Raw genomic sequence first — 65,218 nt, 5'->3', positions numbered from 1 at the left:
CAAGTATAACCCATTTATCATTTATAACTGGGCAAGAAAGCATTTAAGTTTTCAGCAGCGAAGGGTTAAACTTCAAACCCTTGTTACGTTGAATGAGTTTAAAGCTTCTGTGAAAGGACTGCAGTCTACCTTGTCTGTATGCACATGTGTTATGTGAGCAAGTTTTAATGTCGTAAATGTGATGTTTTATGTATTTGTTTACTGTTTTTAATGTAACCTTGCTGCTGCCCTCTTGGCCAGGTCTCCCTTGGAAAAGAGATCTTTGATCTCAATGGGATTTTACCTGGTTAAATAAAGGCTAATAAATAAATAAATAATGCAGGATTAAGTGTAAATCCTTTGTAAACTGCACATATCTTTTTTATAAGTATTCCTAAGATATAGAATTTTACCAAAAGTCAACATTTATTTAATCAATTATAAGTTATTTAAAGTACTTCACTCCTGTCGTTTATGGTGTAACATTGTTTTCATGAGAAAATATTTGTGACATTATTTGGTTTGAAATTTGTTTTAAGTGTATTGCTTGTATTTAGTCACGTGACTTTTTCCCAGAAATGAAAAGTAGTGGTTGTCAACCAAGCCAGATGGCTGTTGTGCGGCAAGCAGCATGCAAACTCTCTGAGTATGCAAGGGGCATAGATCTACCTGCAAAAAGAAGATACAAGCAAAACACGTGACAATGCAATGGAATAGATTCTATACCTTATCAAAATAGATTTGTCAAGGGATATCAAGTATTATCCGTCCGTGAAGTCCCCAGACATGTCGAACCATCTGGTGCTTCAGATGTCATTCTACACAACATAACAGATGAAACTTGGAAAAGCATGGAGGTTTACTTCTTTGTGTGTGGCTGGGTCAAGGAAATTGGTATCTAGTGAAGTGAAGTGAATTATATTTATATAGCGCTTTTGTCTAGTGACTCAAAGCGCTTTTACATAGTGAAACCCATAATCTAAGTTACATTTGAACCAGTGTGGGTGGTACTGGGAGCAGGTGGGTAAAGTGTCTTGCCCAAGGACACAACGGCACTGACTAGGATGGCGGAAGCAGGGATCGAACCTGGAACCCTCAAGTTGCTGGCACGGCCACTCTACCAACTGAGCTATACCGCCCCAAAATCCCATATATAGACTCTCCCGGCGAAGGTTGCATTTGATGATTTAACTTTACATCTTGCAAGTACACGTCCATGTAAACAAACTTCTGTACGACGACTTGCGCCCGACAGCTGACACCTGTGACTGCATATCTGTTTAACCAGTGGTGGGCTGTTCGTTTCCCACCTAGGCCTTCAGTGATGTCCGTCTTCAATGAATACCTCTCAAAATACCACAATTTATAAATGATAAATAAATGGGTTATACTTGTATAGCGCTTTTCAACCTTCAAGGTACTCAAAGCGCTTTGACAGTATTTCCACATTCACCCATTCACGGGAGCTGCCATGCAAGGCGCTAACCAGCAGCCATCAGGAGCAAGGGTGAAGTGTCTCGCCCAAAGTCACAACGGATGTGACTAGGATGGTAGAAGGTGGGGATTGAACCCCAGTAACCAGCAACCCTCCGATTGCTGGCACAGCCACTCTACCAACTTCGCCACGCCGTCCCTCGTGTGCTCCACAGCGTGCTTATGTCTTCACATGACCATTGCTGGAGAAATACAACACAGGAACACATTTATGCCCTACTGGGCATTGAATCACCACCGACAGTGTACAAAACAGGTTATTTTCTGGTGCATTTAAAAATCAATAAACCCGCATCAGCAATTAAAATATATCTTATGTGGTACTGTCAAAATTAAAATTGCAAAAAACATAGTAAACGTGAAAAAATAAAGAAATAACATATGTCAATTCACAATTTGTAGAACCCATTCGAGCTTCCAAGGTTGGCCGACATGGTCTCACAAGATGTAGTTTCTCTTTAAATATCCTTCTTGAAAATGGCCTTGCAAATATATGTGCTGTCTTGTCTAATCATAAAAGATGCAGACGAGGCGTGTTGGCTGAGTTCTTAAAGTTTACTCCACAGCGTGCTCATTAAAAACATCCAGCTTCCGGCATGTCAACATTCAACAACCTAAACGTGGCTACTGCGCATAATACTACCACCACCATGCTTGACGGTAGGAATTGGTGTTCCTGGGATTAAAGGCCTCATCTTTTCTCCTCCAAACATATTGCTGGGTATTGTGGCCAAACAGCAAAATTTTTGTTTCATCTGACCACAGAACTTTGTCCATGTGATGTCATCATCATCACCATTTTCAACGTACATGACAGCAAAGTCACTCAATATTTCAGTGTATGGTTGCCTTAACTGCTGCAACAAGAATTCTTAAAAGTCAGCTTGCTTTAGCTTGTTCTGACTCGCTGTGATTAATACACACGCGCACACGCCCGCACGCACACACATCCGTCAGTCGGTCTAATGATGTCCACAGAGCCGTGGAGGGAGACTTTATCCTACAAACACTCTCTGATCTGATGTGTCCCCTCATTAGCAGCAGCCAGATTCAAGGCTAAAACCGAAAGGATTTACTCCACAAAAAAACTGTTTGGAATATACCTACTTTCTAGAGCCAGTCCCTGCAATTCTTTAAATATGCAATAACAAAACAGAAATGTCAGGAAAGTGTCAAATGTTTTGAAGTTTAATTCAGCACTGCATGGGGGAAGACACACTATAAAAGATTCAATAGCTTTCGTGGGACTAACGAACAAATAGCAGTTGTTGTGGTTTTTTTAGGTATTCGGCAATCAGTGTCCTTGTTGCATTGCAAATATTTGCAAGCCGGCCTTGTTTGCGAGCTTTGTGTGCTTATTAAACCATGTGTGTGTGCTCACCCACTAGTAGCAATCTGCACTACCAGTCAACAAGCCACCACTACTCGCGCCGCATGCACCCCTCCATGACTTTTGAGGTCAGCCATGCTCATAAGCCAGGCGGCAAATGGAACCTGACGTTGGTAAGCAAGCCGCCCAAAAATTGCACAGGTGGCGTACCAATCAACTGTCCTGGCCTCTAAGTAGGGTTGACTGGTGCAGAACCTGGGAACAAATGAAGGAACGCAAATCCAATTGCTTTTTTCGTGTGTGTTTACCCTGACTAAACACAGTCTTTGTGTATTGATCAGGTGTGACGCCATCGTTGGTGAAACACTAAAAAAGCATTGTTTTATAGTCTGTTTATGGCCCTCTAGATACAATCCACACTAATGCCCCCCATAGGTATAATAAATATAATGTAAGGGACTGTTTTTCCTTTACATTTTTATGGGTTTGACCATGTACTGATATGTTCCCAAGCGGTAAAATTCAAAACTCAATGGCAAAAACACAAGTTTTTGAGGGTTTCATGTCTAGTAACAACCAAAAGGGCCAACAATAAATGACTCTGAATGAGCTCAAGATAATTTCTGCTTTTAAAAGAACCTACAGTAGTAAGAGTGAAGCATCAGGCATATGACGTTTTTTTTAATTGGCCTATGGAGCGGCTATGATTGAGCCCTCTGAACTCTGCCTAGAGACAAGTGGCTAAGTGAACAAACACAGAGATTCCAAACAATTTTGATGATCGGCGTTGCTGCACCTGTAAAATAGCTCAATTGTGAGACAACCCTCACAATGCCCGGGTGTTGTGACACTGGTAGGAAATTGAACCCACACCAATTGCACAAAAGCAGAAGCATGTACCACTAGACTTGCAGATTTGAAGCTTTTTAATGAATCACAAATGTTGTTGTCGATGTGATTACAATTTGGAATGAGAACACATCAGATGAGAATTTCAACTGACAACATACATATAAATTTGAAAATCAATGTAGCCATCTACGCAGGAACGAAATCAATAAAACTGAACATATTCAAAGTAAATATATTTTCCTGACTGTGGAACAGAGTCAAACAAAATGAAATAAAAGTTTTAAATTTGAGTTTAACTTATGAAAAATGCCGTATAGACAAAAGTGCTGCGTTTATATTTTTGTTCAGTATGTATATATATATATATATATATATATATATATATATATATATATATATATATATATATATATATATATATATATATATATATATTAGGGCTGTGAATCTTTGGGTGTCCCACGATTCGATTCAATATCGATTCTTGGGGTCACAACTCGATTCAAAATCGATTTTTTTTTTCAATTCAACACGATTCTCGATTCAAAAACAATTTTTTCCCGATTCAAAATGATTCTCTATTCATTCAATACATAGGATTTCAGCAGGATCTACCCCAGTCTGCTGACATGCAAGCAGAGTAGTAGATTTTTGTAAAAAGCGTTTATAATTGTAAAGGACAATGTTTTATCAACTGATTGCAATAATGTAAATTTGTTTTAACTATTAAATGAATCAAAAATATGACTTATTTTATCTTTGTGAAAATATTGGACACAGTGTGTTGTCAAGCTTATGAGATGTGATGCAAGTGTAAGCCACTGTGACACTATTATTCTTTTTATATTTATTTTTTTATAAATGTCTAATGATAATGTCAATGAGGGATTTTTAATCACTGCTATGTTGAAATTGTAACTAATATTGATACTGTTGTTAATAATATTCATTTTTGTTTCACTACTTTTGGTTTGTTCTGTGTCGTGTTTGTGTCTCCTCTCAATTGCTGTTTATTGCAGTTCTGAGTGTTGCTGGGTCGGGTTTGGTTTTGGAATTTGATTGCATTGTTATGGTATTGCTGTGTATTGTTTTGTTGGATTGATTAATTAAAAAAAAAAAAAAAATTAAAAAAAAAAAATTAGAAATTTAAAAAAATTAAAAAAAATAAATTTAAAATTTAAAATTTTTTTAAAAAAAATCGATTTTTTAAAATTGAGAATCGATTCTGAGTCGCACAACGTGAGAATCATGATTCTAATTCGAATCGATTTTTTCCCACACCCCTAATATATATATATATATATATATATATATATATATATATATATATATATATATATATATATATATATATATATATATATATATATATATATATATATATATATATATATATATATATATATATATATATATATATATATATATGTACATATATATTTTCAAATACTTCTACATATATAGACATATAAGTAGACAAGGAACTGTGTGAAAGCAAGACCTGCTAAATCCACAGCATGTAGCAGTTAAAGTAGAGGAATTTTAACCATTTTTACAAAATTAAAACACAAATTTGCGAAACTTCCTGAAAGCTCAGACCTGAATTCAAACCCAGTACGGCAGACTTACAAGGAAAGTACTAAAGTTATGCGCCATGGAGGACAGTATTATTAGGGAAATTTGCCATTTTATTATTATCAGTGACGGAGCAGGACGGTGCTGGGAATATATTTGCAGTAAAAATTCATATGAAGCATCCTGTCATTCATTTATTACGCACAGTGCGTAAACTGCGTATAGGGAAATCAATATATATGTAAAACAACTCAGCTGGATAGTTTGGATAGTAAAGTGTGCCGTAATTGTGGGGCACTTTAATCTGTATTTGTATGCCATTTACATTCAAAAGTCCTAATATTGTGACATTCAAAAGGCAAATGGCCATGAATAGAATCACAATACATTTAGAACCGCAGCTTCAATATAAAAGGCTGGGTGCAGTTTCCAGCTTCATATAGTCTCATAATTATTCAACAGTGTGAGAATGTGTGACCATATCAAATCGTTTAGCAACAAGTAATGCGTTTTAATTCAATCCTCACCTACATTTGCAGCCCGGTATGTTATTAATATCAAGTATACAATGCCAGCTGCCTACTGTCATTTTTTTCCAGCATAGGCTATGTTTGTCTGCTGCCTTTGATTGAGCAGCATTGGAAACAGAAAATCTGTGTCTTTTTGTTTAGATTCTAAATAGCCAGGGGGTTGGTGTGCAACACAATGGTGCCATTGAACAAAACCTAATGGTATGTTTAGAAATATGTTTTCTGAAAATTGATGGACTTGAGACAACAAGGTTGCAACAATACCTGTAAATCCGCTACTATGTGTGTTTAGGGGGAGTGGTAGTACAGTAGTAATATTATCTTAAACTGAACAAAACATTACAAGTACCACTTGAATGACAAGCTTGGGGTTATACTTGATTACACAAAATAAATCTGGTTGTTGTTTTGATTTTTATATCTGAGCTTGGACCTTTATTTATTGTCATCAATAAATGGAGATATATTATATTTTTTGCAATTACCTCACATTGACATTTTTCAAAGCAAAAAAAAACAACACTGCCATTAGTGGTTCAACAGAACACATTTGTTTTAAAACTATTTATATTTTTCAGAATAACTAAAGTTTTTGTAAGAAAAACAATTACCGGTCTGGAAACATGCATTGGTGTTTACGGAGATCACTTATGTGTATATTTTAGGCCATTGGTTCTTTGTTTTATTATTGCAAAAATATATATAAATATTTATATTTTGCTCTTTTTATCTTTGGTATGAACATTATTATGTAAACTCACAGTTATTGGGTGTTTTTTTTGTTTCATTGTTGTTGCTATTTTTGTATTACAACATTTTATTATTTGATCATGTTGTACTACATTGTAATCTTTTGTTTTGTGATTGTGTGATGTTTTTTGCCTGGACCCCAGGAAGAATAGTCTCCACTGCAGTGTAGACTAATGGGGATCCTTAATAAACTAAACTAAACGTATCATGGCTCGTCAACACATACGCGCAGGGAGTGCGTGCAAACAGTGGAAAGGATTCAAATGGCCCCAACAACGTGACATGACATGACTATCCGCTTTAGCTGCCAGACGGTATTAGAGTGTTGAATGTCTTACAGTTTGTTTTGTGGCAATTCCAACTTTGACCACACCGTCAGTTGCTATGTAGAGTGGCGCTTTTCATCATTTTCAGCGGACTGCATTGCAAAATGATTAACCCCCCACCTTCCTCCGAAGTGAAATCCACCCAGGAATGGGGCCATATAATAATAATACCTGGGATTTATATAGCGCTTTTCTAAGTACCCAAAGTTGCTTTACATGTTAAAAACCCATCATTCATTCACACCTGGTGGTGGTAAGCTACTTTCATAGCCACAACTGCCCTGGGGTAGACTGACGGAAGCGTGGCTGCCAATTTGCGCCTACGGCCCCTCCGACCACCACCTATCATGCATTCAACATTCATTCACCGGTGTGAGCGCCACCAAGGGCAAGGGTGAAGTGTCCTGCCCAAGGACACAACGGCATGGTAAGAGGCGGGGAGCGAACCTGCAACCCGCAGGTTTCTGACACGGGCGCTCTACCCACTACGCCATGCCGCCGTAAATCCCTTAGGAGGGTGGATTATACCGGTTAAAATACACTGGAAAGTTAGCGCCCTCTAAGCATCTGTGTAAATGTTGCAAACAGTCCCTTTACGTAGAACTGATGCAATCATTTTTATCATCTTGAAAGACAAACAATGTACACAAGTAAGAGAGCTGATACTTTGGAGCAGAAATGTCAAACTTGTTTTAATTAAGGGCCAAATTGCAGTTGCAGAGAATAATCTATGAATTTATATATGGATTTGCCTCATAAACTGGTTATACAATTGCCGGTGCATTTGAATTTAATTTAATTGTTTTTGTGTATAATGTAAAAAATATTTGTACCTTGTCCAGTAGAAACTGTGGGCTCAGTTGTCAGAACTTTACCAGGTTTTTACCATGTTTTTTTTAAAAATATTACTGTAAATAAAAAAGTAGTTACACTGTTTGTTTGTTTTTTACTGTGAAATCTACTGTTGTTGTTTTTACGGTGTATTTTATTGGAAAACCATAGCAACTGAGCAAACAGTTTTTTACCGTAAAATCTATTGTCATTTTTACAGTGGACAATTTAATGGACACAATTTTTTTTAAATTATGAGTGAAGTATACAATGAAGTATTTATTTTTAATTTGACAAATCAATGTTCAGAATCTATGAGTATAAAATAATTGTTACATTATGAGATTGTTTTAAGTTTAAAAGATGTATTTTATTATGTCAAAATGGAAAGAGCAATTGCCCTTATTATTAAAAGATTAAGTACTTTATTGACGCCTATTATTTCCAGACTTTCGCAGGTCAAATAAAATTATGTGGCTGGCCAGATCCGGCCCCTAGACCTTGAGTTTAACACCTGTGCTTCAGCGTAATATTTCATTTCATTTCATTTCATTTCATTTTTATTTATCTCCTTCATTGATGTGCATCTTTGATAGACAATTATAACACAATTATTCAGTTACACCGTTACACACCAATGCCTGAGAAGGAGCAGGATGAAGAAAAATCTTATATTTTCCTGCCCCCTTCACATAATACATAGTCTTACTTAATGATATGTGAACTAACAATTACATCCAAATATAACGAAAACAAAACAAAACAAAAAAAAAGCACAAGTGCAAAACTTCATGAAGTACAAACCGAACAAATGACTCGAGTAAAAGTAAAAAAGTAGTCATCTAAATATTCACAGGATTTCCCCTTAATCTAACTGAACCGAGTGCACCGCCACGGCAAAATCATAGCCGCCAAACCTTGAAATTGTTTTTTTTTTTTTAAGTAAAAAAAAAAAAAAAGTAATATAATGTATTGTATCCCCCAGAAGAAGTCAAAAGTCGCTATTTTAACTTTTATTGCCAATTTTATGCTAAAACCGGCCCAATTCCAACATATTTTACCATCTGTTGTCCTCGTGCTCCCCCTGACACACAACAACACTTCCTCACTCTCCACCAATCCGCTTTTAGGCACGGACGGTGTGTTTGTGATCATGGATAAAATAAACATCACATCAAAATCACACAAATATAAAACATAATCCCGGCAGGTCGTTACAGTATGAATGAATACATAGCCTATTATGTGTGCACTATTGACTAATGATGCACCGAAAATTCGAAAAAAAAATGTATCACCAAAAACAGCGCTGCCCAAATTGGATGTTGTGATGTAAACAAGACGCATACAATTGTCTGCAAGTTTGCAATGTGTACATAACTAAACTAAAATATCTGGGATACACCAGCAATCTACAACCTGTGCAAATATTAAGAGGGCAGTGGCGGATTTTAAGGAGAGAGTTCAACTGGAGCAGCAGCGCGAAGCAAGTGTGACATCATGCTTGCTGCAGTTCATTTTTCGTCTGGAACATCAAGTAGAGTCACGAGTACAGTCTATATTAACACCAGAAGAAGATGGTAGATTTGTTGCTAATCTAACAGAGGCCAGACACTGGTTGGTATGGCTTATTTTACAAAGAGAAGTTTTCATACGATATGCAAGCAATGTCCAGTTGGAAAAAATGGTTGTTCATCCTTTCGGAGGATGACCTTTAGAAGTGTGCCAATTTAGGTACTCTTAAGTGGCGTATTTGGTGATATTGTGCTGACCAAAAGGGGAGGAACGACGGCTGGACAGCTGATGCGTGTTTGAACAAGAGGTGATCACATCAAGTCGGCTCATTAAGCACGGTTTGTTTTACTAATTGATGGTGCCAAAGTGCCTCCAGTCGAATCTGAAGGGTCACTTAACAATTGCTGACTGGAAAATGTTGGACACCGACGTACTTATCTGCGCAGATGCTACGTACGTTTTCAGGTGACGTTGAGGTATTAATGGAAGGCAGACCTCTTACTTGACAGCAAACCAGTTCTCAGCAGTCTTCAAGACAGGACCGCCTCGTCTATCTTCTCAAACCCTTTCGGTAAGACAACAGAGTTATGGACTTCTCTAGTTTGTAATTCCTACTATCTTTTGGTTTCAAAGATTGCTTAACTGCTTGTCGTACCTTTCGTTGGTAGTTCCATCATGGCAGCACTGTGGCTTCATTCTGCCCCAATCCTGGTCTTATTAGTTATGTCATGGCCGTGCTCCAGAGCTCTTTCTTCGCAACGCCTGTGTGGCACTCACCTGGTGGAGGCCCTCAATATGGTTTGCGAGGACAGAGGCTTTTTCACCAGTTCCCGTAGGGACCTCAACTCTGTGCTGCGTAAGGGTGTCAGATACTCACTGGCATTTTCAATAATGAACAAATCATTCATGCCTCCTCGTCCCTGCAGGTCTCTTACCGTCAAAGACTGAGGGGGCGACATTGACCGGCAGCATGAATGAGATCGCGGGATACGCCTTCAACAACCCGATGGACAGGATGGTGAAGCGTGAGGGCATTGTGGAACAATGCTGTCACAATCCGTGTAGCATGCTTGTCCTGGATAAATATTGCAACTAGAACTGGGTTTAACTCAGCGATTAGCCATAGCTTAGAATAGTTTACCTCTCTGTAATTTATCCAGGAAACCAGCAACAGAACTCTGTAAAGTGAACTGAATAGTGATACATATATTTTCCTAAAAAATAAAAGTTTTGTGAATTTATGTTTTTGTTGTCGTCTCAGCCTAAATGTGTTCTCTTTGGTCGTGTTGAATATGTAGTCCCAGGTTGTAATAGCTTTTTTATGAATTATGGATAACATAATTCTGCATTTCAGACAACTGGGATGTTCTCCCACTTTAAAAAATGCAGTTTTTACAGGAACTGTTTAAGGTAGGCTTGTTTGATGTCCATTGGGGCTATTTGATTTAGCAAACTATGTATTTGACAGGGCAGCACAGTGGAACAGGGGATAGTGTGTGTGCCACACAATACGCAGGTCCCTAGTTCAATCCCGGGCTCGGAATCTTTCTGTGTGGAGTTTGCATGTTCTCCCCGTGACTGCGTGGGTTCCCTCCGGGTACTTCGGCTTCCTCCCACCTCCAAAGACATGCACCTGGGGATAGCTTGATTGGCAACACTAAATTGGCCCTAGTGTGGGAATGTGAGTGGGAATGTTGTCTGTCTATCTGTGTTGGCCCTGTGATGAGGTGGTGACTTGTCCAGGGTGTACCCCGCCTACCGCCCGAATGCAGCTGAGATAGGCTCCAGCACCCCCCGCGACCCCGAACGGGACAAGCAGTAGAAAATGGATGGATGGATGGATGTATTTGACACCCTACCTACCAGCAAGAAGTGTGAACCCCCACACATAAATACTGTAAGTCCTGTACATTCAGCAAGACTACATACAGTAGACTCTTAGTTAGTCTTGCTTGGGTCTTCCAACATAGCATTGACCAAACACATTTGTCAACACTTCAGTGGTTATGTGAACGAGCCAGTCTGCTGACCTATTGAATCGGTTGAGTGGGCTGAAATTTCAAGTCTCCAGAACACACCCTAAAAACCTTTCAGGATTTGATCTGTAAAGAGCAATGGGCCAAAATCTCTCCTGGTGACCAACTACAAAAAAGGTCTGACCTCTGTGATTGCCGAGAACTAATTTTCTCTGTATTCACGTATTTTGTCTGATACTCTGCAGCATTATTTTTGTATTTCTTGCACATGTCTCTTTTGTGCTCCACCAATTGTTGCATGAACAATGAGCAACAAATTATTTGGGTTTCATGTGCTGAATCCAAGCAAAGAGCCCACAGACACCCAGAGAGAGTCTCGTTAGTATTCCACTTGAGTTTCCATATTGCAATTTCCTGTGCTGAGTCTTATCTAGAGCGAACTAGGCTTCACACAGCTCCCTGCTTCCCACCTGCTGCTGCTGCTGCTCCATCTCTATATCCATTTGCCACTTTCTTTATTCTCTGTTCTCACTTTCACACACCCCATCTACCATTTCTTGGTTGCGCAATGTCACAATTAGAATGCTAGAAATCAGCAAAGCTTTAAACGATCACATCTGTCAGTTGGCTTGTGTTAACTTACGCCGAAATATACCTACGGTGGCCGAGGAGGGTCACAACATATGCAAACGCCACAACAAAACAACTTTCCGTAACAACACAACTTTACGGCACAACACAACAACATGAAGATTAAGCCACAACACAACAACTTTATGGCACAACACAACAACATAAAGCAACAACCCAACTGCAAAACCACCGCACAATAACGTTTGGCGACAATGAAAGTGACGAACACAACAGAGGTGACAGCGGATAAAGTTTTGCCGACGGACCAAGTGGCTAAGGCGGGAAGTTGAAGACATTTTAACAGTGGCAGGCCGCGCGTTTCCCACCTAGGCCTTCAGTGATGTCCGACTTCAATGATTACCTCTCAAAATATCATAATTATTGTCACCACATGACCATTGCTGGAGAAATACTATACAGAAACACATTTACGCACTACTGGGCATTGTATAAAACGGGTTATTTTCGGGCACATTTAAAAATCAATAAACCTGCATCAGCAATTAAGACATATCTTATGTGGTACTGTCTAAATTTAAATTGCCAAAAACATATTAAACGTGAAAAAAATAAAGATATACAGTATCTGAACTCACATTTCATCGCCGGGACAACTGAGCTAGCTTCGTCTCACAAGATGTAGTTTCTCTTTAAATATCCTTCTTGAAAATGGCCTTGTAAATGTATGTGTTGTCTTGTCTGATCATAAAAGATGCAGACAAAACAAGTTGGCTGAGTTCTTAAAGTTTACTCCACAGAGTGCTCATCAAAAACATCCCGCTGCCGGCATGTCTACATTCAACAACCTAAACGGGGCTACTGCGCATGCTCTTCACTACTGTATGATGCTGGGTAATGGAGTTTGTATTTTACCTAGCTCATAACATCACTGTATATATCTTCCTTAGGCCAGCTAGAAGGCCTTACTGACAACTGTCCGTCAAATGTTTGTGTCCGTTCACTTACAGTGCACAGACGCCCGCATTATTGATTCTGGAGGCCTCGGGCAGATTTCGTACAGCATGGCAACATAAGCTAGCTGAATTCTGATTGGATAAAAACTCTATGACCTGACATGAAGAGAATATGAATACTTTTAGATATTTAGGGAAAGTATATTCAAAAATACTTTTACCTTTAATTATGCCTGATGGCACACCACTGCATTTTAATGAACCTAAATGAAAGTACAATTATATGAGGAGTAAACCAGGAGGCTTGACTCAGGTAAAAAAGGACATGATATGATATGAATGACAATAGAAAAGGAAGTCTAAGTCTAAGTCTAAGTCACTGGCTGAAAGTCGTGTTGTTGCTTAAAATTGTTGTGATGTGGTTTTATGTTGTTGTGTTGTGGTTTCATGTTGTTGTGTTGTGGTGTTTGCAGTTGTCGTAAATGGTAAAATGGTCTGTATTTATGAAGCGCTTTACTATACCTAGAATGATACCCTAAGCGCTTATGAAGCGCATTATGAATCACATTCACCCATTCACACATACATTGACACACTAGCCACGTGTACAATGGCAAAATGTGTTACATTTTGATCATAATTGGATTAAAACGTTAATGTGTACACGGAACCTGAAAAAAATTATCAGATTATCACGTGCGTTTTCATGCATCACACATTATATCGGATCATTTATTTTGACATGTGCAGCACATACTGTAAACGGAAGCAGAAGAAGAGGAAGCAGTGACTTCCACTGTAAACAAAAATGGCTCGTTGCATTTTTGCTCGTCCGACGTTGTCACGTTATTTATTTATACATTTTTCCTTCTGTTCACTACTTTTGTTTTACCTATCTTTTTCAAATCGGAGCTGTTCTGTGCCCTCCAGACAATACTTTTGTTTTTGCTAGTCTCGGTTTTAGAGCAACACACTCAACAGTATTTAATGCTACTTATGTACATGTTGAATGGGGCGAGACAACAGCAAGTCAATCGCTAAATTCCAAGACTATTACATTTAGTCCACCACCAAAGTATAAAGATCATTTTGACCCAAAAGCTTTTAATGCGCTCTAATCTTAATGATTATTGGTATAAACCACCTGTGTTTATCGGAAGGACATTTTGATCCGAACGTGTGTGATCGGGTCAGAATATTCCAAATGGCGTGTTTACATGGAGAATTTTATTCCGGTTAGGATTTTAAACCGATTCATTGTGTCCATGTACACATAGCTAATGATGGCGGAAGCTGCCATGAAAGGTACTAACTAGGACCATCAGGAGCAAGGTGGGTGAAGTGTCTTGCTCAAGGACACACCGGCCGTGACTAAGATGGCAGTATCTGGAATCGAACCTGGAACCCCGAAATTGCTGGCACGGCCACTCTACCATGTGCGCCATGCCGCCCACGCCGCCGGTTGTCGCGTAATGTTGTTGTGTTTTGGATTCAAGTTGTTGTTTTGTGGTGTGCAGTTGTTGTGTCACGGCTTAATGTTGTGTTGTGGCGTTTGCTGCTGTTGTCGCTTTTGCAATTGTGTTGTGGCTTAAAGTAACTGTGTTGTGGCGTTATGTTTTTGTGGAACTTGCGTTTGTTTGTGTTTTGCAATTGTGTTGTGGCTGTAAGTTGTTGTGTTGTACTTTAAGTTGTTGTGTTGTGGCTTTATGTTGTTGTGGTGTGGTGTATGCAATTGTAGTAAGTTTTGCAATTTTGTTGTGGCTTAAGGTTGTTGTGTTGTGCTATAAAGTTGTTGTGTGGTGGCTTTTGCATTTGTTGTGATTTTCGCAATACTGTTGTGGCTAAAAGTTGTTGTGTTGTGCTATAAAGTTGTTGTGTTGTGGATTTTGCATTTGTTGTGAATTTCGCAATCCTGTTGTGGCTAAAAGTTGTTGTGTTGTCCTTTAAAGTTGTTTTGTTGTGGCTTTATGTTGTTGTGTTTTGGATTCAAGTTGTTATTTTGTGGTGTGCAGTTGTTGTGTTACGGCTTAATGTTGTGTTGTGGCGTTTGCTGCTGTTGTCGCTTTTGCAATTGTGTTGTGGCTTAAAGTAACTGTGTTGTGGCGTTATGTTTTTGTGGAACTTGCGTTTCTTTGTGTTTTGCAATTGTGTTGTGGCTGTAAGTTGTTGTGTTGTACTTTAAGTTGTTGTGTTGTGGCTTTATGTTGTTGTGGTGTGGTGTATGCAATTGTAGTAGGTTGTGCAATTTTGTTGTGGCTTAAGGTTGTTGTGTTGTGCTATAAAGTTGTTGTGTTGTGGCGTTTGCATTTGTTGTGATTTTCGCAATACTGTTGTGGCTAAAAGTTGTTGTGTTGTGCTATAAAGTTGTTGTGTTGTGGATTTTGCATTTGTTGTGAATTTCGCAATCCTGTTGTGGCTAAAAGTTGTTGTGTTGTCCTTTAAAGTTGTTTTGTTGTGGCTTTATGTTGTTGTGTTTTGGCGCTTGTGGGTGACCTCCCCCCACATCTGTGGTCCTCTCCAAGGTTTCTCATGGTCATTGACATTGACATCCCACTGGGTTGTGAGTTTTTCCTTGCCCTTATGTGGGCTCTGAACCGAGGATGTCGTTGTGGCTTGTGCAGCCCTTTAAGACACTTGTGATTTAGGGCTATATAAATAAACATTGATTGATTGATGTGCAAAATAAGAGTCCCAGAAGGCACATCTCCAAAAGGCACAGTTTAGATCAGACCTGGGCATTGTACGGCCCGCGGGCCACATCCGGCCCTTTGCACATCCCTGTCCGGTCCGCGTGAGGCCAATCATAAATTACAAAATAAATTTCAAAAAGTATCTATGTCGAGTGTGCAATACAACGGTGCTGCTTTTGTTTTGAAAAGCGTTATTTGTATTACTTCCGTGTGGACGTATGCGCGTGTGCGATTGTGAGTGAATTGAACGGCGCAATTACAAATTACAAAATAAAGTTTAAAAAACATCTACGTCGTGCGCGCAATACAACTGTGCTGCTTTTATTTTGAAATGTGTTATTTATGGCCGTATGTCCGGGTGTAACCTGTGAGTGAAGGTGCATAGAGACAAGTGATGAGACGCTAAAAAGAGAAAAGTTGATGAGGAATGGCGTGTTTCCAACAAGACATGGACTGCCAAGTATTTCTTTACATAAATGAAAGGTAAAGCTGTGTGCTTAATTTGTGGTACACAGGTTGCTGTGTTTAAAGAATATCATTTGAATCGCCACTACACGAAGAAACACGAGGGAAAATACCGGAATCTGTCTGAGAAGCGCGCGCAAGGGAGGCTGATGCGTTGATGGTAAAACTGCAAACCCAACAAGGACTTTTTGCCAAATTTCACACCCCCAGAGATGCAGCCGTCAGGACAACTTTTGTCATTTCTCACGAAAGCGCCAGAAAAAGTAAGGCGTTTTCTGACGGAGAGTTTATTAAGGAGTGCTTATTGGACTCTGTTGCGCTGATATGCCCAAAACATGGACTGTTTTTTGCTAACTTTGGATGAGAGCTCTGATGCAGTCAATTAAAGAGACAACCACAGGTAATGACTTGTTCACATAGGTAAATGCGTGTTGGGACAAGCTGGCAGGTGTGACAATCCAATCCACTTTATTTATATAGCACATTTAAACAACAAAATGTTTTCAAAGTGCTGCACAACAATATTAAAAACAATATTCAGATATTATCCTTAGCTCCACCAATGACTGAATAAATAGAAAAAACAATGACATATAAAACCAATATAAAAAACAATATAAAATAAATATGATTAAAAACTATTTTTAACAACAGATGGTTGTCCAAATCTGACAGGGAAAAATGTTGGATAATGCAGGATAAAGTGACCATCAAAAGCAATCTGCTTTTGTATAAAGTTAAGTTAGGTTAAATTAAATTATTATTATTATTATTAATTATTATTATTGTTATCATCATTATTATTTATCTTACGGTATATCAAAAATAATATTGAGCAAAATTTAATTGAAATATTGTCGTGTGGCCCTTCAACAGTGCTCGGGTTGCTAATGCGGCCCCCGGTGAAAATGAATTGCCCACCCCTGGTTTAGATTCTTATACAGTTCATCTGAGTAATAGGGTGATTTTTTTTACATGACAAACCTCCAACAAAATATTATGTGTAAATGACATATATGTTTGATTCAATGGTATAAAGCTAATGACTTACACTGTGTGACTCCCTAGATGCCATTCCCTTCAGGACCTGAGGCAGAGAGAAAGAGGCAGATCAAGCTTCAGCCACAGAATATGAATTTGCTCTCTGCAATGCAGCCAACGATGGAGACACTATCACAATGCAGCCTGCTTGTCTTGGTGCACAATGCAGCTATAGACTATTTTATTATTCACATCCATCACTAATTGAAATATATAATTACATGACAATGCAACTTCTGCATTATTGATGTCATTCTTCAGTGGTTTATGGCTTAATACGTTTTATTTTTTCAAAATAAAATACAGATGTGGCACAAAAGTTGATTGGTTCCTATCAAAATGAATTATAACCTGTCAGGCCACACCACAGTCTGACAAATGAAGATGGATTATGCCCTCGTGCCTCTTGACCTTCTCTCTCACTTTGTCCTGGTGCTAAAGTAAGGCTAAGTGCCACTTTGGAAATTAGTAAAATATCCAACATCAGAGGTTTGTTCACTTGGTTTTAAGCATATTGTGCATATTGTGTCCATAAAAGGTTTACTCAGAACTAATGTTTTGCTTTTTATTTCATTATATACAGTATTTTTATGAGGGAGTAGGGGGTTTTTGGAGTTCCAAAATACTTAACATAATTATGCTATAGATAACATCAATCCATCCATCCATCCATCTTCTTCCGCATATCCGAGGTCGGGTTGCGGGGGCAGCAGCCTAAGCAGGGAAGCCCAGACTTCCCTCTCCCCAGCCACTTCGTCCAGCTCTTCCCGGGGGATCCCGAGGCGTTCCCAGGCCAGCCGGGAGACAGTCTTCCCAACGTGTCCTGGGTCTTCCCCGTGGCCTCCTACCGGTCGGACGTGCACTAAACACCTCCCTAGAGGTGTTTGGATAACATATTGTACTAATTTGAAATAAATAAATAATTCAAACAGTGTTTTCTAATGATCATTTAAAAAATATATATTATTTGACTGTTAAGAATGATTATGAAAAATAAAAATACATAACATAATTGAAGAAAATTCAAAAGAAAATAACTGATGAAAACATGTGTAACTGTTAAGAATGTCAACAAAAAAAATCACAACAATTTTAATTTTGGAAAATTATATAAGACATATTTTTTCAAAAATCTTGATGGTTAAGAATGTTTAAAAAAAATAAAAACACATATCCTGATTTTTTTAAAATATCTATATTAAAAATTATTTCAAAAATGCACGACTGTTAAGAATGTTTAAACAATTAAAAACTCATAAATTAATTAAAATTAATTTTAATACGAAATAATTAAAACATATTTGACTCATATGAATGTCTTAAGACTAAAGTGAGTGTTTGAGGCGCATTTGCAACACTAAGTTAAATGTGAAATTCTTTTATTGTTTTTTCGCCTTGGAAATCACAAGTGGTTTACTTATTTTTACACTTCACTAAAATAGAATAGAGCACCGTTGTTGTCATTGTGCATTTCCATAGCGTATTGACGGAATTATGCTTGATACACAAAATCAAACTATTTATACAAACACAATATAATGTATAACAAGCTAAAAAATGCTGTACTTTTAAAAAAGCAAAAAAAAAAACCCCATATATTTAAAGTTAATATGAAGATGCAAGTGTTTCATTGTTTTTACAACTAAAAATTAAAAGTGGTTAACTTGTTTTTACACTTGAACTGATTAGAATGAAATAGAATGCATAACTGATAGAAAGAATGCAAATGCTATGGATTAATATATATATATATATATATATATATATATATATATATATATATATATATATATATATATATATATATATATATATATATATATATATATATATATATATATATATATATTTTTTTTTTTTTTTTTTTTTTTTTTTTTTTTTTAAGCACAACATAAAATATCAATAAAATATAATCCTCATGCGTAGCATCGGCAAATCTCTCAAGAGTGTGTTTGACGGTGAGTAGTTTTATTTTATTTTATGGCTCTCTGTTCATGACTGGTAAGAATGTACAGTTATTACAGGTTTTATGATGGCCACAATTCAACCCTGAAATTTTTTTTTTTTTTTCTATTTAACTATTGGACAAGGGAATCAAAGAATAAAAACATACATCTATCGGTGTAGTGGTAAAATTAAACGTTGAAATTGTACGTAAACATGTTTTGTGTCCAAATTTGCCAGCAAGTCATGAATACAATAAAACGGTGACAATTTCAACCAAAGGAAATATCATGTAAAAAAAAAATAAGGAGAGGAAAACCTGTCACTTTCTGTTGCTGAATGCCAGTCAAACCAAACATTGTAAAGCCAGAGAGCAAATCCATCTACTTTAATATGTATGACACCATTTTTTTTTTTTTTTATGAAAATGAAACACAACATGGAATAAGAGCTCCTCCATGAGGCTCATCTACAAAAGAAGAGATTGTGGGCGGTTATTCAGAGCAGCCAAAACAACCCACGTACGCTCAAGCACACTAATAAAGACACACAGCAACAAGCTGGTGTGCTACAACACACCAAGAATGATGCAAAATGATCAGAATAAGACCATGCCAAAAAACACGCACAATCCTTGGACGAACACTGACTGGTGTCATGAAAAGAAACACATGAAGTGAAGACATGTTTGTGTGGCCAAAGGCAGTGCGTCTCTGTTTATTCTGCACACGCCAAGCCCGTGGCAAAACGGCGCCCCAATGTGTCGCGTGTCACGATAAGCCTGTGCACACATTTAGGCTTGCCAGGGATGAGCGCCACACAAAGTCATCCTATTCCGGGAGCATGTCATGTATGTCAGCTGCAACGGTGCCACAGGCCTACATGAGCCCTTCAGTGTCTTTAGCTCAGCCATGGGACTAAACATGCTGGCCCGTGTGATCACTTATAGTGGGAGACACAACACCTCTAATTTAACAACCCTCAAGTATAGACATAAAAACTCATAATATTCCACACTATTTTTTGTTGATAATACATTAAAGTGAAAAGAAAGTGAGGGTTTGCATCGGTTGTGCTCTTTGAATATTAAAATCCACCATTTAATCATCTCAATTCTCACTTTGGATGTTTTATTATCCATGCCTGTCCTCTTCCTTCCTCTGCTGTGTTAAAAAATGGATATTTTAAGTCATTGCAATAAAATAAATGACCTAAGCTATTAGGTACAAAGTGTTTTGGGACATTTTTATAGGAGGATGTAGTAATAACCTAAAATGCATCGTTGGAGATGACCACGAGCCCCATAACACTTATTTTTAATTGTTATTTACGTGAAGAGCAAGACATGGAGACATTTAGATTGAAATGAAAAATAATAACTTGACCACGATGTATCTCAATAAATTGTTTATATATATATATATATATATATATATATATATATATATATATATATATATATATATATATATATATATATATATATATATATATATATATATATATATATATATATATATATATATATATATATATACAAAACCCAAAACCTGTGAAGTTGGCATGTTGAGTCATTCGTAAATAAAAACAGAATACAATGATTTGCAAAACCTTTTCAACTTATTTTCAATTTAATAGACTGCAAAGACAAGATATTTCATGTTCGAACTGAGATTTTTTTTTTTTTTTTGCAAATAACCATTAACTAAGAATTTAATGGCAGCAACACATTGCAAACAAGTTGGCACAGAGGCATTTTTACCACTGTGTTACATGGCCTTTCCTTTTAAGAACACTCAGTAAACGTTTGGGAACTGAGGAGACACATTTTTGAAGCTTTTCAGGTGGAATTATTTCCAATTCTTGCTTGATGTACAGCTTAAGTTGTTCAACAGTCTCTGTTGTGGTATTTTAGGCTTCTAATTGCACCACACATTTTCAATGGGAGACAGGTCTGGACTACAGGCAGGCCAGTTTAGTACCCGCACTCTTTTACTATGAAGCCACACTGTTGTAACACGTGACTTGGCATTGTCCTCCTGAAATAAGCAGGGGCGTCCATAATAACGTTGCTTGGATGGCAACATATGTTGCTCCAAAACCTGTATGTACCGTTCAGCATTAATGGTGCCTTCACAGATGTGTAAGTTACCCATGTCTTGGGCACTAATACACCCCCATACCATCACAGATGCTGGCTTTTGAACTTTGCGCCTATGACAATCTGTATGGTTCTTTTCCTCTTTGTTCCGGAGGACACGGCGTCCACAGTTTCCAAAAACAATTTGAAATGTTGACTCATCAGACCACAGAACAGTTTTCCACTTTGTATCAGTCCATCTTAGATGAGCTCGGGCACAGCGAAGCCAGCGGCGTTTCTGGGTGTTGTTGATAAATGGCATTCGCTTTGCATAGTAGAGTTTTAACTTGCACTTACAGATGTAGCAACTAACTGTAGTTACTGACAGTGGTTTTCTGAAATGTTCCTGAGGCCATGCGGTGATATTCTTTACACACTGATGTTGGTTTTTGATGCAGTACCGCCTGAGGGATCGAAGGTCATTTCTCCAGATTTTCTGAACCTTTTGATGATATTACGGACCGTAGATGGTGAAATCCCTAAATTCCTTGCAATAGCATGTTGAAAAATGTTGTTCTTAAACTGTTCGACAATTTGCTCACGCATTTATTCACCCCCATCCTTGTTTGTGAAAGACTGAGCTTTTCATGGAAGCTGCTTTTATACCCAATAATGGCCCCCATCTGTTCCCAATTAGCCTGTTCACCTGTGGGATGTTCCATGATGAGCATTCCTCAACTTTATCAGTCTTTTTTGCCACTTGTGCCAACGTTTTTTCAAACATGTTGCAGGCATCAAATTCCAAATGAGCTAATGTTTGCAAAAAATAACAAAGTTTACCAGTTCGAACATCAAATATCTTGTCTTTGCAGTCTATTCAGTTGAATATAGATTGAAAAAGATTTGCAAATCATTGTATTCTGTTTTTATTTATATTTTACACAACATGCCAAGTTTTGGGTTTTGTACATAGTGCATATAGTATGTGTCATAAAAGTTAAATAAATCCTCAGTAGGAAAGGGATTTGTATGGCTGGGTGCACTTTCCATTTCAGCCACCAGACGGCAGTCGATTGTATAATGTCTTAAAATGTGTTTTGCGGCAATGCCAAATTTGACCACAGCGTCAGTTGCCATGTAGAGTGGCGCTTTTCATCATTTTCAGCAGACTGCATTGCAATCTCACGTGAAATACACCCAGGAAAGGGGCCATATAAATCCCTTTCCTACTGTACAATTAAAAGCACCACAATATATTCCACTGGGCATTACCAATTGTATATGTTATACTCTATGTATATGTTCAAATTGGAAAAAAGAATACAATTAATGAAAACAAATAAACGAAAAAATATGTCATTTAAATAAAACATAAAATAATTGGATGGATTCATAAATAAATAAAAATGTTTGTAATGTTTTTGTCATTCATTCTTTTTACTATTTGAAATGATTGTATTTAAGGCTTAAGAAAATACATTGTTCAGACCTACTTTTAAGTTTTTCTTCTGCTGATTTGTAATTTGTTCACAATTGTTTCCCTGTAGACCGAGAAGTAGAGAATGTTTTTTGGGTTTTTTTCATGTTGTACAATGTTGCCAAAGAACATTTCAGGGAGAAAAAACAATGACATAAGGTTATCTTGTTCGTAGCTTAGCAGGGTGTAAAAGTGTTGAAAATTAAACTGTAATTAGCATCTGTTTGGGACCGTGTTCTCTGTAAGGTCATAAAGCGAGACATCTATGAAAAACGTCCCTTCAGGACTCAAACCTAATTAAAACCGACTCCAGCAGCTCGGGCGCTAAAAAAGTTATCAGCGCATTAATAGCACTAATAGACTAAGTTTACCAACATTTGCTATCGATGCTGCTTCTCTGGGAGAGTTCAAGGATTAAAAGAAATGTATAACTTGTTTCATTTAAAACAGCTTCCATTTTTTTAGGAGACAATCTACACCGCTTTTGTCCATTCAAAATACTGCAGTGAATGCATGGGAATAGATTTCTTCTTTACTTCTTTACTAGCATGCCCCAATGAAAAGTAATCAATATGGACAGAGGGGCTCTCCATTGTTGGCAAGTGATGCTATGTTAAAAATGAATTAAAGTTAACATTTGGGTGTGCACTGTTTTTAAACTCTTTCAGTGCAGTCTGCCGTGTAGCTCTGTTGTTATCAGTCGCAAACAATAACGTTACTGTCGTATTACATCATCTCAGAAGTCTCACAAGATGAAAGCGGCCATATATTGTAGCAGGGCTCCAATCTCCAATCAACCGATCCATGACTTTCCAACCCAGACTAAAAATAGATCGCCAAACGATGGGACTCCATTGTCGTATTTTACGCTTCGTAATGCGTCACACATTTTCAATGGGAGACAGGTCTGGACTACAGGCAGGCTTGTCTAGTACCCGCACTCTTTTACTATGAAGCCACGCTGTTGTAACACGTGCAGAATGTGGCTTGGCATTGTCTTGCTGAAATAAGCAGGGGCGTCCATGAAAACATATGTTGCTTGGATGGCAACATATGTTTCTCCAAAACCTGTTCTCTTTTTACCCAATAACAGCATTAATGGTGCCTTCACAGATGTGTAAGTTACCCATGTCTTGGGCACTAATACACCCCCATACCATCACAGATGCTGGCTTTTGAACTTTGCGCCTATAACAATCTGGATGGTTCTTTTCCTCTTTGGTGCAGAGGACACGACGTCCATAGTTTCCAAAAACAACTTAAAATGTGGACTCATCAGACCACGGAACACTTTTCCACTTTGCATCAGTCCATCTTAGATGAGCTCAGGCCGAGCAAAGCCGGCGGCGTTTCTGGGTGTTGTTGATAAAATGCTTTTGCTTTGCATAGTAGAGTTTTAACTTGCACTTACAGATGTAGTGACGGACAGTAGTTACTGATAGTGTTTTTTTTATGTGTTCCTCAGCCCATGTGGTGATATCATTTACACACTGATGTCGGTTTTTGATGTTATGTTAAAAATGTATTTTAAAAAAATGATTATATTGTACTGGGCAGTCAAATTCATACTTTCGGTATTGTCCCACTTCTATGGTTATCATCACACCGGTCCTTTTGTCAAAATAGACACTCTTAGCTAATGTCACACACCAACAAGGTTCCATTTTTACATATTGTTTGACTTTTGAGGTATAGGTTTGACAAAAATTGGATGAAAATGTTGAGTAAAACTATAAAAAAGAAAATTAATCCAAATTTGAAGACATCTGACAGCCACAAAATGGGGAGCGAACAAGAAGGTTAGCTTGTATTTTTTGTCTGACTTTGAATCAGATAATGTAACTAAATAAAACTAGACTTCAGTAAGATTACTCACTCTTTTTCAAGTGTACTTTGACTTTTGAGTTGTATTTTTCTTGAAAAATCTGATACTGAAAATGAAAAATAAATGATAAATAAAATAAAGTAAAACTATCCACCCTGTAAAGACACCTGACGGACACAAAATGGCAGCGGAACCAGCAAGGTGTATCCAGGAGTTTTTTTGTTCGACCTTTAAAGGTATATTTTACCAGACAAATCTGATAAAATAACTAAAACGAACTAAAATGACTCACTCTTTGAAGATAGGAATGTATTTTTGGGTGTTCTTTTTTAGAATTTTCAGTCATATTTTTCAAGGGGAAAAAAAAAATCTGGAACACCATAAGCAGAAACCGGATAATGTTTCCAAGTGTGTTTCTTGGACTTTTGAGGTTTATTTTTTCTTGTAAATTCTAATAATTTAACTAAAAAGAACTAAAATAAACTACTTTTTGGGCACATTTGTTGTGGTTATGGTATTAATCTTTTTCAAACATGCATACAGTTACAATATGGTGCATCACATATTTACAGTTTCACATTTCAACATGTCTGAAAAGGAGTAGGAAGAAGAAGAGCTAATTTATTCCTTCTATACCCCTTTTCATCCATCCATCCATCCATCCATCCATTTCCTACTGCTTGTCCCTCTTGGGGGCACCGTATGCGTGTGTGTGCGTGTGCGTGTACTATTAGTAGGCGTGTTGCGTGCAATTTACAAACACTGTGTGCAAGTGTAAATTGGTGCAGACTGCCTTATTTAAATGAGGATTTTCCATGCACTATAAGGGGCATCACCATGGAGACAGTCTCATTTACTGCACATCCATGTTATCATGCTCCTACCTGTGGATATCTGTTATGTTTTCAAACATGCAGGAGACATCTACCACTTTTTATGGTCATTTTAGAAGCAGTCGTGCAGTGCATATGCAATCAAACTACTTTTTTTTTTTTTTTTTACCGCTGAAAGTGCGCTCATTAGGATGCACGTACTCCGCTAAAGACGTAAAAAAAATGCATACTTCAAGAAGTTTTTTTTCATACGAGAAATATTTTTATAATATAGTGTATGTGGAAAAACAAACGCCATTAAAAAAAATAATAATAATTTGTTTTCATCAGCCCCTTAAGCTCTCTAGCAACTATACAATTATAAAATAATGTTGCTGGATTCTCGTCTGTCCATCGTCTGTCTTTGTAGCGCGAGCACTGATCCTGCAGCCGTCTGTGGAACTGTCAGTTTGCACGTCCTTCTGACACGTGCTAAATAAAATGCCAAACAGTGCTTGCAAAATGATGAGTGTTGATAAATCACATGGCGCGTGCTGAATAATTATATTTGCATCTTCCGCTCCCAGTGTTGTGTGTGTTTTGATGATCCGCATATATTCTGCGTATTAAAAATGAATTGCACGCATTATTCTGCTCACTTAACAGAGGCACGTTTTAGTACACGCAAACCTTTAGTAAATCAGTCCCTTTGTGTATTGACCTAACTGACCTTTTTTGTAACACGGCTAGTGAATTACACTTACTTTTGTAGTTACTTCCCCATATTTATATACAATAACTTGGTAAATGGTAAAACTAGCGAGTAGTAGAGAATATGGAGTGATTTTCTGACCACAAAATATTTTGTTTTATTTATTATTGATGTGATTCTTGCCACTTTGTGTTGTATATGTTTAAGAGATTTCCAGCTCATTTTATAATCTAATAGAACACCCAGAAATGTAATTTATTTTATGGAGTCATGGTCTACTTTGTCTATTTGTACCGTATTTTCCGGACCATAGGGCACACCGGATTATAAGGCGCACTGCCGATGAATGGTCTATTTTCGATCTTTTTTCATACATTAGGCGCACCGGATTATAGGGCACATTAAAGGAGTCATATATATATATATATATTTTTATTTTTTTTCTACATTGAAAACACTTCCTTGTGGTCTACATAACATGTAATGGTGGTTCTTTGTTCAACATGTTGCATAGATTATGTTTTACAGATCATCTTCAAACTGCTTTCTGACAGTCGCTTCCGGATGCGCCGTTTTGTGGGCGTTCTTATTTACGTGGCTCACCTTCGGTAGCGTCTTCTCCCCGTCATCTTTGTTGTAGCGGTGTAGCGTGCAAGGACGGGAGTGGAAGAAGTGTCAAAAGATGGAGCTAACTGTTTTAATGACATTCACACTTTACTTAAGTCAATAACGGAGCAGCATCTCCTCATCCGGAAACAACAACAACGCCGGAAATGTGTCCTGTGAAAAACCGTCCGACCGGAACTCTCTAATAACTAAAGTTCCTTGGGTGAATAATGTAAACTCACTACACCGGTGTGTTTTAGCGCTTTCCTGGCGGGTTTACTGACAGATATAAGTAAGAACTTTACACTACTTTATATAAGAAATGGCAAAAGTGGAGGATGAATGTCCCATAACAAGAAGATATAGAAAAAGAAGAAGCTTATCGACTACGTTGTCGCCACGGACTACAAAGGCGGACGCGCGCAATTTTTTCAGGATTGATGCAGATCCCAAATACAGATCAGCAGGTACTAGAAGGAAAGAAAAGTTGCTTTTGCACAATATTGCGAAACAAAACGCCAGATAATGTCTTACCTTATACACACACCATAATAATACTCGTATGTTGAAGCACAGTACAATCCATCAAGCGGTGCGGCTTCATAGCCTACCAAATTCGTACTAAAACATTTTGATAGATTTTTTGAGCGCCGTGTGTAATGTTCTATATTCTCAATGGAACATTTAAAATGTTGGTGTTGTTTACTTGAGTCATATTGCTACGTGTATCTCTTATGTTTGACTGCCATCTACCGGTCACACTTATCATGACCATGTACCAAATAAAATTGCTTCGGGGTCGGTAAGCAAAACCAGAATTATTCCGTACATTAGGCGCACCGGGTTATAAGGCGAACTGTCAAGTTTTGAGAAAAAAAAAGATTTTAAGTGCGCATTTTAGTCCGAAAATACGGTATTTATGTTTCCTCTGTAACCTTAAAGCATTATTTATTTTTTACTTTGAATCAAAGATAGTTTGTTTTTGTCAAACATTTTCTTCAATGTATTAATTTCTACCGTTAATATTTGTATAAGATTATGTGTGTTCTGAACAAAATGTGGTCGTATGATCTGCAAATATTAATAATTTTAAATCCTTTGTGACTTTATAGATGTCGTTTGTATAGAGATTGAACAATTTTGGTTTGAGTATTGACCCCTGGGTTACACCTCAAGATATAATTAAAGCTGGAGGCTTCACATATTGCTCCCTGTTGGTTAAATAGCTTCTTACCCAGTTCAAGACCAACCCTCTGCTGGCATACCGTTTCAATTTGATTAATTATATCAAATGCTTTTGTTTCTCTAGAAAGAAATAAAGAGTGGTATTTTTGGAGCAAAATACTTCAAGAATCGTGTCTATATGTCTGTAAAACGGTTGCCTCATACAACAAAACAAAACATCAATACGATGATTTGTGTGTTTTGTCATTCTACCAGACAGGTTAATGATTGCTTTTATCGACGGTTTTTGAGTAAAACGTCTGAGCGAATAAGGCAGCGGGTGAGTAGAAGATGGTCCTCGAGGAGACACGTTAACAGAGACGGAGCATCACCAAAGTTGTTTCATCTTAGAAACAACACATGGAGGAGGAAATAGGCGGCGTGATGGAAATCCATTTTTAACGCTAATGATCTGCTGGTCTGAGCAAGCAAACACAAACTACTCATGTTTGCAGCAAGGCAACAGACTGCAGTGGGGATCACAAACATTTTATTATTACCTGAAGTCTCATTTCCAAAACTTCACATTCCTGTGATCTGCGCGTAAATCTCATAACAGTTTATTTTCCAATGTTTCCCAGTACGACTTTCACTAAAAATATGAATCCATGATGCCTTGTGTTGTCTCGTTTCAGTCCACTTTAATTCATCATGTGCTTGGTTGGGTCCATTAAATGCTTCTTCATTTTTTTTGTCTTCGGTTCTATTTTCAGAAGATTAAACATTACCCGCATGGAATACTTTAATCTTCAACAAGCTTCTAAAATATAAATGTAGTGGAAACTAAAAATGTAACCACCGATTTAAGGACAAATATGATTGTATAGTTAAAAAAAAGTTTCATCAGCGTATCTCATTAGAGCGTGTATTTTGTTTTTTGTTTGGCTCTATTTTTGTGTTTGTTTTATAATATTAGTCATTTCCTGCCCAGAGTTCTAGTTTATGTTTCCATTTCCTATTTGCCTCTGTTCACCACTGTTTCTCCTGTCTGGGCGCGGACTTCCTCACCTGTCCCTGATTGGCAATCAGGATGCTTTTCATGGCAACCCTGTCCTTTGGATCATTGCTTGATTTATGCACATTAATTCGACTTTGTTTCCCTCTGCCGTCTCTGTATCCCGTGGTCACGACCAACACAACACCTAAGCCAGACCATAACACAAGGAGTGTTAACAAACTACTGTTTTTTCTTACTTTATTGAACAATATCAATGCAACACATTTTTTATGCAAAGGTATGATGGAGAAGCATTAACAATTTTGTTTTTGTCTGTAGAGCTGCAACGTTTAATCAACTAAATCGATTATTCAAATTTTAAAAAAAAGCTTCCGTTTATATTTTGTGACTTGGATTAATCGTCTAATGAGTAACTAATAAAAATGTATCAAATATGGAGTGCCTGTAACTTTAAATAGGCAGACATAGATTTAGTATGGCTGCTGCAATAGAGCGAACATGAAAGCGGTGGTGTGTGGGTGCCTAGATGTTTGTGGTGGCAAACAGTGAATTTTTTTTTTATTTAGACAATGCCAATGTAGATATTGTGAATTTATTAGAAATAAGGAATACAGATTATGGCAAACAAAACAATATTTGTTCCAACTATGTTCCCTAAAATGTGCATCGAGGTTTGAGGTCTGTGAAGGTGTTTTATCCGATCACTCGATTGATAGGACAAACTAATTGATGGATTACTCGATTACTACAATAATCAATAGCTGCAGCCCATTTGGTCTGTTTCTCAAATTCTCTGTTTATAAGTTCAATAACAATGTATCAACGTTTCAGCGTACCTAATGTGATTTCAATTTAGCAAAGTATTGTGTTACTCTCTTGTGTTACTTCTTGCCAAAAGATACTCATTCAACAGATAAAAGTCACTTTATATTAAACTTGACCAAGGTATGAATAAAATGGGGCTAAATATAGAGTACATTTTGATTCTTAACTGGTTTGAATACATGGTTAGTTGGTTGAAGTTTATTTGGAACATGTATGCAGTTTCAACATGACACATATTTTTTCATTTCTCATTTCTCTCTCCTTGTTTTCAATTTGTAACACAATTTACATCAATGATTTCTAAAGAACAACAGTGTTACGTCTTGGCAGCATGGTTACAGTGGTCATGTCCCCAAGATGCAGAAAGGACAGAAAGTTATACATTCCAAAATATTGTCAATAGCAAATGACATGTTATTTACCATGTTAGTTCAAATCCTTTATCACGTACACAGCTACTCCTCCTCCGTTCTTGTTGGTTCTGTTGATGTAATTTAGTTTGTATCATTCCAGTTCAAATTCTATTCCTTTTTTCTCCTCAGTCTATGTCTCTGAGATAGCAATCACTTTGAAGGGATTGTTGACTTGGTCCATGTTGGTGTAATTTACATACAAGCTTCTACTATTGAAAGTTTTGTTTTAGTTCGATATTTCCTTAGTTGGTGGTTAGTTCAGTTTCAGCACCCTTGTTTGTTATCTTTGTTGCCATGGGTGCTGATTTTTGTCACCTGCCTCTGATTAGTGGTTGGGACTCTCACCTGCTCCCGGTCCCTAATCAGAGACCTATTGATTCCTTCCTCGCGCCACACTCTGCCTGGCAGTCTGATTCGCATCACACGACAGTTACGTTGGTACTACTTAGCTACTTGCTCCTTTTGCTGGCTAAGTCTTGTTGTTAAGCCTATGCCGTAGCTTCCTGCGCCATCGGCACATTTTCTATTTTTGTATTCTTGCCTGATTATTGGATTAAATCATCTTTCTTACCTGCAGGCTGACATCCATCTGCATCTTGGGAAAAACGACCATCGCATAAACATGCGATTCGAAGTGAAAAAAAGGAATAAATGACAGTTTGTTGTCGGCTTTAATGCTGTTATTATAGTGTATCATAAAACAACTATTATTCCTGATGTGGGAGAAAAGTTTATGTCTGGATCTATCATTTTCCAAATACAGATGTTTATGTTCCATGTTGCAAAAGGTTACCAGTTCTCTATTGGATTGAGTGTTGCCAGTGCTGTGCATCATGGATTTGTGTGGAGTGATGTCAGTCCAGTCCTCCAACAAATCAGGTTATTTCCAATTGCATGTGTTTAATGTGTCCGTTCAAGTTCTCCATTCTTTTCACCACCAAAACTTTGATTGTATGTTTATTTTACAAACTGATACCCAGGTATGTTGTCTTTTTCCTTGTTTCCTCAAGTGTCTTGCTTTTTTTTGGCAATGTCAGCATTCGCTTTTGGTTAAATCAGTGGTTCTTAACCTTGTTGGAGGAACCGAACCCCACCAGTTTCATATGCTCATTCACCGAACCCGGACCGTAATCATAAAATTATGTTATTATATTAAAGAAATACTAATAAAGATATATTTTACAAACGGAAAGTTACAGGAATGTACACATAATCCCATGTTTACATCTCATTGTGCAACATGTGAATGTTTTAGTGGGAACTAAATGTGATATCTGAAAGGGATACACATTATTTCCAAAGCAGGACCCCCACCCAGATATAAAATACTAGTACACAGCTCATGAAACACAATATGTTATAGTCATTATAAGTGGGCCAAAACACTTATATTAGAAAATAATTTCATGGAAATGACTGCTGTCATTTGATTACAATAATAAAACATTGAACTTGTTATTTAGTCAGGTTTGGGACAGGTGTGCTGCAGGTGTGTCCACAGTGCATGTGCACGTCTGACGTTGCTCAGATGTGCTCCACTGAATGCTCAAGGAGTTTTTGTGTTTGCTCACTCATATGGAAAATTACAGGGAACATTCTTTGGGGGTATCCATAATACGCCGACAGGGAGAAGTTTTTGTTTACACGATGAGTCGGGTGTGTCTTGACCTCCACGGCCCGGCCGAACCCCTGAGGCCGACTCACCGAACCCCTAGGGTTCGATCGAATCCAGGTTAAGAACCACTGGGTTAGATGTTCAATTACTCTATGTATACATTTGTCTCTTTCAGTTTACGTCCTTGCCTCATGAGTGCAATTTTGTCTTTTCTGCTCACAAACCCTCATTATGACAACTGTTTTTTCATATGCTCTTTTGGGCAGCGGGTAACAAGCCTCAATAGTCAACTATTATTCATGTGCTTTGTAGGTATGATGTTACCTGTTGCTCTGTTGACCCTTCATTTTGTTCACTGACGTTGTGGCACAGCGTGGTCTCACCTCCATCCCGGAGATCACCACATTCATGAATACTGCTCCAGGTCGTTCACCCGGTGCTCTTTTTCCTCGTTCTGGAGCCTCAGCTATTTGACCTCCTTCAGGAGATCAAGGAGCTGCTTTTGCTGTGATCTGACAGCAGTCATCTCTTCTGTCAAGAAGTCGAGTGATTTTTTTTTTTTATGTCCTCAATTTCTTCTAATGGTGCTAGCATGCCCCCTTGACCAGTCAGCTGTCGTGAGTTCTAGCACTGTCACGTGGGGGTTTACGCTTCGTTCTCCCAATGCAACACTGACGGCTCCGGACCAAGACGTGAAGGTAGGAATGATTTATTGAACATAAATCATCCAAAACACAAAACAAGCAAAACGCGCAAGCTAAGGCTAAAACTTAGCGCAGGAAACAAAAAAGCTAACACTAGCATCTACTTGAGACCAGTAATACTCACAAAACATCCGTTGACAGGTTGCATGAATCAAATACAATGAAGCCACACCGAGTGACCGGAAAAGACAGGCTTAAATAGAAGTCTCTGATTAGCAACAGGTGCGTGCCCGGAAAACCAGCGGCAGGTGAAAATAATGAGTATCCATGGTGACAAAACAAACAAGGAAGTGCAACCAGGAACTAAGGAAGTCCAAAACTAACAGAACATAACTAAACTAAACATGATCCGGACCACGGATCATGACAAGCACGGCTTCACTCCATTAGCTTGCTCGAGGTTCAGCCCTGTCCTAACAGTGAACAAGTTCGGTCCGTGATCCAAGAAGCACCAAAAATCCTGCAATGGTCGTATACCAAAAAAAACTATCAAGAGTGTTCGTAATCTAAAATCCAGAAAAATAGTATCGTTTCACAAAAAAGTATGTACAGCATTGTGACAGTTTGACAAAAAGGGATGTTGAAAAAACAGCATTACACTTTTCTGTGTAATGCTCCCTTTATGCAGAATGTACTTTTAATGATGTTATAACAGTAATGTGTGCCCCTCATGTCTGTTTATGCACACCCAATGTGAGAAAAATCAAGGAACTTCCTCACTTAGATGAGCAAACCGTGTGTATATGTTGACCAGCTTTACAAAAACAAATCAGGCTTTGCTACACGTTATGATCTGTTGCCCGGATCATATTCCTTCTGTAACGACTTGGTTGCATGGTTGTGCGAAGGTCGTTCTCCCAAGATGCAGACGGAAAACTGCGGACTGAGCGTGCAGGTAGGAAATTATTTATTTGTGTAAATCATGCAGGAAAAAAACAGGAAAAAACTAAAAGGTGCCGATAGCACGGGAGGCAAAGCTAAGGAGGCTAGCGCGGGAGCTAGCATATAAACAGGAATAAAAAAACTATAATCGTTGTGAGCTGTTGCGTGATGCAAACAAAGAAGCCGGACTGATTGTGGAAAGAAACGGGAATAAATAACTCTCTGATTAGTGCCCAGGAGCAGGTGAGCTTCCCGAACACTAATCAGTGGCAGGTGAAACTAATCTGCAGTCATGGCAACTGAAACACAAACCCAGGAGTGCAAAAAACAGAACTGAGTAGTCAAAACTAACAGAACCAAACATGATCCGGTTAACGGATCATAAGAACACAACTTTAAAAAAATCCAACAGCTCTACCTAGTAAGGGTGTAGAATTGTTTTTATTTTTGAATGAATCGCGATTCTTATTTGTTAAGATTGTTAATTCATTAAAAAAAATAATCGATTTTTCAAATTGATGTATTCATTTTTTATTCTGTACTGTCCAGCCATTCAGGCAAATCATATTTTTGATGTCGATGCCCATATTTGTGCACAGATTTACTTTAAAAAAAGAGAGGTGTGGGATGCTTCTCTTCTTGCCTTATTTGTGTTTGACTTTATCAAATGTTTGGGTAGAATTTTATAAAACAAAAATAGTTTTAATGTAATATAATGTAATATAAAAACTCAGAGATGTGTATCTCTTATCATATAATCATAGAAGTGGCACCTAAGGTTTTTGAAAAAAGTATTGATTTCGAATCGAAAATTGTTTTCAATAGAAAATTGATTCTGAATTGAATTGCTACCCCCAAGAATGGAATGGAATCGAATCGTGTGGTGCCCTAAGAATCACAGCCCTACTGCCTACTATCGGTCAGCTAGCTACAGATGTGCGAGGTGTAAGGTTCATTGTTTAGTTTTTTATTCAGTGAATAGGCTAACTTAGCATTACAAAATTGCAATGTTAGCATTTTAGCTCACATGGCTGTTCCACTCTTAACGGAATGCTGTTGTGTCTGATATATAAAGCATATCATTGTTCGCTCATTTTTAGTCCTAGAGTCTACTGACCTAACAGAAATATAAGTCATTAATGTCGCCATCATGCAGGCCTCATGTTATTTCTCCAAGGCGGTTTTTCACACCAATTTCATAGCCTACTGTTTTCCTGGCACAGCAAAATGGAAGTGTGACAATTACTGCATGACACATCTTTTCTCAGGTTCCACACGACCACAGATGTCACTGATTGAGTGGCGACTAGTGTGTGTGTGTGAGAGAGTGTGTGTGTTACCTGGCGTGCCAGGTTGTGTCATTTGGAAACAGTAAATCCAATGAGGGCCATATGTCTTAATCAGGGGGAGGCTGAGCTGCAAAAACCCTAACCTGTGGTCAAGCACTGGGGCCCAACTGCCACAGCATATGGGGAGGACTGAAAGTGCGGCTTTTGAAAGAAACAACAATCACAAGTCGACTTGATGATTTGTTTTGAAGGGGAATTGCACTTTTTGGGGGAATTTTGCCTATTGTTCACAATCATTATGAAAGACATGAAACAGATTTTTTTTAAATGCTTTCCAAATAGTAAATAATGGCGATCAAAAGTCTGCTTACAATGGAGCCTAAGGGATTTGCTCTATTGTGCCTAAAAAGTGCTTAAAAAAACATCGAAACACCTCCATTAAGATTTTGTATACACAATGTAGTAACAGGCACATTTATAATAGTATTTAAAATGTACGTATTTTGCTCATTTTAAGCATATGCATCACAACGTTTGCCTTGTTTACCCTTCATCACAGATTATTACTCACTGCAGACTTTATGAGAGCCAACAAACATAATAAAACATCACTTACTGTACCATGCCAGCTGCCCTTAGGATGCCGACTGCAGGGATGTGTATACAGTATATTCCCAGTTAGATAAAGAATGACTCATAATCCTCGTGAAGAAAAGGGGGGTGGAACCAAGCGTCTTTTTGTGTCGTTTTCACCATTTCCGGTTCTAAATTGGCTGTCAAAGTGTACCAACTTGTCGGAATACGTCCTCATCCTTCTACTATCCATGTAAGAGGCATGATTTATGATATAGAACAGGGGTCCATCCATCCATCCATTTTCTACCGCTTGTCTCTTTTGGGGTCGCGGGGGTTGCTGGAGCTTATCTCAGCTGCATGTCAACCTAATTTTAGCTCAGGGGCCACATGGAGGGAAATCTGTGCACACGCGGGCAGGACTATTAAAATCATGGCATTAAAACTAAAAAATAAAGACAACTTCGGATTTTTTTGTTTTTCTTACTTTGGCCAAAAAATCTTAAAATATTACAATAAAAATATAGAAAATACTGGCAGCGGTAAAGTTTAGATCCATTAAGGAAAGAAGAAAGTGAATGAATGTTTATAACTGAATACATTTACATATGCATAAAAATCTGTTTTCTTTTGTATTATTTTTTTTTAATGAATTAAGTAACGTTTAAGACGACCTTTTTCCAAAACACAATATAGAATGTCAGATATAACAGGACAATGCATACATTCATCATTTGCTTTCAAAAAAGTGGGACCCCAAAAATGTATGTGGTCCCTGGGACCACTTTTGAAAATTCCTAGCGCCAACACAGATGGAGTATTGGTGCGTGCAAAACAGCAGCAGGTGGCTGCGGCCTGCAGGCTGGTTCTAATACTAATCAAATACCATCCCGGGGGTCATAGATCATTCATTCGCGGGCCGGATTTGGCCCGCAGACCTTGACACCACTGATCTAGAACAAAGTTTGACGAACAAAGGAAACGAGGAAGCAGCTGATAAGTCGATCATGGGCACACAAGCTTGTGATTACAGCGCTACTTTTGCATTATCGCTTATAATAACAATATCACCAATACTTGGTTAATAATGAAGTCATGAAATTGATGGCACTTTTTGGATGTTTTTTTATTGTGTTTTATTGGCAGAATGAGGACCTCTCATTGGCTCTCCTGTAAGCAGACTTTGATGTACGTTTATTTACGAGTTATAAAACAATAAAAAAAAAAATTAAAAATCCATCCGTCATGTCATTTATAATGATTGATAACGATAGGCAACATTCCAAAAAAAGTGCAGTTCCCCTTTTAAAAGGAATTAAAAAACTGAAAAAAGAAGTAGAAGAATAACAAGAGTTATGTGAAAGAAACAGACTTGTATTAAAAAAAGTCAGAAGTTGTTATTATTGTTATCCGTGCACTATTTTTCTCCAACTTTGATCACACTTTTGAGGCTTTTAACGTGCACAAAAACGCACAAATCTTTGCAAGCTCGTCCGGTCTGGTGAAAATGTTCTATTTTGGTGGTGGCGAACATGAAATTTCAAAATCGACTCTCTGGCGCCCCCTTGAAAACTTGATAAACTTAGCCCCTGCCACCAAATTCACGTATTGTCACGAAAATCACTGGAGATGTCAATCACGACGAAACACACGCAAAATTCTCGAAAACCCTTATCTGGGAAAATAACAGGCCTTTAACAAACTTTCCTAGGGACTTTGACCAATGAGTTGGGGTTAAAATGACAGATAGGACGGGGGCGTGGCATAGCGCCAAACTTTGATCTGATAGTCTGCCACAAAATGTTCATCATTTACAGTATAACTCGTCTCCACAAATTTAGAGCTTGATCAGAATTGGTTCAAATGGAGTGACATCCTAAAGTGCTGACTCGGTCAGTACTTATTTGTATCCATTGGTAGTGGGCGGAGCCTGGTGTAAAAAACTGCTCCTCGCCATCAACCATTAACATGTTGCACTCAAGATGATCAGATCTCCTTCCAAACTGATATAAAGCTTTAAGGTCGGGGTATGATCGCGACCACACGTTGATATCGACACCAATATCGCCCCCCTGGAGTGGAAAATTATTTCCTTCCACATGCTCCGATCTTTATGAGATTTTTGATGGTGGGTCGGGGCATTAGGTACGACACAACTGCATAGCTTCTGTGGTACCAATATAGCACTCTTGTGGTGGAAAATGATAACAGTCATAACGTCCTTCCACATGCTCCACTCTGGAATGTTTAATGGTGGGTTGGGCATTGGGAAGGACGTGACTATGTATGCATTATGCGTGCTCGCCGACTTACCTCTGAGGTGCAAGGAGGGCGAAGGCCCTCTCTATGCTGCTCGCAGCTTTAATTACACTTGTATTAGAGTTAGAGTTAGAGTTAGAGTTAGAGTTAGAGTTTATTTCGAACATGCAAGCATACAACATGATACATCACAATTTCCAGTTTCTCTTTTCAACATGTTCGAAAAGGAGTAGGAAGAAGCAGAGCTTATTTAATCCTACCCCTTTTCTTTACATAACAGTTGCTGAAACTGTTTTGTTCACTTCCTGTTCTCAATTTATTCACAATAAACTCCATAGGTAATCACAATAAAAATAAATAAATAAATAATAGTAAGAATTTAATAATAATAATTGGTGAAGTAAGTCATATTTCATATGATGAGATAAGTAAGATTACTTTAAGAATGAATGAATGGATGGATGAAATAAATTGAGAATGTTTGTCATGGTTCTTCTTCTTTGTACTTTGTAAACATTTTAAGTTTGAAGAGTTTCTTGAAGTGGATCATATTAGTACATTGTTTGATTGCTTTGCTTAATCCATTCCATAATTGAATTCCACATATTGATATACTGAAGGTCTTAAGTGTTGTACGTGCGTACAAATGTTTTAAATTAAATTTTTCTCTAAGATTATATTTCTCCTCTTTTGTTGAGAAGAATTGTTGTATATTCTTGGGTAGCAGGTTATAGTTTGCTTTGTGCATAATTTTAGCTGTTTGCAAATTCACTATGTTGTGGAATTTCAGTATCTTTGATTCAATAAATAAAGGATTTGTATGTTCTCTATATCCAACATTATGTATTATTCTAACTGATCTTTTTTGTAACACCGTTAAGGAATGAAGTGTACTTTTGTAATTATTTCCCCATATTTCTACACAGTAGCTCAGATATGGTAACACTAGTGAGCAGTAGAGAATATGAAGTGATTTTTTGTCTAGAACATGTTTTGCTTTATTCATTATTGACGTGTTTCTTGCTACTTTATGTTGTATATTTTTTACATGAGATTTCCAGTTCAATTTATCATCAATCATTATACCTAGAAATGTGGTTTCATTTACTCTTTCAATTTCTATTCCGTCTATTTGTATTTGTGTTTGACTTTCTCTACTACTATTACCAAATAGCATTATTTTAGTTTTACTGAGATTCAACGATAATCTATTTTTGTCAAACCATCTTTTTAATTTGTTAATTTCTTCTGTTATTATTTGTATTATCTCCTGTGTGTTCTCTCCTGAACAAAACGCTGTTGTATCATCCGCAAATAATACTAACTTTAAATCTTTTGTAACTTTACAAATGTCATTTATATAGAGATTGAATAATTTAGGTCCTAAAATTGATCCCTGAGGTACACCACAGGATATATTTAGCGTTGTAGACGTGTGTTCGCCTAGCTTCACGTATTGTTTCCTGTTCGTTAGATAACTTCTTATCAAGTTTAAGACTAACCCTCTGATACCATATCGTTCTAGTTTTTTGATTAAAATATTGTAATTAATTGTGTCAAATGCTTTAGTTAGATCCATAAAAACTGCTGCTGCACATTTTTTACTGTCTATTGCATTGGTAATTTCTTCTGTAATTTCAATTAAAGCCATTGAAGTTGAAACATTAGCTCTGTATCCATATTGGTTCTCTTTGAGTATTCTATTTTTATTTATGAAACTCTCTAATCTGTTATTAAACAGTTTTTCAATGATTTTAGAAAATTGTGGAAGTAAAGAAACAGGTCTATAATTTGTAAATTGATGTTTATCTCCAGTCTTATAAATTGGTGCAACTTTAGCTATTTTAATTTTGTTTGGGAATGTACCTGTTTGAAATGATAGGTTACTAATATACATTAATGGTCCTGAGATCTCTTCTATAACCTTTTTTATCGTTTCCATATCAATTCCATTACAATCAGTTGAAGTCTTGGATTTACATTTTTTAACGATTGTAACTATTTCCTCCTGTGTCACATTACTGAGGAACATGGAGTTGGGATTTCGCTCTATGGTATCATTATAGTCCTCGATTGAAACTGGGTCTGGAATCATTTCTTCCAATTTTGGTCCAATATTTACAAAATAATTTTTGAAGCTTTCTACTACTTCCTTTATGTTGTCATTTTTTTTATTTCCGTCTAAAAAGTATTGAGGGTAGTCCCTCTTTGTGCCATTTTTAATAATGCTATTGAGGATGCCCCATGTTGCTCTCAAATTATTTTTGTTCCTGTCCAATAATTCCCTGTAATATTATTTTCTACATGATCGTAGTATGTCTGTTAACTTGTTTTTATACTTGTTGTACTTAATTTCTGCCTCTATAGTTCTTTGTGCTATAAATTCTCTATATAGTGTATTCTTCTTCTTACAAGCATTTTTTAATCATTTTGTCATCCATGGTTGATTATTCTTTCTCTGTTTATTACTGAGTTGTATCCATGGACAATGTTTGTCATAAAGTATTATGAACTTGTTTAAGAAATGTTCATATGCTTCATCAACCTCCTTTTCATTGTACACATTGTCCCAATCTTGCTTTTGTAGCTCAATTTTGAAAGCAGTCATCCTCTTCTCCGTGCACAGTCTTCGAAATGTCCTTTTGTCTTCCATGTTCTTCTTGTAGTGTCCATCATGTATTGTAAAAACTGGCAGATAATCACTAACGTCGGTTATAAGTAGACCACTTGTAGTGTTATTGTCAAACTCATTGGTAAAAATATTATCAATAAGCGTGGCTGTGCTGTGATTCTGCTTGGCTTTGTGATTTTTGGATATAAACTGATGCTGTACATTGTATCAATGAAGTCATCAATAGACTTTTGCTTGTTAGGGTTCAATAAGTCAATATTAAAGTCACCACATAAGAACATTATTCTTTGACCAGTATCCATGTAAGTAGCCTTGATCCATTCTTCAAATGTTTCTATACTTGACTTAGGTGATCTATATATACAACTGATGAAAATGTTTTTGCTTTTTTCCTGACATATTTCAATGGTTATACATTCTAAGATATTATCTATAGCAAATGACATGTTTTTTACCACTTTGTAGTTCAGGTTCTTCATCACGTACACAGCTACTCCTCCTTCATTGTTGTTGGTTCTGTTGATGTAGTTTAGTTCATAACCTTCCAGATTAAAATCTATTCCTTTTTTGATCATCAATCCATGTTTCTGTGACAGCAATCACTTTGAATGGTTCGTTGATGTGTTCCAAAAAGTTCTTAATGTTGTTGTAATTTGCATACAAGCTTCTGCTATTAAAATGAATAATTGACAATGTGTTATCGCATGTAATGTTGCTATTATATTTATCATCTGTATAATAAAAACAATTATTACTGATGTGGGAGAAAACATTTGTATCTGGATCTATATCATTTTCCAAATCCTGGTTTTTGTAATCTTTGTTGCAGAAATTTTTTAGTTCCATATTTTCTTGTTCAACAATCTTTGATGTTGTTTCAATAATCTCTATAAGTGTAGGTGGATGCAATCCTGAATGTAGGTCCTCTTGTTTAGTCGTCCCTTGGAACATAGTAGTGTCGATGCTGGGTGTTTGTTTTCTGTCAGAGTCCATTATCATCGTTGTTGTGGTAGCTGTGTAAACTTTAAAAATTGTCCAGGTCCTTGATGTCATGGACAACAATTACTCTTGCTTCTGGACCTCCATTCAGCTTGATGTAGATTTTACAGTTGGTGCTCCAAGTTCCCTGGATTTTTCCCTGCTTTCTCAAGTCGCGTGCTTTCTTGGCGATTCCAGCATTACGTTTTGTGAGATGCTCATTCATGTACACATTTGTTCCCTTCAGCTTCTTTCCCTGTCTCAGCAGTGCCATTTTAGATTTTCTGTTTACGAGTTTCACGAGCACGACTGGAGTGGCGTTGTTGTTTCTTCCGTTCAGTGGGATGCATGTTTCGATGGTATTAATGTCAATTTCAATTTCCTTTGATTGCAGAAAGTTGACCACTTGCTGTTCTGCTGAGACCATATCCATTTCATCAGGTTCACCTTCATTATTCACAGCTTTCGCATAGAATCTTGGTTTAATTCGGTGCCCTGTCACGATGATATCATTCATTCGTTTGTCCTGATCCATTTCATCTATGGTATTCCTCAACATGTTGTTGTCTTCTTGAAGGGTCTTCATTTGTTTGCCCATTTCAGTGGCTTCATTATTTCTTCTGTTGTTCTGAGATTGCAGATTTTCTATATTTTCCTGCAGACTTTTCACATCTTGTTTGTGTTCTGTTGTTACTTTTCTCAGATATTCTTTCAATTCTTTCATTTCTTCTTTCATTTCTTTCATTTCTTTCATTTCTTTTTTCATTTCTTTCATTTCTTTCATTTCTTTTTTCATTTATTTCATTTCTTCTTTCATTTCTTCAAGTTTTTGTAGTATCACTTCTTGATTCCCATCATGTCCTGTGTCCAACCTCAAATCTTGTTCCCAGTTGTGTTCTGTATCAGCTGACCCCGAAGGTTTCGGGATTTCAATCTTTCCTTTACCTTTTCGCATCGCGGCAGTCACTGACGTCAATGCCTCTTGCTTGTGTCTTAACGGCAGTTGCTTCTTTAGCGACTTGCGGCACTTTAACTTGTTTTTTCCAACAATTTTGTATCTTGCGCCGTTCAGAGATCAATTTGAGGTGTCAGCCTGTCAACTTATATCACTCTGCGACGTCGGGATCACTTTAAAACAGCTGTAAACTCGCCGTAGCTTTTGGTTGCTAGGCAACCGCTTTGAACTGCGGAAAGCCGCCTTTGGCTTGAGGCTAACGGCTCTCCCAACTCGCCTTCTTTCAGCGTATTAGTGCCTCTCAACTGACCAAAATCAGATTGAAGATGCCAGGGTACTCTCCTGTGGCTGTGATCGCAAATCAGTGGTCAAAATCTTCAGATTTAACAAAAAACTCCGGTAGCAAGAGCGGAGCCTTTCTCTTTTGCGTCCTTTCTCATTGACAGGAAGTGTCAATGAGAAAGGACGTTAATAATGTTAAAATGTTACCCATAACATTGCCTGCTGGCAGCAGCCTACCTTTGGAACAGATTATTTACACTTTCATACCGTTATTTCATATTGTTGTTTACCAATAAATAGTGTGTGTTTTCCATTTTTTTAGATTTATCAAAACAAATTAAAATAAATAAACTAAAATATTTCATTTCCAGAAAGCTGAAGAACCAATGTGCTGACATTTGATTTTTGTCTATTTATTTTACCGGGGCACACTGCTGTTTTTCAAAGGATATTTTAGCAAAAAAATGTGTAAAAGAAAGCACTCCAGTGTTTATTTATTTATTTGGATTAGGACAATGCATATTCATCAACGTAGAGCAACGATGTAAATATGCCGGAGTTAGCACAATAACAGCCTGTTGAGTGGCTCAGAGTGTCCGCCCTGAGATCGGTAGGTCGTGAGTTCAAACCCCGGCCGAGTCATACCAAAAACTATAAAAATGGGACCAATTACCTCCCTGCTTGGCACTCAGCATCAAGGGTTGGAATTGGGGGTTAAATCACCGAAATGATTCCCGGGCGTGGCCACCTCTTCCGCTCACTGCTCCCCTCACCTCCCAGGGGGTGAACAAGGGGATGGGTCAAATGCAGAGGGTAATTTCACCACACCTTGTGTGTGTGTGTGACAATCATTGGTACTTGAACTTTTTTAAACTTTTTAATAGGCTAATTTTCATCCATTGTCCTAAGGCAGGTTAAAACAGTAAACATTCAACAGGTTGTGATACAAAATAATACATAAATCACAAGACATTACACATTACAAGCATACCATAAGCACAGACCATGGACAAAAAAATAAAAACAACAAACAAAAAAAAAAGTGAATATTTTAATTGTGGGTGCATGTCTGATTACTTTCCAACCACTGTTTCAGTGCAGTTTGGAATGCTAAATAGGTGTCGCAGTTTCTGACATGGGCTGACAGCCTGTTCCATGACTGTATGCCTTTGATAGACCCCACCATTTGGCCAAATTTAGTCCTGCGCCTTTGTACATTGCAGTCCCCTCTGGCCACTGCTCTGGTGTTTACTTGACTGCTAATTTTTAATTAATAAAATCTATCAAGGGAGGGGGAGCAAGTTTATTTAGAACTCTAAAGATGAGGCAAGCATCCATGAATATCTGATAATTATCTAAATCCAAAATGTGTTTATGAACCTGCTGCAAAAATGTGAGTTGCTCACAAGATTTTTGAACTGAACTCGCGGGCCACCAGTTAAGTAACCCACATGATGAAAAAAAGAGGACCTAAAATGGAACCTTGAGGAACACTACTAGTATAACTAAGATAAGTTGAACAAATGACTAGTGACTGCATCTGAGGTAAACAAGCTAAAGCAACAACTTAGTTACATGAATCACATTCTTTACAAAAGAGAGGACTTACAGTTAGGGATGATATTTGATAAGAAATTATCGAGTTTGAGCCCATTATCGAATCCTCTTATCAAACCGATTCCCTATTGATTCTCTTATCGAATCCAGATAGGTTGTTGTATATGGTTTAACAAAAGCTCACTTTTATTTTATAAGAAAAAAATAAAAATAAAAATAAATATTGACTGTTGTTACCCGCCTAAAAAAATAAAATAAAATAAACAAATATTGACTTGTTAGCCATGGTATGGTATTTTATTTTTATTTGCCATAAAAAAATACAATCATGTGTGCTTACGGACTGTATCCCTGCAGACTGTATTGATATATATTAATATATAATGTAGGAACCATAAATATTAATAACAGAAAGAAACAACCCTTTTGTGCGAATGAGTGTGACCGGCAACAGTTAACGTTAGTTACTCACCAGCACTATCACTGGAATTGGCGCTGCAGGTTGAAGAGGGGCGCGCTTCGTCGCTGCTTCTCCTCGACACCTTTCTCTAACCTTCAGGTTATGTGCAGCCTGAACATGTTTCAACATGCTTGTTTTACTTCCCCCCTTACATGAGAGCGAAGCCTGGCAATAATTGCAGATAGCCGTTTCCTTGTCGTATTTTTTTGTAAAATGAAGCCATGCCTTGAGGCGTTTTTTCCGGTCCATTGTTGTTGCTGCTTCTGTATCTGCTGTCTAATGACTGAGCTACGTAATTTCCTGGGACGTGCCACAGGGCATTTCCTAGTAAAAAAAAAGGTATTCGTTCACAGGGATTCGAATAAAGAACCAACTCTTTTTCTTTACTATAGTGGCCTCGATAACGGGACACGGTTCTCAAAAAGGGATTCGAGTCCATGGAATCAGTTCTTTTCTTATCGAACAACCGGGAGAACCGGTTTCGAACATCATCCCTACTTATAACGGGGTTTCTTGAAGAAAACCTCAGTTAAGAAAAAGGCAAGTTTGGACCACAGTGTTCAATGTTAGCGAGCAAGGTTACAAATGCCAGTGGAAAAATCTGCTCATGTGTCTATGAAGGTTCTCATACATCCAGGTCATTATCATCTCAGGGCATTCAATCGATCGCAACCGTCTTGGAAGATGTTTCGCCGCTCAACCGAGTAGGCTTCATCGACTAGTCGACTAGATCTGACCAATCTAAGTCTATGAGCACGGACTGATGGAGCCTACTCGGATGAGCGGCGAAACGTTCCAAGATCTGCGAACGTGTTTACAGTGGTCCTAGTTCCTCTATACAACAGGAACACTCTAGTTTTTAGGAATTTGCCGCAAAAATGTTTGTCGACCAAGTTTTGAACCTGGACTCTGGCCGGTATGGTGTCATTCCTGGGTCGGATTTGGCCCCAGGGCCACCAGTTGAATTGCCCTGTCTTAGAGGCTCCTGTATCTACAGGTCACTGGTGTGTCTGTGTGCGTGAGTGACAGGAAGACAATCTTTGGGGAGAAGTTATTTGGTGCGACCCTGACGATATTGCAAGACCGGGCATCTTTTTCAGACTGTTTGCTAGGAAATAACACATCCAGGTCAAATCCTGTATTAGTAAGTTGACTTTTGCTCTCGACTGCAGGGAAATCAAATATAGGATGTGTGTTATGATCCGTTGCCCGGATCATAGTTTGTTTACGTTTTATGTCACTTGTTGGCTTAGTTCTGTTTCAGCACTCCTGTTTTGTGTCTTCTTGGTTGCCATGGTTATTTATTGTTTTCACCCGCCTCTGATTAGTGTTCGGGACGCTCACCTGTTCCCGGGCACTAATTAGAGAGCTATTTAGTCCTGCCTTTTCGCCACACTCAGCCTGGTGCTTTTATTTGCTGTATGCAACTGTCACGTTGGTTCCCTGTGTTTTTCTCGCGCTAAGTTCGGTTTTAGTGTTCCTTGTGAGCTATCATGTTAGCTTCCCGCGTGTTAGGCACGCTTGTTTTGTTTGTTTTGTATTGTTTTCCATGATTTATGTGAATGATCATTCTCCTATACCTGCACGCTGTCTCTGGAGTTCCTGCTGCATCTGTTGGGAGAACAATCCGTGCATCACCCTGCGTTCCCCACGTTACGATGTGAAAACGGGGGGAACGGTGTGGCGCAGTTGGGAGAGTGGCCGTGCCAGCAACCTGAGGGTTCCTGGTTCAATTCCCACCTTCTACCAAGCTTGTCACGTCCGTTGTGTCCTTGAGCAAGACGCTTCACCTTTGCTTTTGATGGGTCGTGGTTAGGGCCTTGCATGGCAGCTCCCACCATCAGTGTGTGAATGTGTGTGTGAATGGGTGAATGTGGAAATAGTGTCAAAGCGCTTTGAGCACCTTGAAGGTAGAAATGCGCAATACAAGTATAACCCATAAAATAAAAGACCACATGTATGTGGAGTTCTGTTGAACTTGTGTCCAGAAAATGAAGTGTCCCATTCAGATCATTCATAATTGGTACCATGCTGTGCTGCTGTAATAGAGTGCATAATCAAGATACCTCACCCTGGCTGTAATAGTTTTGGGTAAATAGATAGGCTCCATGCCAATATGATCCCCCATATGTGTGTGTATGTGAAGCCGAATGGGAAGAATGGCTATTCCACTAGATTGGGGCACCATTCAGATTGTACGGAATTGTGTAGAGGTAATAAATATTTTGTTGTATTACTGGTATTATTGCCTTTTACCCAGCATGAACTCCTTGCGAGGCGGTTTTCATTGTGGACCACACATGCAGGAAGAATAGCAAGTAATCCATATAAATTCGAAGCAAGGTTAAAGGTGGTTAAAAGTGCGTGTTGAGCCTCCAAAATGCGTGTTGTTTGCCTTGTACTGTAGCCGGCAACATACATCAGAGGTGCATGCGGTTTCCTCTACTTTATTGCTTCTGTCTAATCAGTGTCACAAAACATAAAAGCGCCATGTCAGTCGATCCATGACAGAAACTTTTCTTCCCTCGGTGAAGGAGAGCAACACACAGCCCTCATTCACGTATGACAAAGCCTGTCAAAAAAAGCCACTTTTTTTCCCCCCCGTTGACCGACACCTGCATTTTTTTTCCCCTTTTATTTCGGCAAGCAAGGTTTTCATCCATATGCATCACTCTCAAGGCATTAAAACATGACTCTGGTGTGGGTCTCCTGTGCAACGGCATGTGGGTGAAGCTGCTTCATGTGGGAAAAGTCGAATAAATAGAACGTGTGGATGAACCCTCGAGAGACCATCTATCACTCCTAGCTACCAAATCTATCTGCATTTGGAGCAAATAATGTTTTATTCTGGGGTGAACACACGTGGGTGTTACTCTGACTCATTTCAATGTAAAAATCAGGGCATTAGGCTTTCACTGCAGGCCTATAGGTGGCAGTAATGTATTACAAAGTCAGATTTTGCGACGTAGCAATTGCGCTAATCCCTGGGAATTATGCGCGGCTTCGCAACTTCATCCAATACCTCCAACTTTTCTGCATATTTTGGCCAATCAGCATAATTTTCGCCAATCAAATTCAAAGTGTCTTGATCTCACATGACAGTTTAGACCAGGGGTTCCCAAACTACGGCCCGCGGGCTATCAAAATCCGGCCCGCGGGAAGTCCCAAGTTTTAATAAATATATATATATATATATATATATATATATATATATATATATATATATATATATATATATATATATATATATATATATATATATATATATATATATATATATATATATATATATATATATATATATATAAAACTTGGGAAGTCCCAAGTTTTAATAAATATATATATATATATATATATATATATATATATATATATATATATATATATATATATATATATATATATATATATATATATATATATATATATATATATATATTTATTTATTAAAACTTGGGACTCCCCGTGGGCCGGATTTTGATAGCCCGCGGGCCGTAGTTTGGGAACCCCTGGTTTAATAAATATATATATATATATATATATATATATATATATATATTAAAACTTGGGAACAACTAGTGAAATCAAACCTAAACAAGCTATGATCCGGGCAATGGATCATGACAACATCAATAACAAAAAAAGCCTGCGAAAGTGCCACAAACTGCAAGCTTTTTTTTCTTTGATCACAGCGCCATCTGTTGGGTCAGTTCCCCACTTGGCCTAGGTGTAAGACTGTAACGACAAACAATAATAATACTAATAACACAAATATAATCAATATTGATAAGTTCCATTAAGCATTTTTGAAGACAGTGTACAAAGAATCACATGAAAATAAAAAGAGCAATCAAAAAATGGCGGAGTGACGAGTGCTTCCTCGGAAAACATTTGAATTGCATCTAAATCAAATCAAATCAACTTTATTTATAAAGCACATTTAAAATTTACCACAGGGGTAGCCAATGTGTTGTACAATGGGCAGGTTAAAAGATAACACAAGAGAAACGAGCAAGCACAACACAACCCAAGCAGAGAACCATAAAAAAAATAAAAAATAAAACATAAAAACAGGTTCACAGCAGGTGCTTTGTGGGACGCCATAGCAGGATGGAGATTACTCAGTGTTAGAAGCCATGGAATAAAAGTAGGTTCAAAAGGTGACTTTCCCCTGAGATTAAAACTGACCGAGCTACATGTAGCTGCGGAGGCGAGAATGTGTTCTTTGATGGACATGTTGTGTACATGCTGTACACACGGGTCTTACTGCTGACACTCTGAGCAGACAGACATCAAAGTGTGAAAGAACACCATTGAGACTGCACTACTGTTCCATCAACCGCCTCCTCTTCCCCTCGGAGTGCAACTACTGTACTCTCTCCATATTAACTCAGGATAATCCGCCGCTTCATTGGTCCTGACACAAAAAAAATACAAAATCGACTTGCCTGTCAAAGCCTGCGGGTGTCAGCACAACAAACATAATGGTGCACTTACTCAATATCACTGCTTGAGATGTACAATGTGTCCGGTGTGATCAGCCATTAATAAATCTGTCAGAAATATTCTTCTAAGACCACGGCCATAATCACCATTTGTTGCACCATTGATATTGTGTCACAAGTTCCATTATCACTGCTGGTCACTTTAATTGACGATTGTATGCCTTGTACTGTAGAGTGGGCCTTGGGAACCACAATGGACAAGCTATGTGGGCTATTCCACCAAATTGGTGCCATTTACATTCCCAAGAAATTAAAAATATGCACAATTTTGGAATGTTGTCTATCATTCCCAATCATTATGAAAAACATGACGACGGGTGTATTTTTTTTTTTATGCATTCTAACTCGTAAATAAATTGATTATTTCCTCTTTTGCCAAAGGGAGATCCCCTAGTCCACCCATAAAACCCCATAAATAAAAGCTCCAACAATACCTATTTACATTTCGAGACTTGAATATTAATATGAATATTACTGATATTTTTAATATAAGCGCCTAAACTGACAAACTATTTAGAGTATATACACCAGCTTGTGTTGCCAATGTTGCCAATATCGAACGGTGAGCAGATTCCTCGTTTCCCTGCCCGTGGAAGTTTATTGTAGATCATAAACCATGCCTCTCACCTGGATAGTAGAAGGATGAGGACGTATTTCGACAAGTTGGTACACTTTGAAAGGGATTTTACACCAGGAAATGGCGAGAACCACACAAAGGCGCTTGGCTCCACCTCCCTTTTCTTCGCGGGGATTATGAGTCATTCTTCACTCAAATGTGAATATATGAACATTTTAGCGGTCGGCATCCTACTGACAGCAGACATTGCACAGTAAGAGATGTTTTATTATGATTGTTGGCTCTCATGAAGTCTGCAGTGAGTAACAAATTAAACGTCGTAATGTATGTATTACTAATTGCTTAAAAAGAGCAAAATACAGAAATATTAAATGGTATTATAAATTTGCTCGTTATTAAATGACATATATACTTCCGTCATGTACATTAAACCTTAATGAAGGTGTTTAGATGTTTTAAGGGCTTTATAGGCAGAACAGTACGGTTCCCATAGGCATCTTTGTAACTGGACTTTTGATCGCATATTGAAACATTAACTATTTAGACCAGGGGTGTCAAACTAATTTTAGATCAGGGGCCACATGGAGAAAAATCTACTCCCAAGTGGGCCGCACTGGTAAAATCTCGGCATGATAACTTAAAAATAAAGACAACTTCAGATTGTTTTCCTTGTTTAAAAATAAAACAGGCACATTCTGAAAATGTACAAATCATAATGTTGTTGTTTTTTTTTACACTTACATGTTGCGGTTAATAGTATTCTATATTTGTCGTTATTTATACTTTCTGAATACATTATGTGATAATGTTCATCAGTCAACTCATTGGTGTTCATTTTTAATCTATGGAGATAAAAAAAATAATATCAAAATCAAATTACAGTCTGTTATTTATGTAGTTTGCTCATTTTCCTCGACTGATGTACTAACATGTGGTTTATTTTGTACATATGTAGCATAATCTACAAAGATACAAAGAATTGCTATTGCGACATCTAGTGGACACATTTAGAACAGCAGTTTATTTTATTTAAAAAATTCGGCTCATATTTATACTTAGCAAACTCATCCCGCGGGCCGAATAAAAACCTGTGCCCGCGGGTCGTACGTTTGACACATCTGATTTAGACAGTCACTTGTATTCATTAACAAATTTAACAAAAGACAGTCCCTGTAACACGGCATACAGGAGCCTACCAAATAAGTAATTGAGGACGATCTTTGTCCTTCTCCTCCTCCTGTGGCAATATGGCCTTTCGGGGCTCGTTAGTGGTGGTGGTTTTCCGTGTCGATCATCTTAGGCTTTGGGGCTGCGTCTTGTGCATTGTGTCGTTTCTTCTTCATGACGATTGTTAGTCCATTACGCGCTAAATAACTGACTGAATGAGTGTGTTTGATTTAATGTGTAAAATCCCATTCATATAAACAAAAATTCAACTAACAAAAGGTTCACTGACTCGGTGGCTATTTTTAAACACTGGGAATGATTCTCAGAAAACTGATCCTGTATCAGTCATTCCATCTAATCTCTGCATATTTCCAGATGTCCTGACACACTTTCCCCGAGCTCATGTTGCGTTGTTTGATTACGAGCATAATTGCACCGATTGCGGTGATGACGCTAATGATAATAAAGAGATTTGACCCGACGGTTGCCTGTCTCAAGCAAACAAGCTCAGAGTGTACTGTTACTTTCAGCTTGTGAACAAGGCTTCACAAGAGGCAATTATTTGTGTCTAACAAGCAAGCTGAGAGCTCACGTACTAACAATTAGGGTCAATTATATTGAGTAATACTTAATTAATCAATGCCGCCAATCAATTATATGTACAAATTGCTCTTGACCTTTCAGTTTAGAGGTGGGTCCGGTGAGCTTGCAAGTCTTTTGTTGGTTCCTGGTGTATTTTTCAGTTAGAAAAGTGTGATTTTGAACAAATTGCAAACGTCCCCTTTAAGTCCTGTAGGTGTCAGTTGTATTTACCCACAAAACAGTTGGAAAAAAATCAGATTTTGGGTCTGAAAATTAATAAATCTAAATCGGCAGGTGCTACCAAACGACTTATCTCCAAGCGGGTCAGAGCTTTTCTTCTTGTCACTTACACGCACACCAGTGACCTGAATTGACACAGCCGCAACACATCAGAAAAAATGTGGGAAAAAAGTGTCTGAAATGTGTTAGCAATTTGGTTATTATGCTGATTTTCAGATATTGCTGATCCATGAATCAGATTAAGCCCAAACTTTTTCCATCGGGGGCCGCATACTGAAAAAAAACAAAAAAAACTTTGATACACAGATATTACTTTTTATAGATATTGTACATTAAAGATGCTAAATCCAATTCATTGTACATCAATAGATGTTAAGTTATCTTAGCGTTTGTGTTTTAGGAGACGGTGAAAATAGCTGTTAGTGTTATATCTAATGTACTTCATTAATGATGCATATACTGTATGTTGAGGGCCAATAAAATTCTAGCTGCAGGCCGAAAACATTTGGAAAATCCTGAATTAAGCTAAGAAATTTGATGTCCTATCATTTCACTCACGTTAAGAAGATTTAAAAAAAAACAATTTTTCCAAAAGTGGGTCGAGAAAAAGAGAGGTTGTCTTATATTCACGTTTGTATGATATTCGGGAAAATACTATATATATATATATATATATATATATATATATATATATATATATATATATATATATATATATATATATATATATATATATTTCCAGTATATACGAAACCCAAAACCAGTGACGTTGGCACTTTGTGTAAATCGCAAATAAAAACAGAATACAATGATTTGTAAATCCCTTTCAACTTATATTCAATTGAATAGACTGCAAAGACAAGATATTTAATGTTCGAACTGAGTAACTTGGTGGGTTTTTTTGCACATAATCATTCACTTTAGAATTTAATGGCAGCAACACATTGAAAAAAGTTGGCACAGGGGCATTTTTACCACTGTGTTACATGGCCTTTCCTTTTAACAACACTATTTGGGAACTGAGGAGACCAACTTTTGAAGCTTTTCAGGTGGATTTATTCCCATTCTTGCTTGATGTACAGCTTAAGTTGTTCAACAGTCCGGGGTCTCCATTGTCGTATTTTACGCCTCATAATGCGCCACATATTTTCAGTGGGAGACCGATCTGGACTACCCACACTCTTTTATTACAAAGCCACGCTGTTGTAACAGGTGCAGAATGTGGCTCGGCCTTGTCTTGCTTAAATAAGCAGGGGCGTCCATGTAAAAGACGTTCCTTGGATGGCAACATATGGTGCTTCAAAACCTGTATGTACCTTTCAGCATTAATAGTGCCTTCACAGATGTTTAAGTTACCCATGCCTTGGGCAAAAACACACCCCCATACCATCACAGATGCTGGCTTTTGAACTTTGCGCCTATAACAGTCCGGATGGTTCTTTTCCTCTATGGTCCGGAGGACACGATGTCCACAGCTTCCAAAAACAATTTAAAATGTGGACTCGTCAGACCACAGAACACTTTTCCACTTTGCATCAGTCCATCTTAGATGAGCTCGGGGCCAGCGAAGCCGGCTGCATTTCTGGGTGTTGTTGATAAATGGCTTTCAGTTTGCATAGTAGAGTTTTAACTTGTATTTACAGATGTAGCAATGAACTGTAGTTACTGACAGTGGTTTTATAACATGTTCCTGAGCCCATGTGGTGATATCCTTTACACACCGGTGTCGCTTTTTGATGCAGTATCGCCAGAGGGATCGAAAGTCACGGGCATTCAATGTTGGTTTTCGGCCTTGCCGCTTATGTGCGGTGATTTCTCCAGATTCTCTGAACATTATGATGATATTACAGACCGTAGATGGTAAAATTCTTAACTTCCTTGCAATAGCTTTTTGAGAAATGTTGTTCTTAAACTGTTCTACAATTTGTTTACAAAGTGGTGACCCTCGCCCCTTCCTTGTTTGTCAATGACTAAGCATTTCATGGAAGCTGCTTTCATACCCAATCATGGCACACACCTGTCCCTTATTAGCCTGTTCACCTGTGGGATGTTCCAAATAAGTGTTTGATGAGCATTCCTCAACTTTCTCAGTCTTTTTTGCCACGTGTGCCAGCTTTTTTGTGAGGGAGACAGCGCTCACACAAGCAAAGCAAACGGGGGCAAAAATAAGACAGCTGGACAGGAAATAAAACAAAATACCAGAAACTAATAATACATATCATGAGTGATCATGACAAACGTGTTGGTGACTCAGTTTCATTCAGCCACGGTGGGGCCAAAGAAAGTTGAGCGTGTCAGAGGGTGAGAACACTATTGAATTCAAGAAACTACTAGTAGCAAAGTACGAAGATGGCGTTCGTGTATGTCGTCAAATTACATGCCAACAATAAGTTATGTGTTAGTAACTCTTCATTTATAGATTTAATTTATTTCGCAATTAGTCTCTATTAGGGATGTCCGATAATATCGGACGGCCGATAAATGCTTTGAAATGTAATATCGGAAATTATTGGTATCGGTTTCAAAATTATCGGTATCGGTTTCAAAAAGTAAGATGTATGACTTTTTAAAATGCCGCTGTGTACACGGACGTAGGGAGAAGTACAGAGCGCCAATAAACCTTAAAGGCACTGCCTTTGCGTGCCGGCCCAGTCACGTAATATCTACGAATTTTCACACACACAATTGAATGCAAGTCATACTTGGTCAACAGCCATACAGGTCACACTGAGGGTGACCGTATAAAAAACTTTAACACTGTTACAAATATGAACCCACACCAAACAAGAATGACAAACACATTTCGGGAGAACATCCGCACCGTAACAACATAAACACAACAGAACAAATACTCAGAACCCCTTGCAGCACTAACTCTTCCGGGGCGCTACAATATACACCCCCGCTCCCCCCCCCTCTCCCCCACCCCACCCGTCCCCCCAATTTCCAATCTGCTGTTTTGAGGCCTGTTAGAAAAAATAATGCACTTTGTGACTTCAATAATAATAAAAATGGCAGTGCCATGTTGGCATTTTTTTCCATAACTTGAGTTGATTTATTTTGGAAAACCTTGTTAAATTGTTTAATGCATCCAGAGGGGCATCGCAACAAAATTAGGTATAATAATGTGTTTTTTATATTTTTATATTTTGATAATTCCACGACTGTATATATCGGTATCAGTTGATATCGGAATCGGTAACCAAGAGTTGGACAATATCGAAATATTGGATATCGGCAAAAAAGCCTTTATCGGACATCTCTATTCTCTATGAAATGTGTTTTGTGTTAGCATTTGTTGAATGTAATTAGATTCACATTATTTCTTATGGGAAAAATTGCGTTTGTTTACTTACGATTCGGTTTTTGTTTGACTTTTTGGAAAGAAATACAAATGAAAACCGAGGTATCTATGTATTCAATTTAGTATCTGAGTCAATAAAGTAATTTGGGTTGTGTACGGCCTGATATATAGTTTGGTAACTAGGGATGTAGCGGTAAACAGTATAATGATAAACCAAGGTAAAATTCCAGACGGTTAGTAATACCGTTTGATTTTCAAATTATCAAACAACCCTCATTTATTACAATTTTAGGCAACACTGCTTACTTGCTGGAAACAAAGTCGCCGCATGGGCACCAGCTCGACAAAACATGGAGCAGAGTAACTACACGGACCTTGCTCCAGGAGATTTTACGTCAGAGTAAACCGAGCCAAACGCTTCGTTCCACTTTATTTCCCTCGCTTCACTTCCGTAGCGTAGAGTCTTGGCGTGCGTTCAAGAGCGCACTGCTTTTAGATGGCGACAAGTGTGGACATTATTGGAGACAGACACATTTGCCACACTAAAATTATACAGCGGAGGAGAAAAATATTTGAAGTTGCTTTTATTTCCTCTCTCTCGCTCTCACTCTCACTAACCTGCTGTGAGTGAGAGTTAATGACTTGAGGAAACAAACAGCAGGTGGTGTGTAGGGAACGTTGCCACAAGTTTATAAAGTCTTTAGTTTGTTTACTGGGATGCTCACTCGTTTTTTAATCTAACTGCCAACTTTGTTAGTGTTCCAATAACATCAATACGAGATAAAATGTTTTGTCATATCGTGGAATTAAACGTAGGCTGTGAAGTATAAACACGCTGACGTACAAATATTGTGTAGTAGATGAAAGAGGTATCACTCCTGTTTATCTTTTTTGGCCAAACTGTTGCACTGAAACACACGGTGTTGTTGGAGAAGAACAAGGCTTGTTTATTAGACTATATCTTCTTTAGCCAAACTACTTTGTGTTTTATATTGATATCAAAAGTTGGTAACACTTTAGAATGGGGAACATATTCTAAGTAACAAAGACTTAATTTAGAAGGATTTGGACACTAGGGGAACATATTCTAAGTAACAAAGACTTAAGGGTTAGGGTTAGGGTTATTGGAGTTTTGTTATGTGAGAACAGACCATATTCATTAAGTGGTATTAAAGGGAGAATCATATACAACAACTTCCATACTTAGTACTATTAAGCAATAATTATGAGGTTATTGAGGGAAGACTCTTAGTTAATGGCTTACTGGTTGTATAATAAGGCCATGCAGAATAAGCCATTAATATGTACTTAATAATGACTAATTGAGAGCCAAAATGTTACTAATTTGCATGTTAATAAGCAACTAATTAATGGTGAATATGTTCCCCATACTAAAGTGTTACCCAAAACTTAAAACACATTTTTTACATTACTTGTGGGTTTTTCATGTCTCAGACATATTACTTTAAAAAAATGTGACATAGCCTATTAATATTTCTGCTCAAACTCTGAATAGATCTGTCCCGGTACAGTATGTACATGTACATACATTTAGTACATGTCAATGTAGACAAAATGCACTCAATAAAAAACTAAAATACCCCTTTATACATCAAAATGTAAAAATAGAGATAAAGACATCATGTAATGACAAAAAGCCGACACATTGATACTATTAATGAACAAAAACACAAATATTTGTCTTTAAATATATGAATAATGTTTATCTATCGCCTTTTTATTAGACATTCTAAATTACATGATGATGTCGCGTTCACGAAAAATTGTGATTATTATTGTGGTCATAATCGTGCAGCCCTATGTATAAGACTAGATCTCATACATGAACACTATTTTTATCTATATGGACAAAAAGTGCGGTTACGTCTTAAGGCAATCAGGTGCCTACTTCCAAAATTCTTAATTTTTTTTGATTGTTTATCTCTTATATCCATAAGGTGTCATCTTGCACAATATTCAAATTTAGTTTTTTTAAATATATGTTATGATTTTGTTTCTGCCTTTATACAATGTTGCTTTCATGTGCACATTCAATTTCTACCTGAGGTACACAAAACTGTTTTTATCACAAATAATGTTTATTCGACAAAGGAAATCATTTTGAATGTGCTGTTTGAAAAAAAAAAAAAAACTTGGTTAAAGATTTCAATATAAATACTTTTTGAAAATGTTGAGCCCATTTAAAAATGCCGCTATAATTAAGTTAAAGTTAAAGTACCCATGATTGTCACACACACACACTAGGTGTGGCGAAATTATTCTCTGCATTTGACCCATCACCCTTGATCACCCCCTGGGAGGTGAGGGGAGCAGTGAGCAGCGGTGGTGGCCGCGCCCGGGAATCATTTTTGATGAGTCAACCCCCAATTCCAACCCTTGATGCTGAGTGTCAATATTGATAACCGGGATAATTTTGGTCACAATGACCGTGATAACAAATGTTCATACCATGACATCCCTACTGGTAACATGTTCGTCTCACCTCAAGCTCCACCTGCTCCTGGTGTTCCAACACCAATATATACACCACTTGAGCACAAGACCCACACAATTGCAACGCTACCGCAAACATCCTCTGGCAACGCCGCGTAGGCCGACTGTTTACACACACGCTCACACACACAGGAGCGTCCCCACCTCCAACAGCTGCGATGGGTTAGGAGTGTGATAAATTAGCGGCATCTGCAAGACTGCAAATTAATGAGAGGCATCATCTGTAAAGAATTCAGCATGGCACGTATTCATATGCTCACTGGTGCAGGCAGGAGGAGGGTGAGAGTCATAACATGCAATAAGACAGCGGTCTCCTCAGTCTACTGGAGCACATTGTAATCATTTGAATGTCTCTTGTGATCAACCTTATTTATTTCTCTGTGCGCTGTACAAACTAAGCACGCAATTCATGAATCTTCTTACAGTGTGAAACTACAACTGCATTGTCCCCACTTGGCATTGGTCAGTTTTTTTTTACCATACACAGCTTCACAGAGACATCATTTTTAGCTTTAACAATGCTTTCGAGTGCATGAGAAAGTGGAAGGGAAAATGTGCTTTCGCACACTTTGATTACAGGGTCCTTTGGAGTACTACACAATTATGCAGCAGCAGAACCAATGTTGGAAAAGGAAACTGCTCAGTCAGCAATAATAGTGGTGATGAGTTAAAGGAGCCATATGAAAGAATCTGGCCAGAAATGGTACTGCAATCACGGTCAAAGTTCTGTAGTCTCCTCCCTCTCTCCCTGACTGAGGTTGCCAGACACGCAGCCGAATCCAGCTTGATCGACTGGGCTACTCCAAGGAACTTTACACTTCCACTGGGTTAAGGTGCTGGGACCATAATAGCTGAATAGACAAGCGTTTTGTCAATAACAAATCTCTAACCAACACATTTTACACAGAAATTAGGCTATTTTCAGGAAGAAGTACGTCATGCCTGCGTACAATCTCACAACAAATGGCAATCGTGTGGTTATTGTCAGTACAATCAGAAAACAAAGACTAAAACAAACTACAACCAACGCTAGCAATGGTTATACTGGTGAAAATAAGCAGAGCATAACTAAAGAGGAGACATTTGACCAAGGTATGCCTATAGGCTACTGATTCTCAAACTGTGGTGGAAATGTTGTTAAATAAAACCTCTACCTTGTTTTTAATGAATATTAAGGCCTACTACTCTACTGTATTTTAAAGTTGGTCAGTATGGTGGTACTTGGAGAGTCATATGTTTTCTGAGGTGATATTTAGTTTAAGAACCACTGATCTATGCATCGTTATTAATGTATGTGAATTGGTCACATGTGTAAACAATTAACGCGCCAACAGGTGGCGCACTATGTTAGTTAAGATAATAATAATATACTAAACCTAAATTTACACTTTATGGATAAATAATATACAACAAATAACTAATATCCATCTCAAAAAAGCGAGTTACCCTTCAACGATTTTTACTACAGTAGATATTTTCAAGGAAGAATACTAGAAATGAAGCTTGGATATGCTTTAGAGTAGTCAATGTACAGCTGGTATAAAAAGTGTCATTCCTGTAATATTTTCTGTTGTGTTTACTTGTCTTCAGCATAAGTGATTTTTAACTGTAAAAGTTTTGGGGGAGGTTTCCTATGTGAAGGCTGAGGTAGCATTTGTAGTCTTTTCCTTACACTTTGTTGAGGCTGAATAAAGCCTAGTTTGCACATTCACGTTTGCCATTTTTGTCAGATGCTTTTCTCAGTACTTTTACATGTGTTCATTAAATAATTTTTGTTCAGCAAATGTCCCTTTTGAAATTACAGACAAAAAAGTACAATGACTTCTGTGATGTTTGGGAACAGTTGATAATAGTTATGTACATTAAAACATTTCATGAACTCAACTCACCTTAATGTGTGTTCCTAAATGTGTGTTGGACGTCTGAGATGAAGAGAGCAGTTTTGATTTTGGTTTACAGAGTAAACAACTAAAAACTAAAAGGTTTTGAGCATTGTTTTCTCCAAACACATACATTTGTCTAAACATGGCCAAGGACACGCATTATTGACGGTTTCCTGCACGTCGTCTTCATTACTAAAGAAAATATCTAATCTGCGGGAGATAATACCTCTGCCATTTTCAAGTATGTTTCTTTTTTTTTTTTAATCGTCAGCTTGAAGCGTCCCTCTGTCTACGACTCCCTCGTCGTCCTGTGACATGAGTGCATGACTGTCATGATATTGCTTCCTAGTGTCGATGACCCGCCTCTGATTGGCCAGTCCATAATATTTCACCCTAACCTTAGCCAGTTGTGACTCATCATACGAACACCAACCAATCATCATGAATTTTCTCCGTATGTATGGATGTTCTCATTCATCCAGGTCATTGTATTTTTCCCGAATTTTTTTGACCTGGGATCGCAGACCATTTTCTCTCTTTGTAGCTTGTAGCTTTGATGTTGTCACAGTCTCTGTCTGTTTGTCTCTGTGTGTGTGTTTGGGAGAGTGGGCGTGTGTTGGGCGTAGGCGTGGCTCCAGCTCTCAGCCTGGCACAGCTGATCCCAGCAACCTAATGACTCACCTGCCTGCCATCGACTCATCACCTGCAGCCTTCAAATGTTTGGACTTCACTCGGCGCGATCGCCAGATCGTTCACCTTTCTACATGTGGTAATGCTTCTCGCCCGTTTGTTCTTGAATTCTAGCACTTTTTGATATCTTGCAGTGATGGGTTGATGAGGCCTCATGAAGCGTTTCGACACATTGCAAAACTGTATTGATACTGTGTCGATACTGTGTCACTAAATACTGACATCTGCTGGACATTAAAAATCCCTACAGGCAACCTATGGACCGACTCAACTGACACTGATTTTATGACCTAGTATATACAATAATATAAACCAAGTAATTGTATTTCATTTAGGATTATTTAATATCTTCATTTAAATAAAAAGATATTTTTATCTTTTTTAGATACAGTCAAATAATGTGAACATGTATCATGACTAGGATGGTAGAAGGTGGGGATTGAACCCCAGTAACCGATTGCTGGCACGGCCACGCTACCAACTTCGCCACGCCGTCATTCCTGTACCTTCTCGTAGTGATGGGTCCTGCAACACAGATGCATCGGCGCATGCGTCGAGCTCATAGAGCGAAACCCTGTGTCGGTGCGCGTACCGCTTTTAGAAAGTCACGTGACCGATCATGAGCTGCTTTGGTCACGTGACCGATACGCGAACTGTATCGCACTGACGCCTCCTCTGTGCCCTGTGAGCAACATTCCCTCTAAGGTGCGCGCCTGCGCAATTGCGCAGTGCTCAAGCGTCCTCCGCGCACACCGTGCGCCGCACAGCCAATATATGCCGCGCACCAAATCAAACCCATCTGAATTCTAAACAAAATAAACACATTTATTCTGTGTAATTTTGAAATGCAATTTTGAGTGACAGTGACAACAAGCGGCCCTAACGGTGTTCGTCAACAACACGCATTGCGCCGCTTCCTAATAAACACAGTTTGACGCGCAGGCGTCAGTGCGATACAGTTCATGAGCGGTCACGTGACCAGAACAGCTCATGAGCGGTCACGTGACCAAAACAGCTCGTGTTCGGTCACGTGACTTTCTAAAAGCGATACGCGCACCGACACAGGGTATCGCTCTATGAGCTCGACGCATGCGCCGATGCATCGGTGTTGCCGGACCCATCACTAATATCTTGCGAATCTGCCATTTTTGTGTTTTTTCGCTCCTCATTCTACCCCTGTTTTTTCCCTCTGCCTTCAGTTCCCTACCTGCCGTGTGTGCCTGCTCAGCCTGCTAGCCTCAGTCTGCTAGCCTCAGTCTGCTAGCCACAGCCTGCTAGCCACAGCCTGCTAGCCTCAGCCTGCTAGCCACAGCCTGCTAGCCTCAGCCTGCTAGCCACAGTCAACTAGCCACAGCCTGCTAGCCTTAGTGTGCTCTCCTGGACTGCCAAGCCAAGGACTACGAGCTCCCTCCTTTCCCTCTGGTTTTATTAATAATAATCCTTGACCTTTAATTCTGCTTGTCTTGTCTGCATTTGGGTCCACCAGTTTTACCAACCGTGACAGATGTAAGCTACCTAGCTACAAGGGTCTAAAAATAACTAAGCTACAGGAATCGCTACTGATTCAAAAAGTAGTGATGCTACTGCCAAGCTACTGGGAAATGTAGTGAGGTGAATTATACCAAATAGCATTTTCTTATATTATTGTTAACTAGCATGTGTTTGTATTTGGTCACAAAATCCTTTAGAGGATTATTCTACTAAGGTCAAAAGTGCACATGTCCAGCACAAGCGCTCCAGGGAGTGGTGGCTTTTGCTCCAAGGAAATTGGGATCCTACAGGAATGCAAGTTTGGAGTTTAGGATGACGTGTAAAGACATTAGCAACATCTGGTAGGAAGCCCCCACAGGGTAGAGGATAGGGTTCGGCGGTCGTCCGACTCAAACCAATCACAAGAAATAATATGGGCTTTTGTCCAGACGGGCCGACTCGAAGGCTAGAGTTACGAAGAGTGGAGATTTTGGGGTACAAGGTATTTAAGGACAGTTGTCCGAGAGGACATCAGAAGAGTAATCAGGCATACTCTTTCTCCTGGAGCTACAGCTCCAGTCTGAGGCTCGCTGACACAAATAAAGCTTTTTGTTCAACGATTCCTCGTTGGCGTCTTCTTGGCTCATCACCCATCGCACGACCAACAAATATACAACAATTGTTAAACTACCTAGCTTCACTACATGTAACGGGTTACTGGCCATCGCTGGTTAACAGTAATAAAACACCAAATCTAAAGACACCAATAAAAAATGGTCACCAAACAAAACACCAGAATATGCGAACCATAGTAAAGTGAAAGGAATCATACTGCACACACAATATATCATCCACCTTTAACAAGATGCCAAACATCCATTTTTTCCCTAAAATTACAACATCTAAAGCCCCCGTCTACCTAAATCACCACCTTATTGCTGCTTTGTGATAACGATTCAAGCTTTTGTCTGTGTGCCTGACCTCTTTTTCACCTTTCCGGTGGGCCAATAATGCCAGCAGGAAATTGGAGATTTTGTTCATCTGGGCTCTTTGCTTTGAAGCGCCGGGGAACATGTGCCAAAGCACTCCGAATTTGGGTCATTCCCATAATAAAACGAGACCACATCAAACTTTACGCTTGACTAATAAAACCAATTATGTTAAATACTTGTGTCACTCATTTTCTGTAGACGCATCTCACCTGAAGATAACAATAACATTGATCTAACTCTTTGATAACATCTTGTAAAGTAAACTGATGAGGAGGGGAAAGTACTGTTTTTACTAGGGTTTAATTAATAACCAGTTATATCAAGGTGTTTTGAATCTTTAAATTAAAGGGTTTAGGAGGCCACTTTGATATTCTTGACAATTTTAATCATTAAACATGTTAATATCAGTACTCTGTGGGTCAAGATATGCAAAGCAATTAAGTAAATATAACTCTTGAAATCGTTTCTTGACACCACATTTTAATTTTAGTGCAATTTTGAGGGATTTTGATTCCTTTGTTTTCTGCGTAACATATAAAAGTAGGCCTTATTTAATTTCATCTATATAATATTTCAGTCCTATAAAAACTGCAGGACCGCAATTGACATTCAAAACCAGAATGAAAAAACTAAAATTCTAGATTTAAAATAATTTTTATAGTACAATAACAATTAATAAAATCAGTAATATTATATAGAATATGACCCTATTACTTTGCTATTACCTTATTATGTCACATAAGCTCATATCTTGTTTTGTTTTGGTTGTGGTGTTCTCTTTAATGTTTAGTTCTGTTCCTAGCGCTCCTGGCCTCCATTGGTTTACTTTCTTGTTGCTAGGAGCGCTGAGTATACACACTAGACTCTGTTTATTGATTAGTGTCTCGCTATTCACTCATCGTGGAATTATTGTTTATTATTGTTTGCCATAAGCGATCGTTATGTGGCTTGTTCGCTCCATGCGACTATTGACGTTTTCTTGCTAGCTTTATGCTACTGTTTACTTTTAATGCCAATCTGTTTTGCCTCAAATTTTGCGCGCGCTTCCCAGCGCCACCCTCTTTTTAAAATTTGCCAGAGAATTAAAGACTAATTTTGCTTTGCAGGCTGCCCTCCACATTTGGGATCACAAACACATCATTATGCCACACCGCTACACAATATTGATTAATAGTATTTTAAGAAATGGTTTTGCATTACAGCACATAGTCAAACAATTATAACATTTAATCGTGATTAATCACAGTTTTTCTGTAGTTACCTTGTGATTAATCATGATTGATCAGAGATATATGTGTGTATAATTTTGAAAATCTTAAAGTGTACCTATGACAGGTTTTTAATTCTATCAACATAGAACTTGACAATTTGTTTGCTTTATAAAAATGTTTGTTAGTTGAAGATTATGCTTTTTTGAAACAGCTCAACACATAGTGGCCATAAACCCTCTTATACTGACTTAAAAATGATGTTGTGCTAGGTTTTGTATCCCTGACAGAATGTGTATCCTCTGCTGCTGGGGCACTTGCATTCAGAAAGGTGGAGCTACATTTCTCTGTTTAGATACCAGCTTAGCACAACATGGGGATGGTTAACAATAGTGCCTTGATTGTCAAAGATGTTTGATAGTCCCACTGGGGTGAGTTTTCCTTGCCCGTATGTGGGCTCTGTACCGAGGATGTCGTTGTGGCTTGTACAGCCCTTTGAGACACTTGTGATTTAGGGCTATATAAATAAACATTGATTGATTGATTGATAATGTATCTTGTTATTTCTACCCTGAACTATGTTTTTGATGTTCTGTACCTTCCGTGTTGTACAAGTTAATCGTATTCATACCACTGTATGACAATCTCTAAACCTTGTCTATTTTGCAATAAAGTGAAACATTGCACAGTGATCAGCATGTTAAACTCTATCATTGACAACTATAAACTAGAACTTGATATAAGGAAATATACAGAATATTTCAGCCGGACAGAAAATAATCATCAATTGATGCACTAGCCTTTATTTTTGGTAGAAATATATTCATCTCCCGTAAAAAAAAAAATGTGCCGTTAAAGTTCCATTAACTTATTATGGCATTGACTTTGACAGCGCTATTAAAAATATATAAAATCCAAAACCACAGCATTACAAATTATATTGACCCGAATATAAAATGATTGTGAATATAATAAACGGGTTATACTTGTATAGCGCTTTTCTACCTTCAAGGTACTCAAAGCGCTTTGAGAGTATTTCCACATTCACCCATTCACACACTGATGGCGGGAGCTGCCATGCAAGGCGCTAACCAGCAGCCATCAGAGGCAAAGGGTGAAGTGTCTTGCCCAAGGACACAACGGACATGACTAGGAAGGTAGAAGGTGGGAATTGAACCCCAGTAACCAGCAACACTCCGATTGCTGGCACAGCCACTCTACCAACTTCGCCACGCCGTCCCTCGAATCCTATTTCTCAAAATCTGGAAAACATTTTTAAGGAAAATAAAAATATTTTTGTCATATAAGAGAAATAATAACTGGTACTGTAGATTTTAATAATACATATTAAAAAGCTTGGAGAGCACAGACCTCAGTGAGGCCATACTGTAGCTTCCAAAAAAGAGTCCATTTAAAATGTTTAATTATTCGGAACACCCCCAAAATCGAATCCTTTGTTCCTTGTCGCATTTCTGACATTACCTGAAAGTTAAGTCAAAATTTGCCTCTAACCTTTTGAGCTCTGTATAACATAATAAAATAAATTATCGCTCTTTTATCCTGCACTACACCGAGCTAATGCAACAAAATTCTGTTCTTATCTGTACTGTAAAGTTAAAATTTGAATGACATAAAAGGAAGTCTAAGTCTAAGTCTAAATTGATTGAACCCTCCTGTCAATCATCCACTGTCTTTGTCTCCGTGGGTGAAGGCGGAGACGCCAGCATACATACACACAGAAAGGCTCGTAACGTAAACAAAGCCAACGTAGTAGAAATGTCCTGGATCACCCTCATAGTATAATCAGTTGTTCTTTATCCCATTTTTGAAAATGTTCTCAAAGTTGAATCAAAATCCATTCACAGCTTTTTCAGTTATGACGCTAACTAACTAACTGATGAACAAACGCCGGCGATCACATGACCTTCTGCCGCAGGTAAAAAGTCTGTTGTATTTTGTGACTACTTGCCTTTGAAAACTATTTTACAACAGCTGTTTATGACCTATCTTCATCTCCTCAGGTGTGAGTGACAGGAAGAAAATCTTATTTCAGGGGAAAGTCGTTTTTTGGCTGGTTTGCTAGTATAAATCGCTATAGACCACGAATACAAGGAGACCTTTTA

The 65,218-nt window shown here is 38.0% G+C and overlaps 1 protein-coding gene across 1 annotated transcript; it reads left to right on the top strand.

The window, feature by feature from the left end:
- The first annotated feature begins 9,622 nt into the window (after positions 1-9,622).
- Positions 9,623-10,384, top strand: LOC133649812 (insulin-like). The gene is made up of 3 exons (XM_062046487.1): positions 9,623-9,753; positions 9,851-10,038; positions 10,109-10,384. Exons 2-3 carry the CDS (start codon positions 9,858-9,860, stop codon positions 10,276-10,278), a joined length of 351 nt encoding a protein of 116 aa, XP_061902471.1. The 5' UTR covers positions 9,623-9,753; positions 9,851-9,857; the 3' UTR covers positions 10,279-10,384.
- The last annotated feature ends 54,834 nt before the right edge of the window (positions 10,385-65,218 follow it).

This window comes from Entelurus aequoreus, linkage group LG05 (genome assembly GCF_033978785.1).
Source record: "Entelurus aequoreus isolate RoL-2023_Sb linkage group LG05, RoL_Eaeq_v1.1, whole genome shotgun sequence".
Taxonomy (NCBI): domain Eukaryota; kingdom Metazoa; phylum Chordata; class Actinopteri; order Syngnathiformes; family Syngnathidae; genus Entelurus; species Entelurus aequoreus.
The sequence above is the reverse complement of the archived record's forward strand: the minus strand, read 5'-3'. Positions and strand labels throughout refer to the sequence as shown.

Bases quoted from the DNA above. Each gene is read 5' to 3' on its own strand.
- LOC133649812 (XM_062046487.1), top strand. From the start codon at position 9,858: ATGGCAGCACTGTGGCTTCATTCTGCCCCAATCCTGGTCTTATTAGTT. The intron at 10,039-10,108 runs GTAAGGGTGTCA...TCGTCCCTGCAG, and splicing joins GGACCTCAACTCTGTGCTGC to GTCTCTTACCGTCAAAGACT.